The 70,520-nt window shown below is 44.0% G+C and overlaps 3 protein-coding genes across 3 annotated transcripts in view; 2 read left to right on the top strand and 1 right to left on the bottom strand.

Annotated features, from left to right (window-relative positions):
* Window positions 1-16,062: 16,062 nt before the first annotated feature.
* Window positions 16,063-43,241, top strand: NELFA (negative elongation factor complex member A). The gene is made up of 12 exons (XM_041478565.1): window positions 16,063-16,170; window positions 16,367-16,631; window positions 23,720-23,891; window positions 24,996-25,157; window positions 26,076-26,165; window positions 28,023-28,153; window positions 28,325-28,394; window positions 29,223-29,311; window positions 30,471-30,582; window positions 32,753-33,009; window positions 34,035-34,134; window positions 35,653-43,241. The coding sequence occupies exons 2-12, from the start codon at window positions 16,380-16,382 to the stop codon at window positions 35,835-35,837; spliced, it is 1,620 nt and encodes a 539-aa protein (XP_041334499.1). The 5' UTR covers window positions 16,063-16,170; window positions 16,367-16,379; the 3' UTR covers window positions 35,838-43,241.
* Window positions 43,242-49,778: 6,537 nt separating this feature from the next.
* On the top strand, window positions 49,779-63,341 carry LOC121364311 (multiple epidermal growth factor-like domains protein 9). The gene is made up of 9 exons (XM_041487520.1): window positions 49,779-50,092; window positions 53,025-53,507; window positions 54,753-54,888; window positions 56,862-56,950; window positions 58,624-58,687; window positions 59,043-59,131; window positions 60,312-60,424; window positions 60,861-61,017; window positions 63,061-63,341. The coding sequence occupies exons 1-9, from the start codon at window positions 50,038-50,040 to the stop codon at window positions 63,207-63,209; spliced, it is 1,335 nt and encodes a 444-aa protein (XP_041343454.1). The 5' UTR covers window positions 49,779-50,037; the 3' UTR covers window positions 63,210-63,341.
* A 3,418-nt stretch (window positions 63,342-66,759) lies between these two features.
* Window positions 66,760-70,520, bottom strand: part of NSD2 (nuclear receptor binding SET domain protein 2) — a 73,212-nt gene continuing 69,451 nt past the window's right edge. The window contains exons 23-24 of the mRNA XM_041477507.1: window positions 70,172-70,376; window positions 66,760-69,198 (exon numbers count right to left, since the gene is read on the bottom strand). Of these exons, the coding sequence (XP_041333441.1) occupies window positions 68,933-69,198; window positions 70,172-70,376 (471 nt within the window). The 3' untranslated portion in view covers window positions 66,760-68,932. The remainder of the gene's footprint in view (window positions 69,199-70,171; window positions 70,377-70,520) is intronic.

Raw genomic sequence — 70,520 nt, 5'->3', positions numbered from 1 at the left:
TCTTCTGGGTGAGGAGTCTGCAATAGGGAAGACCATCCTGTCCTCAGGAATGTGAGCACCCCACAGTACCCTCCCAAATTATTTTAGGTGCTGTTTGAATTTGTGATAATGCACAAGCTACTTCTCATGTCTACATCCCAAAAATGGAAAGAACAAGGGAGAACTCTTGGTTGCATAAATATTTTTCTATTGCCAAGGAATTTTCTCTGGGCCAGCATCTGCATTTTTATCCCTGAGAGCAGAGTCCTCTCCTCAGAAAACAGGTATCTTTAACTTCATTTCCCACTATGTTCTGGAAATTGCATCAGGAGGAAGAAAAAGGAGATTATGTGAGAGTCAAAAGACTCAATTTTTCAAAGCATAATTTCCTGCAGTGTGTGTGCTAACAGTGCCCTTGTGATAGGCTGATGTTGCTAACATGGGCAGCCACCTCACCAGAATTACTGACCCTGAATCACTGCGGGGCAATGGGTTCACATCAGAGAATGGGGCTGTCATATGAGGAGATTTTTTTAATAAGCAATTTGAAATAAATAGTTTCTCACAATAAAGAAAGAAAAAATTCTCATGGATTTGTGTCATGTTTACAATATAGTTGAGGCAAAGAAAGTTTTTCTAGTAACATTAGATGAAGTATCCTTTTGACAAAGAGGTACCAAGTCTTTCTAGAGTGTTTTAAAAAGCATGCACTACACAGGCAGACAAACGTGGCTGCAGCATGCTGGGCTGTTAAAGCTGAATTACAACTTTTATTGTGATCCTCACTTAATCTCCCCAATTGCTATTTTTTTCATACACTGTCCTGGAACAGAAATTAATTCAGAGAAAGCTCTTGAAACAGAATTTATGTGCTGGTGTGAGAACAAAACAAGCCTACCATTCCCTGTCAGTTCCAGTGGGTTTTTTTGAGCCTGAAATGCTCCCACTTGGCTCAGCTGCTTTTGTATTTAAACTTGAATGGTTTTGAGTCAAAACCAAAGAACATCTGTTTGGCAGTTTTAAAGCTAGAAGTATTTAACATTTTTCCCTTGATGTGCACAATTTGATTCACTGCCCTGTTGCACTGATGCTACTGGAGGGGCTTTATGCATGGTTTAGAAGACAGATTGGTGGTGTGGGACACCCATGGCAGCCTACAGTGCTGCTGGGCTGCAGCAGAGCCCGGAGCCGCAGCCCCTCGCAGAGGCACTTGTGAGGCTGTCAGCTCCTGGCTTAAACTGAGTCCTGAGCTCAGCAAGAGCTGCTGCCTTCCAGAGAGGCAAAGAAGCTCCCATCAGCCAAGCAGCCGTGGCACCTGGCTTCCTTGGGAGGCAGGATTGCCTGGCTCCAGGCAGGTTTCCTTTCTGAGGAGAGAACAATTATTTGGTTCCAGACCAGCAGTATTGCACTCCTTATCCTGAACCTCAGGAATGCTTCTCCTCATTATTCTCCTCATTCCCCTCACTTGGACCTCCCAAGCTGCTTTTCTGCTCCAGGTTTTTTTACCAGGTCTGGTAAAAAACCAAAACCAAACAAACAAAAAATTAAAGCATGTGCATATTCTGGAATCTTAAAATTCTGAGAGAAAAGAAAATATTTGCCATTTTGCTATCAATTATTTTATTAGTTGGACTGTTTCTACTTAGTCAACTATTTTATTTATTAGAGAAAATGTCAGATGTATGTTTTTTAAAGGCTGTAATTAAGCACAGTCAGGAGTCATTAGATTATTCAAAAAGCCTGCTGCTTCTCATTAACTAATAGCAACTACCAAAACAAGTGGATTTTTATAGACCAGGTCTAGATATAAGTGTAAAACTATATTGGAGAGCAGAGGCACATACTGTACTTAGACATCCCATCTTCATGCCATAGAATCCCCTAATTGGCAATTAATTTCTTCCAAGATGGAGTTGAAAATTGCCACTTTCTAAACACTGAAATTACCAGAGGATTAAACTGTCACCTTTTCCATAAGAATGGCCTTTGAAGATTGATTATGCCATGAGTCACCGTTTATCTTGAGATCTGTTTAAATTTGATGGAGGCTGCACTTTTTTTTGCTAGCATTTTCTATCTAGGTGAAAAGGAGGCTGGGTATTGTGGTAGGGGATGTCTCTCAACCCATGAATTATGGCTCTTCTAACCAGTGTTAAATTGCAAATGTCACTGGAGAAAAGGAGAAGAGTATAAAGGTTGCAGAAATGGTAACTTTCCAGAATAAAGAAAATATCATTTTAAGACCACATCTTCTGAGACAGACAAATGTTAAAAGATACCTTTATTGCACCAGCAAAAATAAAAGCCATAAGAAAATGTTTGGACACTGTTCATGTCACACCATACTATGCTGACATTTCCATTTGACATGCAGACTTTTCAGTTTTGATCATAGCTGTGAATTACAGATGTTTTTAAAATAAAGGATAGAGGAAAATAGATTCCCATTCAAAACAGAACCTGTGCTGAATGTCTATTCCAGGTCTAAAAAGGACTGAGATTTACAGTCATACAGACAATTTTCCAGCTGTGCTAACAACAAGGGAAAGAGAGAACACAATGAGGTGCTTTCTGTTCTTTATCTTTCAAGCTGGTTTTGAAACCTCCAAACAGAAATAATTCCTCTGTTTCTAGAGACCAGCTGTTCAACAAGAGGTGGGAAATGAAGGGAGCAATGGACAAGCAGCTTTGAAATCTGCTCATATTGGCATGGATGAATTTTATTAACATATCACCTGGCTGACAGCATGTAAAATATAAGACAATTCACAGAGGATTTTCCCACCTGTGCATTCCTACGTTCACACAAGAATATTAATGATAGTATCCTTTTTCTGTCTCTCTGATGATAGATATAAAACCAAGTGTGACTGGTGGGAGGCATCCCTCCTCTGAGTAACAGACTTGCAGTGGCTGGGGCTCACCACAGGATCACAGAATGGGCTGGGCTGGAGGGACCTCAGAGATGATTTAGTTCCAACCTCCCTGCCGTGGGCAGGGACAATATGTGCCACTTTTTGCTGGTTATCATCTCTTTCCAGAGCCAATGCTGACATTGTGGAAAGGCGGCTGAACTGAGGATAGATTAAATAGGAAGTGCAAGTTCCAGGCACTGTCCAGCCAGGAGCAGCTGTCACACAGCAGCCAACAACAAGAATTACTGCACGTCAAACCACCCAGCCAGTGCTGTGCTGCTGAGGAGCACCTGGATACAACAACCACACCAAAATCCACCAGCCTCCCTTACAGACATTTCTACTCATGACAGAGCCAGACTACTGCCTGGAAATCCTCCTCCATATGTGCTTTTACGTGGCCACATTGCTAAGTTTATTTTACTACTTTGCATTCATGTGCTGGGCTAACATCACATAAAATTTTCATATAAGCATTGTTATTCCTCCTCTACTCTTAGGACGGAGAATGTGACATTTGGAGAGCTTTCTTAGTTAAATGAATGATGTTTCTGTGTCAGAGATATCAGGGCAAAAACCATCTTCCATTTGGAGGAATGACCCTTAACTTCTGCAAGAGTTGTGTCCTCAGCCTGTGAGCTACTCCCCAAAAAGCTTCTACCCTGGCAGTTATGACTGAGTCAAAGGAGCCCTTGTTCTCAGCCACCTAAGCAACCCCCTCTGCATCTGCATCTTGCTTGTCAGCACCAGCTCCCACATCATTCTCCTCAAACCCCCATCCAGCTCTGATCTCTAGTCATGGACAGCAAGGACAGGAGGAACAGTGCCACGTGGGATTGCTGCTTGCCACAAGCCACACTTGCCAGCTGCAGCAACCTGGTGAACTAAGTGAGTCACATAACTTCAAAAAAAAAGCTTCTGGCCTCAGACTGAATGGCTGCTGAGGCTTGTACTCATGGGATTTTCTTTTATAGGCATCTACAGAGTTGGAGACTGAAAGTGACCTTAAAGTTTTCTGTAATTACCAAAAATTTTCTTATCCTTCCTGCACACCTGTTCTTCAGCTGGGGCTAACAGAAGTTCTAAATCCTCTCAAGCTGAAGGGCTTTTTTTACCCTGGTGGTAAGCAGCTCCCCAGTGCCTCAGGCACTGTTAACTCCACCCAACACCCCAGAGAGTCTCGCCCACAGTTCTCAGGCCAGGCAGCAGAGCAGCAGGGAAATAATGACTGAGACCTGGAGTCTGAGCATGGGAAACCAGTGCAGAGAGCAGGAATGAGTTTGACATGCAGGTGGATGTTTGAGATGTTGAGGACACACACAGCAGTGCTCTGTAGCAGCTGTGTTTCCTGAGCACTTGGGGCATTGTGCCAAGTACACAGCACCCCTGTGGATCTGAGAGCAGCTTGTGTTTCAGAATGCTTTCCTCCACCTCCAGATCACTTTACCAGCCAAATGGGAAATGGGTGTCCCTGGGCATCTTTCCAGAAGCCTCTGAACTGATGCCTTCATGCAGCGAAACTCAACGGGTACATTCATGTACTTTTCACCTTGGTAATTGCACTACATGAGGTATTTGCTCACCTTTGCTCCCCTTTGGATGCCCACTGGCCTTCTGTGTATTTACCAAAGCAGGAAGTGCCTAAGTAGGAACAAAACTGAGTTAAAGTCTGACACAGCAAAAGTATCTGGCACATACCAACATTATCTGCCTCATGCTTTTTAACAATCATTAATGTTAACAAAAGTGTTAAGCTCTATAGGTAGATGTCCCTTCTGAAGTTACACCACTGAGCTGAAATTTAACTCTTTTTCTCACTTCCAAAAGTCAATCAGGCTGTCATTGAAACAATGGGATAAAATCACCAGACCTTGATCTATTCCTGCTTCTATTTAAAGGTGATAAAGAGTTGATTTTACATAAGATCTCATCAGTGTTCCTGAGTCAGCATGATTGTTCTGGACTTCCTGGCATTCCGACAAACTGAGCAAGTAAGGTTATTCAGGAGCTTAGAGCTGGTATGGATGGAGAGGGAAAGGAGACAATATGCTGCCACCTTTTGGTTACAGAAATGAGAACAGGTATGATCTGGGCAGATCTCTCAAGTGGAAATTAAGACATCTATGCTTATCTGTAATAAAACAGCCTGAAAGGCCAGATGCTGCAAGATGCATCCCTTCATGTTCTAAACTGTTGCTATAAGCTTAGCTCACCTGTTTCACATTTTTTCAGTCTTGCTCAAACTAATTAATAATTATCAAGCAATAATTAATAATTTATCTAATTTGAAACATAAAGTCTTGAGTTCTCTCACCTAAAACTAACCCTTTGCATCACTAAACTGATTTGAGGAACATAGCTGCAAGAAACAGAAGGTACAAGATTTCATTAATTAGTAGCTTGTAAAAGTAAGTGACTGCACATCATGACTTCTGACACTTTCATTACTAGGTTTGTCATCAGTACTTTACAAATTCAGCCTTAACTGTTTGAATGAGATTTTCTGTGCTGGCTGACTGCTGAGGACCTGAAGGGTATTTTGTTTGCTTGTTTATTAAAAGATTGGTTCAGCTGTTTATGAGAATAAAAGATTGCAGAATGGCCATCTTAATAAAAGGAATGCAAGGCTGCTCTGTTAAAATGTTTTTGCACCTCCTAGTTTGCTGCAGAGCCTCAAACTTTACCAGGGAAACTCTGTATCAGGATTGTGCTTCTCACTGCTCCTATGAGTCACTGTACAAATTTGGGCCAAGTGATGAGCCTGTGACAGCCTCAGTTTAAAAATGTTCTGTAAAAACTTATGGGAACTTGTGAGTTCAGGTCCATGAATGTTCTAGGACTTTCTGCTCCTGTGAGCCAGGGGCTCTTTACATTTACTGCATGTACAGGTGCACTGAGCATGCTGCATCCTCACGCACAAAAAGCCACCAAACACTTCACTCCTTTCTCAGTGCTGGCACTGAGCTCTCAATCTCTTCTCCTGCCATAAGGGTAATGTGAAGGGGGATCCTGTCTGCCTGCACTGGAGAATTCTCTCTCCACTCCCCAAGCTGTGTTGGCAGGCCTGCGATGCCCACCTGGAGCAGCTGCAGCCACTCATGCAGAGCAGAGCTGTGCAGCAGAGCCCAACCCGGCCCTGCTGCCACCTCAGGCCGCTGTTACACTTCACACACGGCTGCTCAAGCAACATGTCCCTGTCCCAGCAGAGTGTAATGCACTAATGGTGCCACCCTAGCCTGTCTGCTGCACACACATCCCACTGTTCTGCTGCACCTTCAGGACTTCCAGGCTCATCTTGAGGAGTTCGGGGCTCTCCTGCCATTTGGAAGAGTACCCAGAGGACTACAGACATGAGAAAACCACTAGGAATTATCTTGTTTTTGCACTCATCACCCACAGACAGTCCCAGCAAAGGCACTCAACAGCTTCCAGACACTCACATACAGAGACCAAAAAGCTGAAGCAGACCCATCAGAAGGCTGTTGATAGGAATTTAAAGGCAAAACAATCCCTCCCCTACGTGTTGTCACTTCTTCAGGGGGTTTAGCTCCATCACACATCAGAAAAAGGATGAGAACTGATTTTATCTTGCTCTTAAGGGAAGTGGTGCAATGAATACCGGTGCTTAATCTCTCTGGGTGAGGGGCATCCTGTTATCTTTCACAGGTCAGGATCACATTAACCATCTGGGCCAGTGGTGGGAAACAGCAAGGCACATCCTTCCAGAGCTAAATGAGGCCTCCTTTTCCTACCAGCAAATTCCCCTAAGCCTCTTGGCAACCAGAATTCCTCCTCTCCATCTCAGCACTTGTCTTCCACACACCTCATGAGCCGTTTTCAACCCATCTTTCAAATAAAGGGGTTTTTATACATTTAACCTACATGTGCACAGACACACACTGAAGCCACATCAGTGTAGAGGCAGAGGAATATCAGGACCATTGGGCCTGCTAGAAATATTTGCAGGAATGGTCTTTTTTTCTCTCTTTTTTTCTCTTTTTTTTTTTTTTTTTTCTCCCTCTACCACTTTTCCATCATGCTTAGGGAAGCACATCTAGCTTGTTGGCATAGAGCTGTATATAGCAACTCAGTGAACAGAATGGACCATGGTATGGAGATGAGTCAGGATTGTGTGATGAATCAGATCTTGTCCAGAGAATGTTGGAGACAGTGAACACCATGATTGCAGGAGGAAAAAAAGTGGTTCCAAGCTAAGGCATTTGTATGCAGCTCAGAAGGACTGGATTCTATTTTTATCCTTCTCACAGACTACTGAATTAGCCACTTAAAAACCCATTTTTCATGGCTGGACATGAACTGGGTACAGGGTTTTGCTGAAAGCCTAAATTCTAATCTTGTGCTTTTATGGCTAAAAATGTAGCTGCAATGTAATGTAATTAGCTGTAATGCTATTTTCTCCTTAATTCATGAGGATGTTATCAAAATACACTGAATTCTGTTTGTGAAGCTCTCAGCTTCTACCCTGTTGTATATCACTGAAAAATGCATAACAAAACTGGTAACTCTGCCTTCACAGCAGAATTTGAACAACAAGTAGTAAGGCACGGAGACCCATATCAAGCATCAAAAAGACAAAAAAATATTGAAGAATGGCTCATTAAGTGACTACTGTCCTCTCTGGCCACTAATGAGCTCCTGTCATTAATGACTGCCTTGCAATCAAATATAACAGAAGGCAAATCAAAGCTCTGAAAACAACACAAATCCTGGTATTTTTTTAACTGCAAAATGTTTGACTTTGCAGCCTTAAAAGCTTTTCTGTTATTTTTGTCACCCTATGACACAGCTCAGTGCCAGTGAGTCTGTTTGTGAGATTGCTCCCTGTTTAGTGCCTCCCTACTATGCCTGACCTCCTAATGATGGTTTCCTAAGTAGGATCTGAAGATACTTTAAGAAATAATATGAAAAATTTATATCGTTACTTTTTCCAAAACATTTACTGATTTTTTAAAAATTATTATTAAGGATTTTATTTTTTCTCATTTTCTTTTTCCTCTTTTGGTCTTTTCACTCCCACCCCCATCAGCTGGAAAAGCTAAGTCCATGATGTTGCCTTTGAAAGGGCATTAAGAGCTGTAGATCAAAAACTCTTCTGTGTAAGTGTCAATTCAATCCATTCCAGTACATTTTCCTACAAGCTACTTCACATCACCCAATGCTAAAAAATGGATTAACGCACTAAGCTGGATTTAAACATCCTCCTCATTAACACAACTTGGGAAGAGTGCAACATTATTTTTATCTCCAGCTTTCTCCTTGTTGGTTTACCCAGTTTATCTCTCTCTTTCAGAAGAGTTAAATTCCAGAGGGTGATGAGGCACAGGGAGTGTTTTCCAGGGAATTTGGGGATGTTTGTCCCTGGCAGTATTCAAGGCCAGGCTGGGTGGGGCTCGAGAACCCTGGTCTAGTGGAAGGCTGCCCATGGCAGTGGGTTGGAACAAGATGATCTGGAATGTCTCTTCCAACCCAAACCATTCCATCATTCTGTGATTCTTCAAGGAGGAAAAATGTCCAGTAAAAACCACCAGTGAGGTGCTGGAGAATTGAATTAAAGACCTGCCTCATCTAGTTTTCTTTCCTGGCCCTAAGCATAGAATTTCATCTACCCTAGTTCTTTGCTGCCTCTGTTAAACAGGGTAACACATGCACAAATCTCATAAAATGGTGAGAATCCTTTTTAGCAGGGATTGAGCCAATACAATCCACTGGCAAGCAGAACCACACCAAAGGATACCAATAGTACTTGTAAACCAAATTTATGCATCAGAAGCTCCCTTTAAATGTGTTCATCAGGATATCACCTCAGTTACTAAAATACAACAAAAGTCTTGCTGAAATCATAATAATAACAACTTTTTTTGAAAGAAAGAAAATTCTCAGCACATCATACTAATCTGAGTTAATTTACTGGTTCTATAATGGATATGCAATATCAGTTTGTTCCGAGAGTAGCAATGTCTCAATAATTCCTGAACAATCACATACAAGTATTCTAAATCTGCCTGCAAAAGCTGCAACTTTGTAATTTATTATTTCAGTTCTGGAGGAAATCCAGCCATGCTGAGAAAATCTGTGCTGGAAAAGAAAGTTTGGAAGGAGAGGTAATATGTTTTATTAGATTAAATCAGACTAAATACAAGGAGTGTAAGCCTGCAAGATTGTTTATTTTTCCAATTATATCTGATAAAATATAATTATGTTTTGCCATAAGCCTGACCTTTCCTACAGATTACAGAAGTATTACTTTAAAAGTAAAGCATTTGCAAGAAACACTTGTACAATAAAGCCAATAAAACTTAAGATAACTTACAAGTGAGAAAATATTAAAAGGTTTATAATAATTTGCATTGTTCTCTATCTAGATCTGAAGTTGTGGAGTAAGCTAGTAATCCTCCCCTGCTTATTTGGATTGTTCTTATAGCAGTGAAAAGAGCAAAAATAAAACACTTTTAAGTGTTAATTCAAAACCAAAAATAGGTGGAGAGAATTTGCTGGCATGAAAACCTTGAAAAGCTTTCAGTTTATTTTATCTTTAAGGGACTATAGTTCAAGTTCATAGTATCCCTTAAATGATGACAGATGTTTTGATTTCAGCCAGATTCCTCAGATATATTTATCTTGTCATGGTATCTGGACATGTCTGCATTTTTTTCCCTACTGTAATCTGTGTTTTTCAAAAAAACACTCCATTTCTCATAGCAGATTCTGAACTAACACCAGAGATCTTAACTGTCAGGCACTAACTGGTATTTATGGTTTAGTCAGACAAGCTGGAGAGCTAGGTGAATTTTTATAATTTTTTTATTAATGATTTGCATCAAATTTTATGTGTGTGTGTGAGAGAGAGAGAATTATTTGACTTTATGCTTAGAACTCAAGTGAATACTGCCTTAAGGAATCTCTCTTTTAATTAGAAGAGTAAGAAATACATCAGCAGTAACTCTGGAAAGCTCACTGGGTCAGGAGCTACCACTAAAAGCAGGAAATTTTGTCTGTGAGAGTTAGCAACTTCTAAATTTGAGTAGTTCTATCTTGTGTTGGCCAGGATTCAGAGCAGGCAGAGACGGGCTGTGAAATCCAAGTTCTCCACTGACTCATAGAGTTTCAGGCCAGATACCTACATCTCCCAAATCCCACCTGAACATCCAGCTGTATCACACATGGAGCATCTCAAACAGTGGAAAAGGGCACATGTAACACAATGCTAGGTACTGTAATTCCTATCCAGATTATTTTAATATGTCCTTTCTGTGGTCCCTGGGCTTTTAAACTCTCAACAAGTGCTCAGTGTGGGATCTATGACAAAAAAAAGAATGAAAACAAAAACAAACAAACAAACAAAAAAGGACAAAACCCCCCAACAAACGAAGAAACAACAACAAAAAAACTCAGTTATATTCTACTTTAATTTATACAATGACTCCAAAAAATGGGTTTTTTTTGAGAAAGCAAGACCTGGGCAGCCAGTCTGTCAGATAGTTTGAAAACTGGCTGGATGGCCAGGCTCAGGAATGGCTGACATGCAGCGAGTGAAGAACAGTGTGTGTCAGATGATGACACAGAGTGCACCCTGAACACATTGATGGATGCCAAATTAAGGAGTGCTGACATGAGGACTGGCATGAGGACTGGCAGAACTTAATCCAGAGAGATCTTGATAAATTTGAGGACTAGGCCAAGAGACACCTCAGGCTTGATGGAAAACCCCAGGCATGAGGACAGGTGGGAAACTGGCTGAGCATCAGCCCAGCAGAAGGACCAAGGAATCAGGCCATTGTTGGGCTGAGCTCAAGCCCATTTAGGCTAACAGTGCATTCTCACTGCAAATAATGCAAACTGCACCCTGGACTCCATCAAGAGGTGTGGCAAGGAAAATATTAAATATAATTAAAACAGAGAAATGAGGAGCAAAAAAATTGTTACAGAGGCTGAAAAATTCTATTTTAATTCAAAGTTCACTTGCTTTGCAAAGAAAGAAGAGAAGAAGCCGTTCATAAAAATGGGTGTAGTCTAGCTGGGAAATTAGAAGGTAGCAATCCTTGCCAGAGCAGTGAGTTTCTGGAATACTCTTCTGCCTTCAGCAGCAGGATAAAACAGTCAACAGTTGCAACATGGAGTTTAATAGCTTATAAAAAGACTGACGTAATAGCATGGCACGTGACAGCAAGTGGTCATGTAGGACATCTCATCCAGTCCTACATTCCTGAATTCCACATGCATGAAGAGTGACAAAAAATTAAATAAGATGAAGAATAGTTTCTGAAACATAATAAAGAGGGAGAGAAAAAAAGGAAAGAAACTTATAGGTGTTGGCAAACAAAGTGCTGGGGGTTATGAAGAGGGAAGCATTCTTCCTTGAAAACTTCATGACTTCCTTGTGGAAGATCACAGCATTGTCTCAACATGCCCTGATGTCACAACCTTTAATCCCCCTCATTTCACAGCACAATTCCATTGTGACAGCTGCTGAAAGCATTATGCCTCCAGCAAAATAACAACAGGATGTTTTATACACTGTATGCCACAAGATGTCAAGTAACAGATGATCCAATGCAAGGCCTTTCTACCACTTGGCCATATCATCATAAGCAGAGACAATTGAAGCAGAGTGCATGGGCAAATATATGACTTTAAAACAACAAATTTATTTGTATGCAATATTTTGTGTTTTAGGCCTAGGGGTTTTTCAAAACCTCTAATGGTTTTTAATTTCTCATATCGTTAGGTCTGATTAATGGTATTTGGACTGCTCATAGTGATGGTGTTCTTATTTATTAGAAGTAATTGAGAAGTTAATTGAGCTCTGAATTCGTAGTTTGATGTTTCAAATAACAATTTTAATTCTTCCTTTTGTTACATTAATCTATTAAAAGTCTTACTAAAATCAAGAGTAAAAGGAAGATAATGGAAGAGGTGGCAAAGGCAACCAAACAGATCTGTTTCCAAACAGATGGGTGTTCCCTCAAGGATGGGACCTCTCAGGTAGGTGTGCTGCCCTACAGAGACCTCAATGAAATTGTTTCATCTCTGCTGGCCTTCAGTGTTCAGGCCCCATCAGCCACACATCAGAGCCCAGAGCGGGAGTGTATCAAGTTAAACTGCTCTAGAGCAAGATAGAAGGGAAATTACTGTCTTGAATTCAACCTCTTCCTTTTCTTGGGCCATTTTCATCATAGGTCTTAAGTCACTACATCACTTTGAAGTTTATTTGAGAGGGAAAATAATCACAAAATCATGTGACTGAAGTTGCAAGAGGGTATGACAGCAATGTAAGCATAATCCTGGGCACAGGCAGCTGGATGGAGCACCACTGAAAAAATTACTGCCCATTATGCCATGCCAATTCACAGGACAAGACATACCAGCACATTTTTCATAGCTTTTATCTTTATTTATCTTTATTTCTGCCAGAGGCTTTGCCTGCCAGGGAAGGGAGATGGCTGTGTCACAGATGACACAGGTGGCTCCCACTAGAAAGCTGTGCCTTAGACTTGAGGAAGTCAGATAATCTGGTTTTATTTGAGTAAATTCTCAGCCCATGTGTCCTTTCAGATCACATTGCTACAGCAGTCTTAAAATGGGTCAAATAAAACTCCCACACAAAATGATGCACCCACACAATTGCATTAACCCATAATAAGCAGCATTTACAAACTGAATTACCATAAAAATGTATAATGTATTTACAGGTCTTCAAACTGACATTAAATACCATTTTATAAAATCAACCAGTACTTAATGACAATTAACTGTTACCTTAGACCCACTGAGAAAGTGGGTCAGTTACCATAAAGGATATTAGAATTGTACTACTACCAGTTGTCCCATTAGTGCCCCTGACACCTCTAAATGCTTAACCCCACAGAAAACTTACATGCTAGCCTGATATCAAAGGATAAAATTTATCTTCTTTTTCTGCTTTGAAAACCTAGGAAACTGCACTTTAAAAGCCTATGGAAAAGATGTGGTATTTAGAACTCAAAATACAAACACGAAAGTTCACAGAAAAGCTGTTATTCAGTCCTGATGGCAATGCTGGGGGAGCAGGATAAATTAAGTGATAATACACAATCTACTGCTCTGTCTGCCTCCCTGTGAGCATGGCATGGACCACAGCCCAAAGCCCTGCTGGCTCAGACACTGCCATGCTTGCCATTGCAGGATGAGGTGCCAGTGGGAACTTAGTGCCACTGCTCGTGCCAACGCTGTGTTTGCTGCACATGCCTCAGCACTTCCTTAAAAACAGTAAAGCAGCTTCTTGTTCACTGAGAGATCAGTGCCAACAACAAACTGAAACCTCTGCCTGGGAGGGTACCAGATGCTGTGCTGCTTTTCCTTGAACCAGGATAACTCCAGGCTCTGCCCCTGAACATCCTGCCGGGTACAAACAATTATCCTGAATCTGGCAGGTGACCCAGCACCCTGCTCTGGGTAGTGTAGCACTAGATAGATAATATTTCAACAGGTAACAAGCTGAAACTGCAGGTTGGGAAAGTCATGGAGCACTGGTTTTGCTGTGGGAAAAAGCTGCACCTTTCTTAAAACAATTATAAAGCAGATTCAAAGAAATGAATCCTTGCCTATGTCTGACTCTTGTTTCAATACTCTCACGACTGGGTGGGTGAATCCAGGGTGTCCCCCTGGTCAATTTTGTAGCACGCTCCAACTCTTCTCAACTGTTTCATATTCAACATCACCTCCTTTGAAATAGGGACCTGCAACTCACAGGAAAAAAAACATCTGCAGACAGTTATCTGTGCAATGCAACATCTTGAGGGATAAAAAGCATTCCAGAGAAATCAAGTATGCCCTTTCCAGCTCCAGAAATCCCTGAGGAACGAGCCTTTTTATATTTGCCATATCACGCTGAAAATCACTACCCAAGCTAAACAAAATTTAGGTTTAAAAAAAAAAATAATAAAGCACTTTATTCCAACAGAAATTTAAGGTACAAGTAGCTGGCAGGACAAAAGCTCTTACAGTGGGCTGGCACTTTGTCTTAATCTCCAGAGCATCTGATGCCTCTTCAGTGAAGAGCCAGAGGGACAAATCTGCAGGTGATAGGGCTGGAGTCAAACTGACTATGCAAATCCTCACATTCCAGATACACATCACAGAATAGGCTCCCTTCTCAAGTCACACTTAGATAAAAGCACAGAAGTGATCACAGCAGCTCAGACTAGACGGCCATGCAGCTCAGTGCCTTAACACTGACAGTGTTCAAAAACAGATGCCTCAAGGAAAGCACAGGAACAGTGTGTGTAATAACCTTCCTTAGCTTCCATCAGCCGGCAGTGTGGCTCTCCTGAGAAAGGCAGCACCAAATCCCACAATAACTTTAGGGAACCAGAGCTATCCTTTCAAAGTTTTTTCAGTGCAGCCACCTGAACTGGTGGAGTTTGTGCCATCTCACAGGACCAGGTGAACTCTGTTACAGCTACTGCATGAAGACAACCAGCTCTACAAAGTTCTGATTTACCTCCCCCCAACACAACTTTAAAAGGAGTTGGTTACTTTTCTGCAAATTAGAAGATGAGAACATCACTAGTCTTCCTTGCCTAATTAGATTTTTTACACTGTCTTATGGATTTTACCCGATAGATAAGCATGTACCAAAGACTTACCAATACTGGTGCCTACCTTGAACAGCTGGATATAATTAATGGAGAGCAAAGGTTACTAGTGATAATTACATGTGGATTATATGACTAAATGACTGCAATTCCTTTACAGCTATTTTTAAACCTTTTGCTTTCATTAATTTCCTATTCTGTTTCCAATTTAATAATTTACCTCAGTGTCTTAGTTACAATGTATTCTTTTTTCTGTACAAACTAACAGATAAATAGCTAGTCGTGGATAAGTAATTTCCCCCCCAGCTACATACTGAACTCACATACTGAGACAGAAATTCTGGATATTTATGTGCTACACAAATTGCCTCAACTCTGATTTTGCTGTTCTAAAATATCAGCTCACTGCATACAAAAGGTCTGTCTTAAATCAGATTTGAGTACAAATTGTTTGATAGTACCAAAAAATTGCATGATTAGGTATGGGGAAAAAAAATCACAATGTACTAATATATAATTTATTCACACAGAAACTCTTTGCCTTAAAATACTTCCACATTGACAAAAGTTATAGCACCCAAGAGCTGCAGACACTCTGCATTTTGGATATCAGTAGCATGAACAAAATAAAAGATTCCATGATGCCATATTTGGATTTAATAGTAAGGAAAACATTTTCACTGAAAGGGTGGTTAAGCATTGGAATAGGCTGCCCAGGGAAGCGGCGGAATCACCATTCAGGAAGTGTTCAAAAGACCTGGAGATGTGGCATTTGGTGGCAGGACTTAGTGGTGGCCTAGACGGTGCAGATTTGATGTTTGGATTTTGTGATCTTTGAGATCTTTGCCAGCCTGAAGGATTCTGTGATTCTATATTGAGGAAATATAGAGCACCTCGGCAACAATTGCTCTGTTCTGAACCGAGAAATCACGTTGCAAACAACGTCTTTGAAAGGCAGAATGTTGTAAAGAAAACGTTTTCATTCAAAAACGCAGGAGAAAGAGACCAGCAGAATCTGCTCTGCACTCCTACAACTCCTGTACTTCAATTTCAAACAGAGACGCGCTAAAACGAACCGTTTATGCTGCGCTTGAAAGCCCCTTGAATCTTCCGGGATTTAGGCAATTGATTCATTTTTTCACGTTTGAATAACAACGAGCCGAATCGCTAGGGAACACGAATGCATGCGCCGCGGGTTCCTGCGCGCCTAGCCCGGCACCACGGCCCCCGAGGCCACCGCCGCCATGGCTGAGGCAGCCAGCACGCCAACCTCCGGGAAAATCATGGAGGAGACACTCGGCTCCCGTCAGAGCAGCAGCGAGCTGCTCTGGGCGGGCAGGGCTGGCAGCTCCCGAGAGAATCGCGGCCCTGGCTTAAAGCATTTTAAAGGGGCATTAGCGCCAGGGAGCGGCGCTGGGGAGAACGCGGGCCGGCCGACCGAGGGGGCTTGGGGGCTGTGAGGGAAGCAGACGTGGTGCTCCGGAAAGCGCCGCGCCGGGGCCAACCCACGTCGGGCAGGAAGCCCTGCCTCCAGCCCTGCCGCGGCTCGGCGGCCCGCTCGCGGCTCTCCTCCCATTTCTGCCCAGGAGGAGTCAGGGCGGACTGTGAGGGACAATGAGTGGGGGCTGATAGAGGAGCTTCTCTACAGTGAAGCGCCGCCATCTTGCAGTACGGACGAAAAGGTGTGGCGGGCGCCATTTTGCATTTGGCCGAGAGATGAGAAGCGCCTTATTGCATTTCACCTCCTGGGCGCCGCCATTTTAGGTTACGGCATAGCCTCCGCCTTCCCAAGCGCAATCTCATTGGGCGCCGCCATTTTGGCTTACGAACAAGACGGCGACCCGCAGGGGTCCTCACCCCCTCCCTTCCTCCCTTTAGGTGCCTTCATAAAATGCCCGTCGAGAATCCCCTCTTTTTTCGCTCCGCTCCCAAGATGGCGTCGATGCGGGAGAGCGACACCGGCCTGTGGCTGCACAACAAACTGGGCTCCACGGACGAGCTGTGGGCGCCGCCGAGCATCGCCTCGCTGCTCACGGCCTCGGTCATCGACAACATCCGTCTCTGTTTCCACGGCCTTTCCTCGGCCGTCAAGCTCAAGCTGCTCCTGGGGATGCTGCACCTGCCCCGCCGGGCGGTGGATGAGGTGAGAGCCGGGTGGGAGTCGCAGCGAAGCGGGGCGCGCGTGTGTGTGAGGGGGAGAGGTCGGAGATGGCGTGAGGGGAGAGAGGGGGGCAGTGCCAGCACCACCTCCCCCGCCCGCCTGCCCTTTTCTTTCCACACGGGGGCTGCGGGGAGGGGGGACCCCGCGCTGCCCGCGGGGCGAAGCCGAGCGGCCGCAGCCCCTCAGGGCAGGGGCGTGTGGTAGGGCTGGTCCCCACAGCCTTCCCCGCCTCTCCCTCGCAGCCTTCCTTGGACGGGCAGGAATAAGTGAAGAAGGTCTCCCGGCTCGTCCTCAGTGTGAGGAAAAGCGCCGAGATTCCCCGCGATAAGGGAGTGAGTGGAGTGGGAGCTTTGCTGCTGCTCCTCCTCTTCCTGCTCTTCGGGGATTCCCTGGTTAGCGTTTTGAAAGCAGTTTGGACATTAAATCCATTGTGTGGCCCACAGGGACTCATTGTAGGGCTGTATTTTGGGTGCCTTTTAGGGAAGAGGGCTTTTCTGAGGCAGTGGTTGTGTGACGGCTAGGGGAGAGGCAGGATTGTTTAGGGGCGCTCGTGTGTGTGTGTTCGGCTTCTCCGCTCCTTCCTTAGTGCTGGCAGCTGTGTAGGTGTCACAAGTCGAGCATCTCGGCTTTAGGGAGGACAGCAGCAAGTGCTGAAACTTTGGGAGTGGAAGATCTGGGGTCTGCACTGAGCAGTGCTTTTCCCCACCCTCCTGCAGTCAGGTCTTGATTGGGGAAAATTGCCGTGCTTTTTGTTTGTCCCTCTTTACCTTTCTGGGAACAGCTGGTGCTTTCCTCTGTTGTCCTACCCCAGCTAATAAACTGGCTGGCTCTGCAGGCTTTTTCACTTGGCCGTGGACCATGCTTCATCTACACCTCCAGCTAATAAACTGGCTGGCTCGAGTCTGAGCTGGCTCTGCAGGCTTTTTCACTTGGCCGTGGACCATGCTTCATCTACACCTGGCTTATTCTTACCGGTAGGCAGCTAGAGGTGTTTGGGGCAATAGGAGTGGCTGGAAATATTAGGTTTCTTCAGGCACACCGGAGGAATTCCTCTCCTACTTCCATTATGTAAAGTAGCATTTCCTGGTAACAATCCTGGAGGTGGTGTGGAGTTAGTTTTCACCTTCCTGTGTAGAGTATCCTCAGCTGTGCTTTCACCAGTCTTTCTTGGCTAAGACAGCTGCTTCTTAAGCTTAATATACATATATACCAGGCAGGGTGTGGTATGTAACTTGGATTGTTGTATGCTCAACTTTTGTGCATTTCTAGGCTGAAAATGGGCAAGCATCACCTTTAAGAAATAATTTAGTGTACGTCTTGCCATATGCCATTTCATGTTTGTCTTGCCATATGCATCTGTATGATTCTTCACTGTGTTACACTGGGGTCACTTAAAAAAAATCTAGTTCAGCATGTGTATGCTAATTTTTAAAACATGATATTCATGTTTAGTGCCTGTCCAGTGAACAAGCTGTCATCCTTGTGTGTGATAAATGTTCTGGACAAACAAAATAATCTAGGCCAGAAAGGGGGATGGGAACTCGTGTGAACTTGTGAGTTTGCAAAATTCTTGTGACCTTAGTGTGAAAATCCAAGTAGCCTGGAAGAAATTAGTATTGCAGTGTTTAGAAAAATCAGTTGTTTTAGATTGAAAAGAGCTTCAAAGAGCTTAAGGACCTTCATAAATAGCACTCATGGCAACTCTTTGAGGGAGAAGCATTCAAACAAACTGAAATAATTTGTTGAAATGCTTCAAGTGTGTACACTGAGTGAATGTTTTAAACCAAACCCGAGGAAGAGCTGCCAGCAGCTTTCCTGGATCTGTGCTTGTGTTAGCTGTGCAGATAAACTGTATGTAGAGAAAAGCCAGTCAGTGTGCCTTTGACTGTGTACTTAAAGTGATCAGCTGTGTTCCAAATGTAAAGCTTTTGTTACTTCTGTAACAAAATGCTGTGGGATTTTTCAGTTTGGCAGAGTTCATGAATTCAATAAGCTTAATCTTTTATGGTAAACTGATGATGCTTGATTGAGATCTACCATTAGCATCTTTAATTATTTCAGGAACATGTGATTTGTTTTTCCTTAAACTGGGAGAAGGGCCTTATAAAAAAGGTTAAAAATAGAAAAACTCCTGAGGCAGAAACCCTTTACATTGCTGGTAGGCCTGCTATTATCATTACAGGCTTCCTTGTATAGATGGTAAAAATAGCTGATGTAACCAAACTGCTGACAGAAAGGGCTGTTGTCTTATCAGATACTCATCATTTGTGGTTAGTTTGCTATGATAGTTTTTTGTGCAGATTTGTCACCTAACTTACTATCAAAAATTCCACGTTTTAATTGGCATAGAGCCCTTTGCACACAATACCCAGAAAATAGGTGAATATGTCTGTGTGCAGAATGGCTGTGCACATCTCTGCAGCAGCCTTTGCTTGTGTGTTGGGGAGCGCTGGAAATGGTGCCTTCCTGCCAGGACAGTGTAGCTGTAGCTGCCTGGAAGTGAATTTCTCACTTGGAAATCACCCCCATGTCTGAAAATTATTAAACTTAACTATGAGAGTGCTTAATTATTCTCCTCAGAAAGTCATTTGTCTTTCCCATGCCATGTGCCAGTCTGTATCGATCATGTGCGAGAAGCACCGAGCTGGCATTTGGAAGCTTAATTGTATTGGAAAATGTATTACATCAGCTTTGTAAAGCTTTGGGAATCTCAGTAGCAGCTGCAGGATATGTTACACGTTGAAAGATATTCCCCTCTCTAGATAACAGAGTCAAGTGAGTTATTTTCTCTACAAAATATTTTTTTTCTGTTTTCTGTATAGTAGCTTTTTCATGAAAGCTTAGAATAACACAGAAACCATTTGGGAGCAGACATTTGAGTAAAAAGCAATGTGGGAATCAAGGAAACTGGTGGTAGTTGGTTTAGAAGGGATTTAATTGCTCCTGGTCCTTTCTAAATCTGTGTGAAAGCATCAGTCTAGACAAGTGAATCTTCAGTGAGCCCTCTTGAAGGCTTCACTTAAGTGGATTTATACTCAGATGTAATGTCTTTCAATTTTCCTAATGTTTTCATTCAACACTCCAAATACTATATAGATATAAGTGACTTAATTCTCATAATACTCTTGTGGGACAGGTAATAAAACTAATTTTTTATCATGCTGTGAACCTCATTACTGCATGTTTGTTCCTGCTGACTAATAAGAATAATTGGCTTTCATTTTCATTTTAAATTGTGTCTTATAGGCAGTTATCAAAAATTCCTTTCCCACTGTAATTCTCTGGGAAGAGCTTGCAAACTCTTAAATCTTATGGCTTTTCATCTGCTAATTTTTTTCTAGATAATTGCACTTATTTGAAATGATGCCCAAAGCTCAGCGTAGTGCTGACCAGAGTTTCAGTTGTGAATTTGGCAGAACTGTTATTTCTGTTTATTTTGCATATTATATTCTTGTTAACCTGATTCACAATGGCAAGTGCAAGCTTTCTTTTTATGCCAGTATTTATTTGTTCAGGGTTGACTGTGATGTTACAACCAAGTCTGGAACAAGGACTGTGCTTCTGTGCTCTCTGAACTGTCTTGAGAGGAGGATCCCTATCCCAGCAGGGACCTGCCTGTTTATTAGAGTAGAAATCAAAACTGTTTCTGTGTACTGGCTTATGTGCACCAGGAGCCATCTCTGCAGGGAAGTGGGGATTGAGGAGTATGGCTGCAAAGGAGTAAGAGGTGACATGACACTTGCATTTCCCTCTGTAGTGAGAGCACACAGACTGATGTGCACCTTTCTGGCCTGCACTTAGAGTTCATAATTATTCTGTGATGTAAAATGGTATATTTTAATCCAATCATTCTCTTGGCCACTTCAGCTCTTTTTCATTATTAAAATGCAAACCACATACAATAGTGGTATTGACCCATCCTGGGTCTGTATGGTGTAAATATTAATACTGTGTTTTCAATCCAATGCTTTTAGTTTAATGAAAATATTCTATAATGATAATGCAGCTACCTATTAAATACCATTTTTTCCTATAGCCTCAGAAAGATTAAAGCTTCATTTGGTTTATTAGCCAACTGTTGATACAGTTGCCTGAAAGTATTGTCACACACATTAATTTAGGCAGAATACAAAGCAAATAAATGTGAAATATTTGCAAATAGTCATCTTGGAGTTGTCACCTTGTGTGTTACTTGTAACGCTTCCCTTTAAATACCTTCCCACAGTCCTGTTTGTCCTTTGTGCACAGCCATTATTAATCTGCCTGTGTTCCCAGACACTTCCCATCCTGCCTGATCCCTGCTTGCTAGATGTTTCTAGTTGTGGCCTATGCTTTTTCTTGTGTGCTAGCAAGCTGATAAAAATACTTAAGATTGTTACGTTTTAGATGAGAAAGACACTGGAACATGTTACATCACATCTTGACATTCATGCTTAGCAAGATGCTGGTTGGATCTGATGGGAGTCTTAATGACCCAGTGTTGCAATCATAGGCAATTAAGAATTAGGGATTATGGCTGTGCCCTGTAAAGTAACAGGAAAACTGCATGTAGCATTCCCTGATGAGCTGCATTTCATGCATTCTCAAACCATAAATGTTTCTTTTCAGCTGCCAGTTGAACAGTGAGGTGGGAACATGTATTTAAATTGCCATTTGAAGACAAACCTGAGTCAAAACTTGAATCCAGGCTTGTTAAATGCAAAGCCATATTCAGGCAAGGTCTCTAGTTAGCTCACAGCACTTGTTAGTGTGCTTTGCTTCCCTGTGTGTGATGGTGACTGTTATTTCACCATGTTCTTTCTGTCACGAGGCCTTGTGATCATGTTATTTGCCCCATGCAAGGCAAACAAATTGTTTCTGGGCTCCTTTCTTGAAGGAACCAAAAGCTTGTTAAGCAGTGGGTTTTGGCATAAATAGGCTGCCTGAACTTTAAGCCTGGGAGCAGAAGGGATGCAACATGCCCAGGCCAGAGTTCTACAGGAACATTCATAGTATAGGCATGTAGCTCTGTGAATTTTTGGTACAAATAGGAGTTTTGTGGAGTAGCTATGAAGGGTAAATTGTGAGGATGCAAGAGACAATTTTCCTCTGACTTTGCTTTGATGAAGGAAATGACATTCTGTACACTTACCTGCGTTAGTGGTGTCCACAGAAAAGCATGTGAAAGCTATGAATTCATCAGCTCTTCTGGTATGTTTCATGTGTTTTGCGTAAATCAGTACCTTGATTCCTTTAGGCTCGATAAAAGGACAAAAGACTTTGCTTTGATAGTGTTCACAGTCATCCTTATCCACTGTAGAAGTGACTTTTGTTAAGGAGTTTAGGGTTAGAATGGAGAGGTGGCCGAGTGTGTGGAGATTCTGGTGAGGTTATGTTTACTGAGGAATAAATGAACAATGGAGAACCAGCAAAGACTAGAACCTCAGAAATGGATTCTTTCCACTGGGTAAGAGTTGGTTAAATTTGACAGCACATTAAACAGTGTGTGCTCCTGGCTATGTGCTCAGTTTAATCCAAAGCAAATCAATGGCACTGCTAAGATGGGAACTGGCCCATGTAGTGTCTTCTTCCTGCTCCCCTCTTTGTGGTTCTGGTGTTTGTGTGACTGCAGTCAGTCACTCCAAGGAGCTGGTTGAGCTTAAAGCTACAGAGGGTGCTGATTTTGGGTCAGATGGACTGATGCAGTTTGTTTCACAAGCACATAATGTGTGAGCCCTAAAACATGCAGGGGGTAAAGGACAAACTGGCTCTGGAGTGGACTTGTAAACCCTTCCAAAGTGAGAGGGCAATAACATTGTGCAGATGAAAGGACTTGAGAAATGTCAATGTTTGTTTGCCTCTGAGCTTTAAAAGTGGATGGGAGAGGAATGGGTAGCAGAAATTTAAGTTTTATTTCTTTTATTTAGAGTGGTATGCGTAGAGTAAGTTTATTTTATTAAACCTTTTCATAGAAGATTGCTTTAAATAAAGGGAAAGAAACAGCATGAAGGTGAAGATGAGTCTCTTGTTTTCCTGTGTTCAGAAACATGATGACTGTAACTGAGCTATATGTGCCACAATGGGTGGTGAAAAAGCAAAATTAATGTATTTCCTTATACTTGCTTGTACATTCTTCAGTGTTAATGCAATGCAGATAGAGTATGGTAAACTACTTTAAGTGATTTTACTGTTGTGTTCTGTGACTTGTTAGACACACAGAGTATCTCAAACATCTTAGTTCACTGAAGCTAGTGCTGTCATGCTTACATGAAAATGTACTTAGAAAAAAAGAAAGTTCAGTCTTTGGGGGTTTATACTTGTGAATGAAGTAAACCCCTGACTGTAGTCACCTTGATTTTCATGTCATAGTGCCAACAGATATGTTTGTCAGTAATTTAAAAAATACTGTTACAATGAAACTTAAAATTTATTTCATTTATTTTTTTGCATTTTTCAAAATAGAAAAATTGCTTTTTTTCTGACTGTAGAAACTTTGGGTAGATAGAAAATCTTGTTGCTTGTGGCATGTTAAGAGAGCTATGTTTACTTCCCATAAAATTATGTATTATGTCAAACAATACAGTATTGATTAGGTTATTTTGGCCTCAGCTTAAGTAATATTTTGAAGACAATTATGATGCAGATACAATCTGTGTAATTATGCTGTAGGCTGGCAAGGGGCACATCTTCATTTAGATGCCTGTTCTAAATAACTTGCATTGGATTTGCATATTCCCATCACTGAATAGAAGGGGTGGGTCCACAGGGAGTATGAATGTAAAACAGGAGAGACAGTAATGTAAAAATTTGGCTGCTGCTTTTGAAAATGCCCAGTGCTAAACAAAGTTTTGAGCTGCCAAAAGCTCAAAACAAACTTGGGTTAGATTGGCTGAAAGCAGTTTAAAAAAATTGCCTTGGTTCATTCTTTGCTTTGTTCTAGAGTTAATGTATAACTGTGTGGAAACAGTCTCCCTCTTCCCTCCCCCAGTAGTAAAACATTGTGCATGTTTGTATCTTTTTAAAATAAATCCAACTATAACCTGTTTTAAACTGTTTCCAATTGGTTGATTTTCTTTTTCTTTTTTTGTTAGATGAAAGGGGCACTGACTGAAATTATCCAGCTCGCTACCTTGGATTCAGACCCCTGGGTCTTAATGGTAGCTGATATTTTAAAATCCTTTCCAGATACTGGCTCCCTTAACCTTGATCTTGAAGAACAGAATCCCAATGTTCAAGATATTTTAGGAGAGCTTAGAGAGAAAGGTAAGCCATTTCTGTTGGTGAAAATTGCAGGAATGTGGTGCCTTTTTTTAGGAATAACCTGTCATTTCACAGGCAGCCTTGCTGTCTTAAAGTAGAGATACAAGAACAAGCACTGTCTTGTCTCTGAACTACCACAGTTCATGACCTGGAATGTTACTGGACTGGGAACTGTGGTATTTGAGGAATGGTAGCTTCTTAAATTATTTTTTCACGTATCATCAGAATTTAATGTCAGTTATTGCCTGGAGTGTGAAGGGCAGCACAAAAGTTGTGTGGATGCATAAATATCACAGGCTGTGCTGCAGCTTAGTCAGTAAAGGCTTTTTTCTGTGTTGCTCTGTCTCTCATTTGTGGTACTCAAGACAACAGCAAGTCTCTGTCTTGTGTGGAAGCACCACCACTGTCCTGGGCAGGGGCTGCCTCTGCTGGGAGTGTCTGGACAGCAGGTGATAGGTGCTGGAGGGAGGCTGATCTCAGGAAGAGTTGTGCTGCTGATGGCCAAGCAGCTACAGATTGCCCAGCAGCTGAAAATATGGGGTCAGGCACTTGCACAGTTGCTGCTTCAGACAGTAAATGGTGATGCAAAACTACTCCTACTCCAGTGGGTTTATTTTAGCACATTGTCTAGAAAAAGCCCTCGGGCATCCATGGACAGACACAGTCTCCGGGCTGGAGATTGCAGCAGAACAACAATTAAATGACTTGGAGGTGGAAATACTTTGTTTTCTTTCTATAAATTAATGATCTTTTGTCTGTCCACATTTGTGATTTGGATTTTCTTTCAATAGTTTGGTTTTCATGTGTAATTTTTAAGGAACCTGAGAATTCAATTTTTTTTTTCTTTTGACAATAGCAGCATATTTAAGATACCTATAATTTGACTAGGTATAATTAAAATGGAAGATTTTATGAAGCTAATGGGAAAAACAAACATACTAAGAAGTGGTTATATATTGTGTAATAATTGGAACTAAATTACTCCTGGTGTTTATACAAGTAATCTAAAATTTAAAACTACCTGTACAGCCTAGTTGAAAAATGTTTTGTCATTAGCTGTCAAAGAGGTGCTAATACCCCTGTGTACTGTGTTAACTCTTTGTGCAGTAAGTGAATGTGAAACCTCAGCTATGTTGCCGTTGGAATGCCAATACTTAAACAAAAATGCCTTGACAACACTAGCTGGGCCACTTACTCCCCCAGTGAAACATTTCCAGCTGAAAAGGAAACCTAAAAGTGCCACTCTCAGAGCTGAACTCTTGCAGAAGTGTAAGTATAGCATTAAGATTGTGTACAAATTAAATGGTAAGGGGACAATTTATGTTCAGTATATTCAGTCTTATTCTCCTGAATTGTGATACACATTAAAATGTTGTATTACAAGAGCTTTCCTGGATGAGGATGGACTGATGTGTGGAAGAGCAGGTGCAAGTCATTCCAGCCAGGATTGCATTAAAATGCTGGTATTGATTTAAATGCTGTTCACATTTCAAGGCATACAAAGAGCTGTAGCTTCATAAAGCACAGATAGGTCCTCTCCTGGGTATGTGTAACAGCCAGTTGGGAAGACCTCTGAGGATATCTTTGGTTAAAACTCCTGAAGGAAAAGTAAAATGAGGACAGTTTTATTTTGCCATGTGCTTTTGGAGCAGAGAGCAAGGGCTGCTAATTAATGCTTTCTTTAACTCAGTGTGGCTGTATAGGGTGTAAAAACCAAGAGGGTTTTCTCTTAACAAAAGGCAACACATGTGTACATGTATGTATTGGTAGCTGGTTGAACTAAGTGATCTTAAAATAGTTTGCAGCAGCTCCTGTTCTGTTGCAGCAGCTTGCTGCTTTCTTGCATGTAACTTGAATTGGTCTGGTTAAATACAAAATTTGTAACTTTTCATAATGTGTCATATAACTTTTAAAAATTATTTAAATTTCTACTGAGTAAATTGCCTTTTCTGGTAATTTCTTTTAGCTTAGGCCACCTTGTCCATTGCATAGTCGTACTGATTTCACATTTTCTCCAAATACTATGTTTACTTCACATAAATGACTTGGGTTTTAATTAAAATACAATCATTTCTTTGTTGGTATTCCTATCTCTATGTATTACTTAATAACATTATATGTAAAAAGCATTGTGTTATATATTTTCAGCACAGGTTCTGTAATAACTAAAGGCATTTTTCCTTTTAGCAACAGAAACTGCGCAGCAGCTCAAGAAGACTGCAGGAGTGCCTTTCCATGCCAAAGGCAGGGGACTGGTCAAGAAGATAGATACAACAAGTATGGCTCACTTTCATCAGTTCTCAGAAAACCTGATAAAGTAGCCTTGATGAAGAATAGAATTGCCATCTGTTTTTCACAAAAGCTTAAATATTTTTTGAAGCAAAGGATTTCTCCCTTTCTGCCTCCCTCTCTCCTGATACTTAAATATTTCTGACATGTCTTGTCAGAAAGAACAACAGTGTGTGGGGTTTTTCAAATAGCAAGTATATCTGCCATGCTTCTAAAGTGTATGCAGCTAGATCATGCCTATAGACTTTGATAGGAATTTAATTTGCATCACTCCAGGAATAACTCCTGACTAAGCCATGTTGCTCCAAAAGAAAGCAGAGTGGATCACAGTAGTCTGCTGTGCTCTTTGAAATGCTCTGAAGTAGACTGAAACTACTTTGTATTTGTATAATTCTGTCTGGAGAAAGAAGAGGGGACGGTGTGCTCTCTCCAGCCAAGGCTGAGCAGTGAATTCTGCATGGCAAACCTGTAGAATGATCCTTCATCTTTGTATTAGTGCATTTCAGCTGTTTGCTGAAGTTCCTGAACTGCTTGAATCTTTCAAATAAGGTGTGACAAGAGGGTTTAAAATTAGTTACATACTCTTAAGTCACTGCACAGGAATAACGTTCCTGGCCACCAGCGATGCTGAGGTGTGAACCTTTGAGTGATTTCTTAGTGTTGTGGCTGGATGTACTATGAAGTACTTTGAAGTACTTTGTGTCAATGTTGTTTAAGACACGGCTTTGAGGGCTGAAGTTTGGCCTTGTGTTCAAGTACAAAATGCAAAAGGTCTAGTTGTAATTTGAGCTAAAAAATTTTCCATTATAGAAAAGGACTGTTAGTTCTTGGCATTCTGTGTTGCTTTTGAATGACTAAAGCCAGTTCTTAGAACCTGGCCTTTAGAGCCAGTTGGCCTCTAGACAAGGAGTTGGGGACCTGCTGAGGTTTGCTCTGCTGAAAGGTGCTCACATGGGTCAGAGCATTGTCCTATGGTGAAAACATTTTCAGTGTAACACTTAGAGGAATACAGAGTCTGTAAGCTCAAACTGAAGTTCTCTGTTCATCTTCTATTTACAGAGCATGATGAGATTGTCAGGAAGCTCAAAAACCTGACAGATCTGTATATGAATCCCATATCTTTTAATAGTTAAAAGATTGCTGTGTTTAGTGGTAGCATTAAGTGTGAAGTAGAGGGGCAGCATCACAGAGGTGGGAGGAAACAGATGCTTACAGGTGTAGCTGATGCTGCTGAGTATTGAGACAGCAGGTGTTCTGTTTGCACTATAGACCCAGGCTGGTCTTCCTCCTTGTGCAAACAGCAGCTCTAGATTTTCACACCCCTGTGTGAGGCAGTGACTTACCTTTGCAGTACATCATGAGCCCTTAGCCCTGCAGAAGCTGGGCTAAGATTTTTGGTTAAATACAGTTTTATCAAGTAATTTGATTGTGAAAATCAAAGAGCAACTTTGTCAATAATTGGATTCAAAAGATTTATGTCCTATACTGTTTTACATGTTCAGAGTTTATCTTTTCAAGCAAGGGAAGCTTCTGTGTGTATAGGAAAGCAGACTTTGGTAGCAGTGCACCTGTTTGATTACTTCATGTAGAATGGGGTTGCAGGCATTGGTCAGAGTTTGGCCCTTATTCCCTTTTTGAAAAGTAAAACCTAATCTGACCTTTGAGAGACATGTAGTGTTATAGCAAATTCCAAATTATAATATTAATGTTTATAATAAACTTTTTAATTTAAAGGGCAAGTGGTATATGCATTAAGAAGGGGAAGAGCTGAAGAACTCATTACAGCATTTTCCATAACCAGTTAAACACATATTTCAGTTGTTGCTTTTTTTGCTCTTCCCTAAGCACCACTCAAAGGAATACCAAAACAAGCTCCGTTCAGGAGTACTTCAGCTCCCAGTGTTTTTAGTCCTTCTGGAAACAGAACTCCTATTCCTCCGTCAAGAACACCTTTGCGCAAAGAAAGAGGAGTAAAGGTAGGTGCACTCCTTGTTTTTCTGCTCAGGCCTCTTCTCTCACCTAAAGTGAATTTCTGCTGCTGCTTTGAATGAATATATTAAAGGAAAAAAAAACTGAGGATGATATTTAGAGATAGACTACATGCATTTAACAATGATTATTAAGTTCTCTGTGGTCTTTCTTTTTAGCTTCTAGATATCTCTGAGCTGGATATGGTAGGTGCTGGCCGTGAAGCAAAGAGAAGAAGAAAGACATTAGGTTGGTACAGCATTCTATTACACAGGCTGTCAGTGCACCTGCAGATAGGATCAAAATTTGTAGTACCATTTTGTGCTTAATTTGCTAAAGCTTAGCCTGAGCTAAACTTTAAAAAATTAAGGGATGTGATACCAAGCAGCCCAAATAGGTTTTAAAGGAGGATTTTCATTTGTTTCAGTGCTCTTACTTGTATTGCCTTGGCCTAGGTAATCTAATTCAGTCATGTGAAAGGATTGAGCTAATCAGTTGTGCTTTGGGCAGCCCATAGGTGTGTGAGTGGCTTCAGTGCTGGAATTTTTCTGAGTTATTTTCATCTGCTCACTTCTACTGGCTGTATGGTCATGTAAATTAGGTGAAAGTAATGTTGAAAAAATTTATAGCACTGTTCAAAATGTTGACTGAGAGATCTTAGCAAGTGAATAATATCTGATACACTGCTTTTAAGGCAAGTGACAGGGTTGTGCCCTACTTAACCATATCAAGAAGATATACTATGCAGCATATTTGTCCTAAAACAATTTTTTGGGTTTATTACAGAAACAGAATACTATCTCAGAAGAAAACCATAATTTCAATTAAAATGTTGCTTGGGCTTTCATGCTTTCTAGTATCAGATTACTCAGTTACTGTATTCTGTACATTATTGTTCGGTTCATTATTTGGTTCACTATAAAACTGTGTTTGGAGATTACTGTATCTATTTCAGCAAATACCTCTTCAGGCATGTTTTAGCATACTTTGAGAAATGAATTTTTATATCTTTGTTTAAAAAGTATATTCAGTATTTCTGAAAAAATGTTTGGACTCACTTGTGTTTTTATGCAATAGATACAGAAGTTGTGGAAAAGCAAGCCAAAGAAGAAACAGTAGTAGAAAATGCTACCCCAGATTATGCTGCTGGCCTTGTATCTACACAGGTAAAACCAAAGCAAAATCAGTTAAACAAAAACCAACCAGTCAAAAAAAAAAAAAAAAAGGAAAAATAGTCTTGACATGTGCTATTCTAAACTACTCAAACACTGTAATGGTATTTTACTCACTTGTTGAAACATGTCTCTTTATGTAAAAATTTTTACATAATTTTTTAAAAATTCCATTATATTTTCACCAAAAAAAAAGCAAACCTATTGCTAGAAGTCATTCAGTCAGGAAGAAGAAGAACCTGTCATGTGTAGGCCTTTTTCCTCCTATTTCAGATAGAGCATGTTAGAAACTATGGTGCAGCTTTGTGTCCTCAGTCAAGATGTAGGTTCTACAAGAATGTTATGTCCTGCCCTTGCTTTTGAGTGAGAAACTGTCTGTTGGGCTTGTGTAACAAGCCAAGTCCAACATACAGGCATATTGTGGTAGGCCAGTCAGGAGTGAAGGTCATTGCCTCTCTTCTGCAGAGTGCTAAGAGAATCTTTGTTTTAGCAAGTTCCACATTTTACAGAATGTCCATGTTTTATATAGTAGGGCTGCCTTAAATGATTCGTGTTAGACTTCCTCCCCCCAAAACTTCTTTCCTCTCTCACCCCCTTATGTTCAAAGGCTGGATCAGGCAGTGAAATCATCAACCATGTTGCTGTTTTTACACTCTGTATGCAGTATCATGTACAATTAAGTACAAAATGAGCCTTTTTCTGTAGCCTCATCATCCTAGACGGCATCAGTCATGTTGGTGTTGGCTGCCTGTTTCAGTGGGAATGGCGTTTTTGCCTGTGCTGTTACTGCTGCCTTCTGCTTGCCTATGCCCCAGAGGCCTTTGTGTTCTCCTGGGTGATAGCCTAGTAGGCCTTATGCCCATGGATGAACGTGGTTCTGCTTGCTAGTGGTGAAGAGCATGTTTCCTCTGGCAGATCACTTAGTCCTAGAGTGCAATTCTTCATAAAGTGCCATCTGCACAAATTTCTAATGTTTGAAGTGGAAAGTCAGTGTTGAACAGGTTGTTAGGTAGGACTCCTAACAGAGGAGTTTGCAGTTAAGTTCCCAAAAGGAATATCTTAGTAAAACTAATGTTGAAGTTGTATTTAAAATGCAGAAACAGCCCATGAATACTTGCAGTAAGGCTTTAATACTTTCTTTTCTGTCCTGTAGAAACTTGGCTCGTTGAACAATGAGCCTGCACTACCTTCTACAAGTTATTTACCTGCTACCCCCAGTGTGGTGCCGTCTTCCTCCTACATCCCAAGCTCTGAAACACAGCCAGGTAACAGACACTTCCTTGCTCTTGGGATCTGATAACTGTAACTCTGTACAGTTTTACTGTCTGGCTGCTCTTTTATTTACAAACCTGCTGTCCCTCAACTTCAGTGAAACTCCACCTTAGCAATATAAAATCCATTGCAAGACTCTAGCCTTTGAGTTTGGGGAATCCAGACATATCATTTAACCTAAGTAAAGAAAATAATTGTTGGCCCTAAATTTTTAGGGTGACTGCTAGGTAAGTCAAGTAAGTGAAACAATTTCCTGATTTTTTTTTTACACAGTAATAGAAAATCCAGCCTTTGTAATCCCCAAAGAGTAATCAATATAAGTCTAAAGTATATATTCCACCACACACATACTAGCACATACAAAACAGTTGCTTTCAGAAATCAGTTTTTATTTCTAGAGGCAAGTACATATTACCTTTCACACAGTTTGGGATTAAACCATCCATTTTTCTTCTACCTTTGTATAACGAAAAAGATAATAGCTGATTTACTGATTTTGAAAAGTGCTGTTATTTTCAATTCTAGAAAATTGCCAATAGTAAAAAACAGTTTGTACAAGTCCTTTTTTCCTACAGTTTTATTTTAACCAGCTTGATTTTATTTTTCCTTCCCTGCTGTGTGTGAAGTCTTTAAAGGAATGCATCAATTTGTGCTAACAGATGTGCATGGCTGGGATTCGTTGTCAGATCGGCCCATTAACAGAGAACCAACATTTCAGTTTCATATATTATTTTTACTTGTGAGCTGTGGCATTTTGGGCACTACAGAAAACTGCATAGATGCAAGACCCAGTCATTTCATTTGGCCTCAAAACAATTCAGAATCTCTCTGAAGGTCTATGCACATCTTTCTGTGGCAGAAAATTGGCATCTCCAGAAAGAATGCAGCCAAGAACACAGCAGTGTGTCAGCAGCTGTAGTACTGTTTTCCAGAGTGTTGGCATTGTGTTCAGCAACAGGAAAAGTCTAGTTTAAAATTCTCTATTCTGTGCTCTTTCCTTTAGGAGTATTAAGCTTTTCTTAGGGAACAGGAACATAAAACTGTTTGTTTGATATAAGATGCACACAGAAGATCCACAGATTTGGCCTCATATAATCTGAAGTTGCATAATTAAGACATTACTTTATGAAGGTCAGTTATTCTGACAAGAGACAAAGCCAATAATGGAACTTGTACAAGAATAAGGAATAACTCGTAGTTGCAAATGTTTATCCTCTCAATTGTTCCACATCTACTGAAAAATAGCAGTATTGCTAAAACCATTGCCATGTCTGTGCCAAGGTGGAGAACCATACAAGTTTCATTTCCTAAAATCTTCTCTCAAGGGCATCAGTGTAGCTGTGATCTGTATCTGCCTGTAGTCTTCTGTGAACACAGGGTAAACAGGTCAGCTTAAAGCTCATGAGGTTTGTGAAGGCTGCTTGAGCAGCTGTGCCTGTGTCCAAGAGCTGCAAAAGAACGTAGTTAGAGTGTCCACTGGGTAATTACCACTGGCTGGACAGATGGTAGCTTGTATGGTCAAGCTGCTGTGATTTCGTGAGTTTCCTCCAACTGTAGCCAGGTTTGGAATAGTAGAACTTCCTTATTGCAGGTGAATGGATCAGCTTTGAGAAAGAACAGTTAAGCCTCGCGGGGTTTTAACTTCTAGCAGTTAGCGTTTAAATAACGAGTGACTTGTGAAGGCTGTGTTTAATTATGACATCTGTTAAAATATATTTGTATTTTCAGTATCTTAATGGCACTTCCTTTGAAAGCTGCCGCTACATTAGGTAAAAACTGATGAAATAATTTTTTACCTGCTCTTTGTAATAGTATAGCAACAATCCTGGTAGTATCAGAGTACAGCTGTTAGAGCTATATAAACTGAAAAGTAAGTATTGAAGTTCCAGTTTAATAAATTGGATATTGATTAAACATCAAATTTTATGCTAAATATAGTGTATCCATATGGAACAGCTAGTTACTCTGTCTAATGATTTCTAAAGATAATTGAGTGGAAAGAGCATTAGCTCTTAGCTTTTTCATATGGATATTAGATGGCATATTGAATCGTGGTGCTAAAATGGAATCATCAGAGATTTTGACTTTCTTTGAAGGTCACTGGTGATGCTAATCCCTATTTGTGGATAATAATGTTTTAACTATCCTGACTGGCTTTTGCAGCTGGCTCTGCACGAGAGGCCTTGCAGACCAACAGACAGACAGAAGAGCCTGCAGCTCCAAATGCTACTACAACTCTTCCTGCACAGTTCAAACAAAGAACACCCATGTACAACAGCAACTCTAATCCCCCTGCAGCTACACCTACCTCACCCCTAACACCCACCACACCTCCTGCCATCTCCCCTGCGGCACAGGCACCACAAGTGGCCCCCCAAACTCAGCAACAGCCACCACCGAAGAAAAGCCTCTCTCTCACAGTAAGTAAAAACAGATTCCTTTTGACTGATGGTTTTGATGTGGATTGCATCTCATTTATATGTTGGCATTTCTTGGCCTTTGGATTATGGAGTGGTTGAGGCTGTTTTTTTTATAACCAAAGATTACATAAACACTTTGTGGCTTAGCACTGCTGTCTTAATGTTATTCACAACATTTTTAGTTGTGCAGTGTTAATGTTGCGGTGAGATGTCATTACTTAATGCTGTTTGTTATGTAAAATAATGTATTGCTCATTATAAAGAATTTTGGGAGAAAGGTGTATTTCCAGCAGAAATTGCCCAACCAATTGCACATAATATAAATTGTTTAAAATTGTCCTGATGTAGCTGTAGTAGGAGAAAATACATAAATAGATTATTTTAAGGTAAAAGATTTTATTTCTGATCCACGTCATCCCCCCATTACACATTTTTCAAAGCCTGAGAGTGGGGATATATCTTGAAGCTTCCTGTTCCTGGTGCATATATACCTGGTTTGGTATGTATTATGTGCATGCTTGGAGTTCAGTTCAAGGTGCAAATGATCAGAAGACTTTGCTAAGCACGTCTGTAAGCCTGGCTTGCAAGATGTGAACTTTAGCAAGCTTGGGTGACTTCTTCTTTTCAGTAGCTCTACTGCATTTATTAAAGGAAAATAAATCCTCTGAAATTATTGTAAGCCTGGGTTTGTTAGATTGTAGAGAAAGCATTGGATTATTTTCCTTTTTCCCTAAAAAGGACACACAATGGATAATAAGCATTAAGCCCATTAAGCCTCTCACATGTTTCTGTAACTATTTGAAGGTGGGATGCATTTCTCAATGTCCAGAGTTCAATTGTCACTGCTGTGCATGTTAGGTAACTGTTGCAGAGGGAAGCCTTAGGTTAGGATGCCTTTTTTGTTAACTTTTTGTAGGTCCTACAAACTTTCACCTTTTGCTTTTATGCACATCTGTGGATATTAATGTGCTCTCTCTTGGCAGAGTTTTTCTCAACTGAATTGAAATTTATTGTGTTTGTTACAGAGGGAGCAAATGTATGCTGCACAGGAAATGTTCAAGACTGCAAACAAAGTTACAAGGCCAGAAAAGGCTCTTATACTTGGATTCATGGCAGGATCCAGAGGCATGTATTGATACTAATTTAACTTGCTTCTGAACACACAAATGTGAAATACAGCCCAGCATTTTTAAATGTGCATATGAGTGTGCTTCAGCTTTGTCTGTATGTGTTGGACTCTGCTTTACACTGGACTCTACATACTTTGATGAATTATAGTTCTAACTACCTGGAAATGGGTCTTTAGGGTCCATTTCCACTAAGTCAACTGGTCTGTCAGAAAAGCTGCTGACCACAATATAACTGAACTCACTGTAGAATCAGGGCTTAGGGTTGAAGAGAAACGAGGCAGCTGCTAAGCTGTGAACAAAGTGGTTGGGTGCTACTGCTCTGCCTAGAGGACCAGTGAATGTAAATTCTTTTGTGGCCAGTTGATGTACCAGTTGGCTAGTACAGAACCTCTTTGCTAATTCCTTGCTTTAGAATCTGGCAACTGTTATCTCAGAGACTTTAGATAACAACTGGTGCTGTGAATCACAGGGAGATAAGCTGTCTCATAGCTGGATCCTGTTATATATTGGCCTTGATAGACCAAAGCTGTTTTACCTAGAAGATTATTGGATGTAAGATGAGAAGGGGCTTAAAGAGTCCTTAAGTGAACTCCAGCATCTGCACTAGCTCTGGTTTCTAATTTGGTATTTGGGGGCTCTTACCCAGAGTCCTGCAGCCTAAGTGTGGCTCATGCATTTGAAGTAATGCAATACACTGGTGAGAATGACTAGAGCAGAGTTACTGTGGTGATCCCTGAGCTTTAAGTTTGATGCATTTTGCACTAACAATGGTGTTTTCAGTGCTCAATGCTACTTCAAATTGTACAGCTACTAGGAGGCTCTACTTTAATACCTACACAGACAGCTTTTTCTAACATAAGGTAAAATATTATTTTGGAAGTGTGTGTGATACAGGTTCACATATACATATATAGTGAAGTAAATATTAATATGAATTCCTTTAGTAATAATGTCAGCACCTTCTGAAGGTTGGATAAATAACTGCCAGCTGATATTCTTGAACATCATTCCAGTATCTTGAAGTGTAACATTTAAACTTCTACTGGCATGGACCTGAGTCTGGGACAAGCAGTTTCAGTGAAGTTTTTTGGGCTTCCTTAATGGCTAAAAATTCTTGAGGCATTTAACTACAAAATGTCTCCCAAATAAAGTAACTCTGGTAGTTCAAGTTTACCAACTCCATTTAAATATAATAATCTCTTCTGATTCTTGAGGTAGAGAACAATGACACTGGCAGGCTTTACTCCCTCTTTTATTGTTCTTCCAATTATGTTAGCCTTGAGCTTCGTCTTTTGGGGTCTGATTTTGTTATTTTTAAAACTTGGTCTCAGGAGTGTGGAGGGAGGAAAATCTTTGTCTGTGGTTTGCTCAGCTTTGGGTTTGAGAGTTGTTGTTTGTGTTTCATGTTTTTGGGGTTTTTTAAGCATAAGAACCCCCTATCTTGTCTAATATACTGCTGTATATACTAATGTACTGTTGAAATGTCTAACTGTTTCTCTCCTTGTTTCTGCAGAGAATCCCTGCCAAGAGCAAGGTGACATCATCCAAATTAAACTTAGTGAACATACAGAAGATTTACCAAAGGCAGATGGCACGGGCAGCACCACTATGTTGGTTGACACAGTCTTTGAAATGAACTATGCTACTGGTGAATGGACCAGATTCAAGAAGTACAAACCTATAACTAATGTTTCCTAAGAGATGCAGCAGCAGCAGATTGGACCAAATCAAGTTTAGAGTCAACCAGCTCATAGAGTATGTCAACTGTACAAAATGGCATTCATGTGTACATTTCTTATTACCCTCCAGAGTAGAAGCTGTGCTCTTCAACCAAACTGAGCTCAGTGAACACAGAAGTGTTTGATGGTGTCAAACTCACTTAATTTTTTTTATTAATCTTGGGAGAGGGAAAGATGATCTTGGGGGAGGGGGGGAGACATTGTTGGTGTGTTTTTTGTTCAGGATGCTGAAAAAGGAGATCACAGCTGAAAGGTTACAGATGGGAGCAGTTTACTGCTAAGTACCAGAAGAGAAGACTACTGCACAGTCACTCACGGTTTACTGTTAACTGAGGGCACAGATCTTTATTATAAAATCATTTTCTTTGGCAACATAAGTTCTGTCGTAAGAATGGATGTTTGAAGAACCACAGGTCGGTACTTGATGATTTTGTATTTCAGCTGCAGTATAACTATTGCAGATGGTAGATGTCCGTGTCTAAGGGTACCCAGTGGATGTTTAGCTTATTTATGCTTGGGTCATAGGATGAAATTGAGTAGCTTTGTTTTAGCAGTGGGAACGAAGTGGCACGGACCCCCTTATGCATCCAAAGGAGATCACTTTATTGTAGAAATCAGCCCCTTTTTATACCTTTTAATCTCAACCTGACATAACTGAAACCAAAAAGAACAGAAAGAAGGCACCCATTGGCTGGCTCAGCTGCAGTGCTGCTGTCCACGTGTCCTATCATCCAGTCAGCTTCCTGCTCATACACTGTCCTCGTTTCTCCAGCCGATCACACTCTCACTTCCAACTGTCCCTCAGTGACTCTCTCCTCACTCCTGACTGCCTCTCACCCCTCAGCTGATTTCCACCCCTCCAGCCTGCAGCTGTGCCTTTCCCATGGGGCCTTCTGGGGAGCATAAGCCTTAACCACTTTAATAATCATTATCCCATGTCCTACATCTCCCCCCTCTTTTTTATTAAGCAATGAAGACCTACTAGGAAAAACCTAAGCCATTCCTAAGACATTAGTAACAGTGACAATAATAATAACTATTACAACTTTTCAAAAACTGTAACTGAGGCTTCTCTGTTGTGAGTAGTAACACTTAACAGGAACATAATTCAATTTTGAATGAAATTAACAAGGTGAAGCTTACAACTGCCTATATGCTTTGCTATCACCCAGGGTCTACCAAGGAGCCTTCTTTTCACACTGAGGACTTGGAAGGCCTTTCCTGGACAAGGCTTCCATGTTTACCTCAAAGGAATGTGGTCAAGCTTTTGCAAAGCTAAATCAGTGAGTCATTTTTTTGTACAGAAACACCTGGCTTTGATAGCATACTTTTCCTTGCCAGTCAAGGCCATAGCTTGGCCAGAGCTAAGACCTAGACTGGGAAGGCTTTCCTATCGTATCCTTAAAAGAAATCTTCAGTAATAACACACAGAACAATCGGCTTTGTCATAAATAACTTGTAAATAACTATAACTATGTACATGTATAAACAACTCCTTTGAAAGAACCATTTATCTTTTTGTCACAAACAAACCAATCCAAAACTATCAGAGGAAACATCTCTTTGTTTCAGTGAAACCTGCAGCCTCCAGGCAGGTTTGCTCCTCTGAGGAGGCAAGGCAGAGGTGCAAGGTCCTGGAGGCTAGCAGCAGCAATGCTGGGGCTCGCTGTAAAGGTGGCATGGCAGTGCCCCTGCCAGGGCAGCCACCTGCTCACTGCTGGTGGCCCTGTGCCCCAGAAGAGTGCAGCATGGCAGCATTGGCTGCTTCTGCTGCTGGTGGCCCCGTGCCCTGACTGCTGCTTCTGGGTGGATGTATGAGACAAGTGTTCTGGTGACAGCCACTGGGCTGGCCGTGCTGTTGTTGCTGGACCACGCTTCGTGAATGGCGTTGCTGTACTTGACAGGCTGGCAGTCCCTGATGTGCCTGTGGCTGGCCCTAGGCCACCTGCAGCAAGGTGAGCAGTGTCCATGTGGCCACCAGGCCTGCCCTGACCCCCACCCAGCCAGGACCCCCTGCATATGTGTCCAAAACTGAAAGTGCGCAGCTCAAGCCCCTGCCAGAGAGTTAGTATTACGAGCAGTAGTTCCTACGTTTTGGCATGCTCTAACCGTATCTGCTACATCACAAGTACATGGGTTATGAACAGCAAGCAGTGCTTTTCTACAGTCTTGGTTCACATTTGTAAATGCGAGCTGCTGCAGCAGTGTAACTCCGGCCTCATTATTGCTGACTTGCCAGGAGAGCGTGGCATGCAGTCTATCCAGGAACTGCACAAATCTGCTGGACCCTATAAAATCTTAGCAAAAGACATATTAGAATTGATACCTATCCCTGGGAGTCGCTGCAGGGCTAGGTGAGTGATGGTATCACATCCATCATGTGGGTAGCCTGCGCTGCAGGGAGTGCAAAGGGGCCCTCTCCAGTCAGCTGCGCAATGGCAACTGGTGCATTTCTGTCCTGCAGCGCTTCTGCTGGGCTGTACACAGCTGTCAGTAATCAGTTAGCCAGACTGCAAACTGCATCACTGTTAGAATAATTTTCCTTGTGCTTTTTCAGTCATGGGGTGTGAGGATGTACGCAGTACTGAGAGACTCAAGGTAGCTTAGGGCGCGATGGGAGGGTACGCTCTGTTCTTTCACTAGCACCCTCAGGTCTTTATAGTCTAGCTTTTGGTCTGCTGTGTGTTGTTTTGGTGCATCTATTACTGGGCAGGTCGAAATGACCGCCAAGTTGCCCTCCTTCATGGTGGCTTCCCAGCATTGTTGCCAACGCTGGACTACTGCATCGCCCTCTTGGGCCGGAAGTGAGTCTGCCACCCGCTCGTGATGTGGGAATTCTGCGCCAAAAGGGCCAGCCACGCAGGGATTTTATCAGGGTAAGGCAGTTCCATGGGGCTTGGGTTGGTCTCGGGATAAGGGAATTCAGCAGGGTTTGGGCCCATCTTGGAGTCGTGTATGGTTTGGTGGCGCTGAGGGTTTGGGGGAATTAACTTCTGAAGTCGTGTAATGGCTGACATTTGCATGGCTTCCTTTAAAGGCTGCCACGATTGGCCCCCATGTAGCGAGGTGCCCGCAAGCTTCGGCATTGCCGTCCCTGGTGGTATCAAAAAGTCTCTGCCCTATTGCTTGCCAGGTTTCTGATCAAAGGGGCCCACTAAAGGGAAAATCTTTAACTTGATTAGACATCCAGTCCAGCAGGGTGCTTAGTTTCACATCAGCCATATTAATAGATTGCTGATGTAGGAGCCGCCTGACCTGGCCCAAACTCCTGCTTTGTTCCCCTGATATTCCACCTCCCATACTCTCTCCCACTGGTCTCCCCATCCTTTCGGTGAGGTGCACACACTTTAAATGCCCAAGTTCCTTCCTGAACTCTCTGGATCCTGCCTGGCCGGTTCCTTGACCTAGTGGGAGCTGGTACCAGAGCGGACTGCGCACCCTGAGCCACCTTTATAGGTCCCTGTTTAGGCCAGCCAGCAGTGGGGAGCAAAGCAACACGGACCTCCTTATGCATCTGAAGGAGATGGCTTTATTGTAAAAACTGGTCCCCGTTATACCTTTAATCTCAACCTGACATAACTGAAACCAAACTGAGACCTAACAGAACAGAAAGAAGGCGCCCATTGGCTGGCTCAGCTGCCATGCTGCTGTCCGTGTGTCCTACCATCCAATCAGCTTCCTGCTCTTACACTGCATGTTTCTCCAGCCAATCACACTCTCACTCCCAGCTGTCACTCAATGACTCTCCTCACTCCTGACTGCCTCCCACCCCTCCAGCCTGCGGCTGTGCCTTTCCCGTGGGGCCTTCTGGGGAGCATAAGCCTTAACCACTTTAATTACGCCATATCCTACATCTTGTTAACTCTCCATATTGTCAATGTACACGCCCAGCATGAGTTAATCTTTATTTGGCGTGATTTGAGATAGACAGAAACTGAGTATCATAACTTTCTGAAGGAAAAAAGCCATCAAAATGATAAAAGTAACTGTGGCTTGTCGCTGCCAGGACGTGATAGTTTCTTGCCATAGGAGTCTTGGGGCAGAAGTTGATCTATGGCTCTTGCATAACTAACCCTTTGCACAGCATAACTTACCTGGAGGAAGGGAAACAACTGCATCTCAAAACCAATTGGAGCTTAATTTAAAAATGGCCCTAGAAATGGTTGAGACACATCTGAGTAGAAGTAGTTTTGTTGTCTTGAGGCACTATTAATGTATGTTTGGTTGAGCAGTCAAAAGCTGCTTGATTGCCAAACCCTGACCCAAAAAATTTTAAATGACTGTAGCTGTGGTTCTTACCAGTGTAGTTTTATCAGTTTAATTGCTAATGTGATCACAATCATACTGGCATATAAATGTGCCTTGTACTTGTCCCTTGCTAGTAGAAGCACATTTTTATCTTTACAACTGTGTTCATACCACTGGTGTAATCTGGCTTTAATGCTACAAGCAAAGCTGGCAGTTACTGAGAGGATTTATGTACATTAGTCAGGATTCCTTCTTGGGACACTTAGCTTCATCATTTGAAGGAGTCTTGAATTCAGTGTCTGGTTTCTGCCAGTACTTGTGTGTGGAGCTGTGCTTGGCTGGGAATGCTGCTTAGAAGGAAGAAATACAAAGATGAGTAGCAGAGTGGTGATGTGTTGAGGAGGTACCTTGGGCTGACTTAAAGATTCATGTTGAAGTGGAACTTTTAGGACTAAATGAGGCTTTTTTTTTTTGTTCCTCTTTTCTGAAAAAAAGCAGACCAAATCCCATAGTACACTTGTATACTAATAAAGACATTTAGATGTTTAATTAGAATCTTTTTTTTTATTGGGGAATTTTTTTATTGTATTTTAATCTTTGTTTTTCAATCAAACTACCCAACAGGACAGGGTAACTATAAATAATATTTTAAAAAATGCCCTGTATTCTGCAGTGTTTTAAGATGTGACCAAAAGTGTAGATTTCTTAACTTTATTTAAGCAAATACACAGAATGTTCTAGCTCCTGTAACAGGCAGGGTATTTGATGGTAACTGCTGCTGTTACAGAGTGTTGTGCATGTTTTAGTGTGAAAGTTGCTCACATGTAACTGTCACATCGGGGCTGTCCTCCCCAGAATTACCCATTTCAGAAACAACGGATTGCAATTTTGATTCCAACTTTTCTTTTTAAACAGCTTGACAAGTGAGGGTGAGTAGTGAGCTTTAGTTTTTAGGAGTTTACTAGAATGTGTTATGGTTATAACTTATTTGGTTTTAGAGTGTTACACAGTGAGGGCTAATGACAGGATATGAAAGTATTCATCTTTTAGAAGAAAGGTTTAAAGAAAAGTGACATTCCTTTTGTTGTCTGCATTCAGATTTTGAAGTTTCCTTGTGATGACCAGTTTTCTGCACGTGTGTAATTCTGTCTTAACTGTTCCCGCTTGCTAGATGAGCTGCAAATATCAGATACAGCTGTTAAGAATGAGCATTTAGAAAACTGGCTGGCTTGATGGGCACGTACTGTCATTGTAAACTGTTCATGCAAGACCTGTGCTGTTCAGTCGTGGTCAGGAGCTGCTTGTGATGGCTCTTTTGGCTTACTTGAGGTTAATGGTGGTCCCTCACTAAACTCTCTGGGGCCACAGAAGCCTGCATTTCAGACCTGTGCTTTGGGTGGAGATAGCTGTCCCTCTGCTCTCCAAGAAGCCCTTCTAGAATGCAGTGGAGTCCTTTGAGTGCGGTAGTGTGCAGGAAGCTTAACCATGCTGCTGTTTGTAATTGCTGCATAATGCAGTTGGTCTCCAGGCCTGTTTGTCTAAAGTCAGTCATAGGCAATAAATGGAAATTTTAAGTAGAACTATAGTATATTTTTAGTTCTGTGAACTCATTAGGATGAGACAATGTAACAATGCAAAATTATTTTTTTTTTAAGTCACTCTATGACCTTCAATACCAGAGGATTACTTCAACTTGATCTGTGAATCTATAAAGTGTTTAAATGCCTAAAGAAGGGAAAGTTTCTGGAACATTGTTAAAGTGATACAGTGAGAAGTAAAACTACATGGAGTTATTTGGTTCAGTGAATTAAATAATCAAATCTGTGTTCTGGAAGTAGGAATAATGCCAGACAAATCAGAAAGGGAAACTTCAATATTGAAATTCCAATATATTGGAATTGTTACATACAGAACAAAATCTGGCCTTGGAACTTGACATTTTTTGTCTTGAATACTCAGTCACTTGGATGTGAAGTTACTCAGTGAGGCTCAGTGTGTGCTGTCAGGTAAAGGTGTAAGGTTAAACAAAAGCATTTCATTACTCTAGAATGACTTGCAGATTTACTGTGTTGACCAGAGAAGTAATACAGAGTTTTCTTAAAGCTTGTTTTTTTCCTTTCCTTATGCCTTTATCCAAGCATGAAGTTTTAGGAAGTAGCAAGCCCAGACTTAAGAACTTAAGAGTTGTGGGCTTGAGCTGCAAGGGGGATGTCCCAGTCTCTCTTGCCCTTGCTTGTAGAGAAGCTGCTGTCTGTGCAAGCCTAGGCATGATATGAATTAGGTTCTTGGATTTGAGTGTGAAATACTGCAGAAAGAAGCAGTGAAAGTGGCTTGTGATTTCCCTGTTCCTGTCCAGACTTTGTTTTTAGGGGAGAAAGAGCGCATTCATCTTACCCAGGGTTCTTCAACAATTTGTCCTATAGTGAAGTGCTAGGTTTCTGAAGGCTCCATTTTCTTTCATGTGTGCTGTGAGGACCAGAAAGAGTGAAATGAGTGTAACAAAGAAAGGGAGCCCAAGAAGGATGCTGAGATCACAGATTCCATCTTTCTGTTCATTCTTTTGCTACTCTAATGCTTTGTGGTTATCTCCATACAAACCATCTAGGCTTAGTACAGTTAACACTCTAGTATTGGGCTGGTATTTTGTGGGTTAACCTGATTTTCAGTGCTGGCTTTGCCATTTAATCTTTCAGTTCAATACCATAGGATCCTGGATGCAGTGGGGAGGAGCCTTTGGTAGTTGCTTGATATCTCCATGTGAAATTGGTCACTTCTCTCACTAAGTTGTATCAAAGTGCAGACTGCTTGTCTAGATAAAAGAATCTTGAGACTTTGACATCATGCAGTTTAAGAGTGAATCACATTTTCATAGTAAGTTCTGACTGGAAAAAAAAAAGACTAAAAAATGTTAAGCCAGAGCCCTCTGGGCATCTGGTGCCTTTAACAAAAACTGTCATTTTGTAAAATGTCACATCTATAGCATAGCCCGTATGTTTTCTATTGGTTTTTGTTTGGTTTTTTTTGTACAGATGTAAATTCAAAATATTCTGTCTTTGGGTACGTATTTTCAGTGTAATACAGTATGTATAATAAAAAATTTAGATTTTCTAAGGAAGTGGACTGATGCTCTTCTTTATAACCAAGTTATTCATTGTACTAACAGTGGTACCACCAGCCTGAGACCAAACAGCCAGATTGCCTGATTCTGTGTATCTTTCAGATTTGTGGCATTGTTTCTGTAGGTGCATTTCAGAGTTAGCAGTTCAAAGCTGACAAGTGCTGGTTTTGCTGGTTTAAGATATTTGTGAGTAGATTTACTGGAATACCTGCTCTTGGCTCTGTGTGTGGGTTCACTGAAAGCTGCTGAGCCCTGCTGTGTCTGCAGTGTGTGGGTGTGCCTGTGCTGAGGTCTGATGGTGTGAGGAACATCTGCCATGCCCAGGTTCTGGGGATGGGGCATGGAAGTGTGAAATAAACCCTGTCCTTCAACGCTGCCTTTATCTGAACTGGGGCAATGGTGGCTTCTCTCAGTTTGAGTGCTGCAGAAGGGGAGTGTGTTTTGGGATTGGTGGTTTTTAGTGTGGGGTGGGTGTTGTCTACTCTTTTGTTTTCATGCTCATGTACTGTTCCTAGGGTCTGTTTCTGTGATAAGCACAAAGGTTTGTCTTACAATGTTATGTGGAGATGTATGGCTGGCCTTATCCCAATTTCCCTATGTGCAGCTGTATGAAATGGCTCTGTTCCACTTGCCTGTGCTGGGGCCGTGCCAGACATAGTCAGAAGTTTTTCTTTTCTGTGTCAAGTCGACCTTATCAAATAGCCAGGAAGGGAATTCTGTTCCAGGTCAGCTGCTCTGGTAGAATGCTTGGGACAAAAGCTTTAGGAGAGGCTGACATGCACACTTCATTTGTTATTTCATAGAGGACTTGCTCTCTGAGAGTTCCTGGTGCCCTGACCCTGATACCCTCCACATGAACAGGGATGTGCCAGTTCACCTGCCTGCTGAGGCTGGCCTGGGCAGAACCAGACCCGGCTGTTTTTAGCAATCTCTGTGCCACTGGACACTGGAGAGGCATAGCTGGTACAAGGCTGCAGGGGATTTAATGTTTAGGGTGTTGCTCTAGTGCTGACTCAACACTGATGATGGACCAAACACTGACCTCTTCCAGACCTGGACAAACCCAATGCTGTCCTGTGTTCCAAGTGCCTTTAGACAGCTGGGACATCTCAGACCACACTCCTCTCCCTGCCACGTGGGTGTGCGTGTAGGCTCTCCTGAGAGCAGGAAAGGGAGAATGAGGCAAAAACCTGACTGTTCTAAAGTAAATGAGGTGACTGTTTCCAGAACCTGCTGTGTTTCAAGACATGCACTGTACCATCCCTGGAATTGCTCAAGGCCAGGTTGGATGGGGCTTGGAGCAACCTGGTCTAGTGGAAGGTGTCCCCGCCATGGCAGGGGGGTTGGAACACAATGGTCTTTAAAGTCCCTTTCAACTGAAAACATTCTGGGATTCTGTGACCTTTTCCTGAGGAACTTAGAGAGATTCATTTATTTGGCTTTAGAATGTGGTTCCTATGTATTTGGTTTTATAATATACTTATTCCTTCCTGGTAAAAATTTAATGAAGACAAAAAGAAATTGGTTTCTCTGAATGGTTGATTGAACCCCTCACTAGCATGTAAGCTTGGCTCTAATGCCTGCCCCATCATTTGGTGTCACTGAAGTCCATAGTCTCTCTTTTTCATTTTCATCTTTCAATTAAAATTATTTTTTTAATTGGCTGTTTCCTGACATAGGAGAGCTGGCAAGACAAGCTGGTCTTGTGCTAAAATTTTGTGGTCATCTGCATTGATCCAGAGCTGTTGGCCAGTGGGACCCAAGCTGTGCTTGGATGGAAGGTGTTTCCTCCTTCGCTCCCCCAAATGCTGCAGGCATGAACAGCATGGGCAACACCCCCTGCACTTGTTCTGCCTAAAGCACCAGCTGGGTTTGACCTGCATCCTAAAACTGTCTGACCACCAGACACACTGGTCCATTTAAGACCACCTTTTTGACTGATGGGGGGACTAAATAAGAATTAAATGTTCTGTGCTGCTTGTGAGAAAAGAAACTTCTAGCCTCTGTATACGATTATGGCTGGCTAACCATCAGATCCCTGCTGCAGTACACCACCTTTGCTTTGGCTAGCTCTACTCTTTTATTATTATTCCTTCTAAACTCAGACACACAGAAGAAACACATTTTTTTAAGAAAAGGTGAGGTGTGAGGTTTTTATTTCAGAGTGACTGTAATAACTTTTATTTTTTACTTCAATTCCTAATTCCTCCAGCTCCCTTTTGTGGGTTTCGTTATTCCACCTCCACAACAGCCACCGCTGCCGGAGGTATCTGCGGGGGCACTTTGGGAAGAGCCGCTCCCAAGGGCTGCTTTTGGGCGAGGTGGTTTTGGTGGCGGCGAGGGTGTGGCGGTGTCCCCTGCCCAGCGCTGTGGTGCCATCGCGTGGCCGTTCGTCCAGAGCACAAAACCCTGCGTGTTCCTCTGGGAACAGTGGAGCTGCTTGGGAGTGTCTTGGCCCCCTCTTGGGCACAAAGCTGTTGACTGCTTGTTGGACCTGCATCCCTAAAACCTGGACACCTGTCCTGTTTTATGGGAGTCAGTGGACATACCTTGGAATAACCTTGCACCTAAAAGAGGGGTCTGGATTCACTGTTGCTCCCCAGTACATCCCGTGGGGTGGTGCATCCCAGGGGGGTCAGGAGTGCTTCTGCTTTTTTGTCTGCGGAGGAGCAAGTGATACCTGGTACCTACACACAGCCAGGTTTGGGTATGAATCACAATATATAATGCTTGAAGAAAAGTCTTTTCCAAGAAAAAGCCCCTGTCAGAATCCAGCTTGCAGTTTGCCTGAATATGTTGCTCTTTGCCAGCAACAGCAGCAGCTCAGCCCCCCAACTCAGCAGCACTGCCAAAGGGCCACAGTCCTGTGAAATGGCTGCATGCAGCACACCAAGCATCCCCCTTTTTCCTAGAGTCATGGGAACAGGACAGCTTTGCTGCACCTTGCCTGCCCTGGAGCACGACCGTCATTTCCCACTCCAACAGGTGTCTGCTAAGCCTAGGACACCAACAGTGCAGTGGAGTGGTGGATAACCATGGAAGAGCCTAAGAATACAAGGATAAAATTATCTGAGCCCAGAGGAGGGGCTGTAAGGTCCTCAGAGGCCTGAGGCACCTCTGCTATGAGGACAGGCTGAGACAATTGGGGTTGTTTAGCCTGGAGAAAGGAAGGCTCCAGGGAGACTTTACAGCACCTTCTGCTACCTCAAGGAGCTATAAAAGAGCTGGAGAGGGACACAAGAACTCGTGGTGATAGGACAAGGGGGGGATGGCTTTGAACTGAAAAGGTACAGTATTAGATTAGTTATTAGGGAAAAAAAAATCTTAACTGTGAGGATGGTGGGGCACTGGAAGTGGTTGCCCGAAGAACCTGTGGCTGCACCATCCCTGGAAGTGTTCAAGATCAGGCTGGATCAGTCATGAAGCAGCCTGGTCTAGTTAGAGGTGTCCCTCTCCATAGCAGGGGGGTCGAAAAGAGATGATATTTAGCAGTACTTTTCAAGCCAAACCACTCTGCTCTCCTCTGCTTGTAGTTAATACCTTCCTGACCTTAAGAAGTCACCTGGTGCCCCACCATTTTCAGGCTGATGGATGTGACAATCTGCTGTCAGCTCACGTATTCCTCTCCTTTGCACTGTCCCCACTGCAGGTGGGTCCTCACCTGGGAATTTTCACCCCTACAGCACTTAGTCACATCCCAGCTGACAAAAGCTGAGGTGGAGGCAGGTCACAGGTAACACTGTGAAGCAGGCTGGTGTTTGAGAGTCTTCCTGCTCAGTGTTTCTTATTCAGCAGACAGCTCTGCTTGTAAACAGATCACTTGGATATCTAACACCCAGGTGACTGGCAGGCAGTTAATGCAGAGCCCCGTGGTGGTCCTTGGGTTTGTAAAGCCTGGGAAGCTCAGAAATCCAAGTCTGCCCTCAGCAGATGAAACCTCTGATGGCACATCCTTTGCTTGCTCAGCTGGGATGGATCAGGACAGCATTCGACAAGAGCTGTCCTTTCCAGGCTGGGCAAGGCCAGGGAGCTGGAACAAACTGCTGGAGTGTTTACACAGGATGCTGTGTTCTTGGGAGAAGCATCATTGCTCCTGTCTCTGCCCTGTAAGCTCTGAGTGTGGGGGGCACTGTCTGGTTTGTCTGGGGACACAAGGTCTGCCAACTATGGAAGAGCAACAGAACTGACAAGATCAGGGCCCTGTGCCAGCCTAGGACATTGCTTTTGATAAAGCATGACACTGCTTTTTATTTTTGATGAACCAACTAGCAAAAGCATTTAATCTCAATGGAGACAGGCCCAGGCAGGTCAGGAGTTTATGAATTTGTCTGTTTGTACTTTTCTGCCCTGAAGTGACATTAGATTTTCCCCATCAGAAATGTATTTCCAGCTTGCCCAGCTGCTAAAATGGTTGAGAGGAAAGCAGCCTGTCTCATCTCTCTCCTGGGCTCTGGTAGCTCACCCAGAAAGGGGGCTCTGAGGGCACAGGAATGGCTTTGATGCACAATTTCCTTTTCTCTTCCATGTGTTAGGCTGAAACTGACAGTGAAAGTGCTGCCACATCCAGTTCTGAACTGCTTTTCCAGTGTGTACATGGGTTCTGTAGCTGCTCAGCAATGTGTGATTTGGTTCTGGGACTGGGGAGTGTGGGAAACCTCCCCACTAACCAGGGGGTGCAGCTTGTGGGATGGAGGGGACCGGTCTGCTGCCAGCCTCCCTGGCAGAATAAATCTCACTGGGGAATTGCTGGCAGTGTTTTACAGTGCAGAGAGCTGCTTCATCCTCAAATGCTGCTCCTGCAGAAGTTGTCTCTCACTGCAGAGCCTCAGCTCACTGAGAGTGGATGGCCCTGCACAGCTCTGGGTGGAACTGGTTCTTTACACAGACTGAGATCAAACATCCTGTGCAAAGGCTTGTACAGCCTGCAAAGCCAAGCAGAGCCATGTCACTTTGAGAGCTCTCCTGCCTGCAGGGAAGGGGCAGCACCCGGCCCAGCCCTGCCTTGTCCAGAACCGCTGGGCAGCGTCTCTGAGGGGCTGCCAGGGCTCAGTCCTTGAGCCTGATGTCTTGCTTGTGATCGCTTTGGCAGTCATCAGTTCGGGTTAAGGTTCTGTCTGACAGTGTTGGAGCCAGCTGGTCACAGTCTGACCTGCACCCACCTATAGCATAAAGAGGCACTCCTGGCACAGGGAACGATTGGCATCTGACTCCATTGATTCAGAATGCTGAACAACTGCTTTATTAAAACTATAATATATTACATTAATACTGTATTATAACTTTACTAAAGAGATACTATAGTATACTATACAAAAGATACTAAAGAAAAACTTGTGACTGTCTAAGACAGTCAGGACACAGCTTTGAGCCAATTGGCCAAGAAACAAAACAATCGTCAGCAGAATCCAACTGACAGATCAGTTCAGGTAAGTGACCTTCCTAACACATTCCACATGTGCAAAAACAACAGGAGCAGCAAGTAGAAATAAGAATTGTTTTCTCTTCTTCTCTCTGTGCTTCTCCAGGAAAAGCCCTGAGAGAGAATTATGTCTCTCTCTGTTCAGAGAATGCAAATGCCACACCCACCCAAACTGGTGATACCGCAGTGGAGGAGGCTGCCCTGTCTCTGTGCTCCTACCATGAAGCAGGATGGTTAGGCAGACTGTCACTGCCAGAGACAGGAGGACAAGAAAGTGTCCCTGGCCCCAAACTGACCCCACCTGGGCCACTGTGAGGAAAGCCTGAGGGTTTGTGTCAGAGCAGGCTACTTCTGGCTCATCATGTTGGGCCCTGTTGAGGATCCTGGAGCACAAGGGGCACGAGCAGTGCATGGCAGTGCTTGGTCTCACTGAATGTGCAGCTGTGGGGCTGTGTGTGGAGCATCCACAATCCTGTATGAGTAGCCCTCTGCTCCCTCAGTTTGGGCAAAGAGGTGACATGTGAGATGTGGCATTCAGCTGAATGCTAAAGGAAATCCTCTCACAGCAGGGGCTTAGCAATGCCGATTGCTGAACAGCAGGGACAGAGGGAAAGGGGGATCTTTCAAAGCAGGGCTGCAAGGTGAGGAACTCATGGGGACATCTGTGTCCTCAGGTGGCCCAGCAGGCAGTACAGACACTGGAACAGATGGAAAATGGGGTGAGGCCCCATTAAACTTAATGCTCTCACCTCAAAATCATCATCATCAGGATCTATGAGCTTGATCCTGATAACAACTTGATGCATCAAGCTGGACACCATGGGGGCAATGGGGGAGGGAGGGGGAGTGAAATCCTGGTTGGGAAAGCTCTGTGCTCCCCAGAGGCCGAGTTCTGGTTGCAGCATGGTTGGCCCCAGTTAAAATAGGAAGTCTTCTGGCATTGTTTTTCTTGTTTCTCTTCTCTCAGGAAATCCCGTGGGTCTAAAAAAATGAAATCCTCTCACTTGACGAGGTCACGGGGGGCTGGCCCGCAGCCAGGCTGGGTTCCCATGCTGCTCTGCCCCTTCCTTCCCATCAGTTCCTCCAGAACACTCCTCACACGGATTTCTGCAGCTCTGGGAGGGCAGATCTGCTCCTCTGCATGCCTGCTGGGTGCTCTGCTCTGAGGAGGCCGCATCGTCTCAGACCTGTTGCAGTCTCCAAATATAAAGCGAATATAAACCCCCCTTTGTTGGGGTGAGGTTGACTTGACTGAGCCACATGATCAGTCAGGTGACAAAATTGGGCACCAAAGCGGAGGAGAATGAGCAGCTGGGTGAGGGCATTAGCTGCTGATCTTGCCTCTTGACAGGCTGTGTTACTCCTCAGGGAAAAATGAGTGCCTGGCTGTGTCCTCTGCTGTGGACTTTAACCATGGTGTGCTTAACAGGTAAGGCCTCCTGGCAGAGGGTTTCTCTTCACTGGCTGAGCACAGAGCGGGGTGAAGCCACAGTGGGACTGTGGGAACCCTGGGCCTCACCCTGGGGGGAGGCAGGGAAGGAGGGAAGTGTTGAAACACAGGCAGTGGTGGAAGTGGGATGCATGCGGTAAATACAAAAATTTGCTTTTACAGGAAGAAAAGAAAAGAAAAAAAGAAATAGAGCTGTATTACTCTGCATAGTAAGGATTTGCAGAGGCTTTATCTTAAACCACAAGGAGCAGGATGCCTGTTGGTAGGCTGGGAAAGATCAGCTCTCTATCCTTCCCTGACTTCCTCAAGGCTCCTGTTTGTACCAGGGCGTCACATGCAAAATAACACATCCTTCAAGTTCCCCTGGAGATACTTCAGGTGATTCACAGTGCTCCTTAAAAAAAACAACAACAAACCAACCAAAAAAGGCTCTAGAAAGCAAAATCGCTGTTCCATGACATAGACAGTGTAAGTGCAGAGGAGAAAATGCTTTGTCTGATGAAGCTGAGGTTGTTTGAGTACTGGTTTTTCACAGCTCTGACTGACTATAACTGGTAAAATACACAATCACTTAACTAGTGCTCAAAACAATTTTTTTTCAGCCTTCTGACTTTTTTTCTCCAGAAGTTGTTTAAATTATTAAGAAGTATTGGCTACCAAAGGTTCTTGATGGCTACTGAAGTGTTATGAACAACTTTACTACTTTCTGTAACGTTTTGTGGAAAGCTACTTTCCATTTTTAAAAATTCCTCTTAACAGCACCACCATTTGACATTAAAACCAACCAACCAATGAAACATATTCAACTAAAAAACCTCAACAACAGCAAAATTCATCCAGCTATGGGCAGTCCAAGTTGCTGAAACTCTGCAGTGTCTCTGCCTGGCAGGGTTGAGCTGTTGGGGTCAGGAGGGAGCTGTGGGACGTCAGATTTTGATCCCAGAGATCCTTCTGAAAGGTTTTTCCTGGGATTTTGACACTGCCCTTACCTCACTGCAAGTGTTCATGTTAGGATTAGTTTAATGGATCTCAGGACTGACCCAGTTTGTTGCCAGAGGTGAGGAAAAAGCAAGCAGACTGGCTTCAACCCCTCAGGAGTCAGATGAGGGGAATTGAGCATCTTGGTTCTGGGTGGAGGCTTGGCCACAGCAGCAGGGTCTTGTGTGGGCACTGTGGAGCTGCTCCCCCTGCCTTGGACCAATGCTGGCACCTCTGTCCTCTGGATTTGAGCCCGGGGCAAACCAGTGTGTTACAGAATGATCACTGTTAGATTTGGTGTCTCTGTTTTAGGGCTGCAGCAAGAAAATGAGATATAGTTCAGTTGGTGCTGAACATTATTGGCACAGTGCTAATAATGCCAAGGTTGTGGGTTTGATCCACATTGGGCCATTGTCTTTAGGAGCTGGAGTCCATGGTGCTCTGGGTCCCTTCCAACTCAGACTGTTCTGTAAATTCTTTAAAACCTGAGCAGTGGCCCAGATGGCTGGGTGCTCATCTGCTTTACTCAGCAGTTACACCAACACGGATTTTGGCACAAAGCAGGCAGTCAACAACAGGAGGGAGCACTCCCAGCAAACTGTCTCCATGTGATCACAACCTTATAAAGACTCTTTTATCCACTGTCCTGATCCTGGTGCAGAACTTTAACTGGAGCTGCCATCAGCTTGGTCTGCATTTTGATGTTTGTACCATGGTAGTGCTGAGCACTGGTGCCCACAGTGCCTGGCCTTGCATGGTGGGTACAAAATTAAGAGAGAAATTAAAGGCTGGGGCTGAATCAGGGCTGGGGGAAAGCCTGCAGGGATGTGGGTCTGACACCTGACAGCTTGTGCTGTCACCCATCTTGTCACCCTGCCCGTGTCCTTCCTCACCTACATCCCACTGTCGAGTGTCAGCTGCACTCTTTGACCTCCTGGAAAACCATAAACCAATTTCTTAGGAGTCCTTGTGTTTTCTGTGCCACTGGGCATGGTTTGGCAAGGAGGCTTAGCAGGTGTGTGCTGCTTGAGAGAGCATTTACACCCCATAGCATCAGCTCCAGTTGCCTGCTGGTGCTATTTAAGGTTGGGTGTTTTCAGAAGTTGCAGTAAATATTGAGGAAATCCCTGCCCTGAGTTCCTGAACCCAACTGGTGGCACAGCTGCTGGGGCAGGAGCTGCCTGTTTTGGTTTTGCTTTTCTTCCTTTGCTTAGTACCACACTGCTAAATTAACAATAACCTGCTGCTTTCCGTGCTCAGTTTCATGGGTCTCTCCTCTGTTGGAAACTGGAGGACATTACCCATGCTGTGCCAAGGGATGTCTTCCATCAGCAGATAATATTCCAGTCCACCATGTATCATAGCAAAACAACCTGAGCTGCAGCACTACCTCCTTTCTCTACAGATTTCAGCAATCCTCACTCTGATGAGGGATTTCAGAATTAAAGCAAGTCTTGGTCCACAGGTTCCCTTCATGGTTACTGGAAGTACCACCAGAGCAGTTTAAAAGAGCCCTGAGCCAATGTCTTTTCTTGGCTGATCTGTTTAAGGGAGATGGGATAAAGCAGTCAGCTACTTGACAAGCATCTTAAATCAGATTGTCATGAGATCTCAGAGTAAACAGTCTCAAGGAGCTAACAAAACTGGCTGTTTCAGGCAATTCTCACACCCATGAGTCAGACCTCCCAGACACTGGCATTTACTTATTTGTGGCCTCATGGACCCACTAATTTATTTCCTTGGTAAGTCTCTCGTGCCAGACATGCTCAGGTGCTGCCTCAGATCTTTGCTCTGTAGTGCAACACAGCAGAGGGGAGTTTCTGGACATCAGACAAGGACACATGGTTTAAGCAGTTGATAAAGACCTAAATGAGAAGCCATATAAAAGAGAGAACAATAATTCAACTGCTAATTATGTTTTTTCTTCTCTTAGGTATTGCTTTAGGCCAGACAGCCAGCACTGAGTTCTCCATCACATCAACCCCAGCACCTCCCAGTGCAACCAGCACTGAGGTTCCCATTGCATCCACCACAGCACTTCCCAGTGCAGCCCCTGCTACGGCCTCTGCTCCCCCAGCTGCTCCTGCAACGCTCTCAGCTGCACTGACACCAACCACTGCAAGCCCTGCTGCACCCACAGCAGCTCCATCTGCTGATCCAAGCACAACAACCCCTGCCCAGACTCTGCCCTCCAGCACGGGGACTGTCCCCACCTCTGGCAGCCGGGCCACATCTCCAGCATCTTCAGCACTGACAGCCACACCCAGCAGTGCCCCAGCGTCCCCTCCAGGGGTGACCACATCCCCTGGGCTCCCGTCGTCAGCTCTGCCCCCCAGCACCCCCCAGCCCTCCAACTGCAGCAGAGTGAATGTGACAGCCTGTGTCCCCTGCCCCCCAGGGACTGTCCCTACCCAAGGTAAGGTCCCTGCTCCCGGCTGCTGTGTTAGAGGAAATGAGATTTGTCAGGGCAGGTGAAGCCAGCACTTGTTCTTGTGTTGGAAGCTTGGACAGGCAGCAGGAAAGGGACTTAATTCATTTCACCCTCCTGAAATCAGAGGCTTGGTCTTCCCTGGCCTTGTGCTGTGTTTTGGTCTTTCTGAGGCTTCCTCAGTGGGGTGACAAAGTGGTCGGATTGTGGCACAAAGTGTAACATGAGTCCAGTTTGATTTATTGGCAGAACGTAATTTTGGGCTCCAGGGCCAAATACAAGGTCAATTTCCAGCTGTCTGGAATGTTTGAAAGAGAATCTCTGCTACAGACACAGCCTTTTTCCATGGCCTTGAGAAGATCCTTGATCAACCTCTGTTGTGGTCAGCAGTGCATAATATCACCTTTCCCAGAAGTTATTTGTTGTAACATGGTCGGTTCTGGTTTCAAATACCACCACCCCATCCTACAAAAAAAAATTCTCAAAAAGAGAAAATAATTCTCCAAAATACAAGCCATGTACTTTTTGCTTATTCCCTGCCCTGCAGGGCACTTTTTAAAAGCAGCTCTGATGCTTTAGGGTGGATCTGCAGAGGACTGGGGTTATCTCCCACCTCCCTTTTATGCAGGATCTTCTTTGACAGGGCCTTTTCCTTTTGCCTGTGTTGGTGGTGCAGCTGAGGTAAATCCACCCAGTTCCTCTGCGTGGCTGGGATTGGTTTTGTGGAGAAGAGAGGGGTAGAACTTGCCTGCTGGGAATGCCATGGTACCCATCCTCAAAGAAAAGCTGTTGCTGCTTAAGGCAGATCCTCGACTCTGGAGCTTTACTCATCAATTCTGCTTCCTACAAGCTCAAATTATCAGTAATCTAAAGAAGTATATTGGTTTCTTTTTTTGTGTGTGTCCTTTTTTTTGTGTGTTGGAGGGAAAACAAGAAAAATTTTCCTGGCCCCTCAAATTAAAGAAGGAAAAAGCAGTCGGCTTCATTACTGGAGATCCACACTGATAGCCTTGACTTCTTAGATCACCTTGTGGCTGTTCTGCAGCTTGCTAACGGTGGACAGCAGCATAATTAGCATGAATGTTGCAGTTTCTACCCTCTATGAGTGCCTTGCCAGGGGAACTGCAAGGCACTCCCAAAGTTTCTGCCTTCGTGGCAGTGACCTGTCCTGGCAGACACAGCGGTTTCAGTCAAGTCTTGCAATCCTGATCCTGACTTTCTGTCCCGATTTAGGCACCTTGAGCTGCTCGTGCTGCGCGGGGGGCGCGTGCATCGGCCCCGGTGCCTGCAGCCCCTGCCCTCCAGGCCACTACCAGCCCCAAGGTGGGCAACCATCCTGCCTGCCCTGCCCACAGGGCTCCTACACCAGGTGAGTGACTGAGCCCCTCGCATGGGGACTGGGTGATAAACCACAAAACACTTCCCAGACAGAAAAATCTCTTCCTTTGGGCTGTAGGAAAAGTGCTGCCAGGGCTGTTTCTCAGAGGCTAAATTCTCCTCATCAGGAAAGCTGGTGTCAATATGGTTGTGCTGAGGGCTGCCCCTCTGTGGGCTTCCCTTTTTTACCCTCATGCCTTTTGTCTGCACTGAGGGAACATGTTGCTTTATGGTGGGGAGGCACTTGGCAGTGAGGTGTGGGTTCATCTCCTCAGCTTTTCTCTAGGATATGTCTGACAAACAGGCTCCATCTCCCTACTTTGCCCAATTACTTTCTCAATCCCTGTTTTCTTGCTCCCAAGGCATCTCATTACATTTGAGTTGCTGGCATTTAAAGCAATACTCTCAGCTGACAGAGTGTGGAAAAGCAGACAAGACAACCCAACCAGGAGCCCAGTCTTGCAATTCCAGCAGGCTGCCCAATCCAGGGATGCTGTACAAGTGTCCTCTGGCTGTGGGGACTTGTGCATGTGCTGCTCTGTCCACTCCTGTTGGATTTTCTCTTGCTGTATCCATGTCTGCAAGCAGTGAGCTGTGTCCTTTGTGGGTGGCAAGGACAGGAGGAGTGGCAAGAGCCTCCCAGGACTGTGTCCATTGCAGAGCAGCTCCATTTGGACCAGTCCTGGGCTGTAGGAAGGGTGACCTGACTGTGAAGTTTGTTTGCAGCAGCCCCTGAGTTTGAGGTGCCAGCAGGATCTTCCTCTGTGCTCCCCTCCGTGCTCTGCTCTTGCAGTTTGTGCTGTGAGGACCTGCCTTAAAAATGTACCCCCAAATTGCTTTAAAAACCAGCCAAGAGCAGTCTCCAGGACACACAGAGCTGCTGCTCTGGGCATGTGGGAGAGGGCCAGGGGCCAGAGAGGGTCAGGCAGCAGGGCTGGGCTGGTGGGTGCCAGAGCAGGGACCAAAAGTGGGGGATCTGGAGGGGACCTTGGGGTGCAGTGTGTGCATGGCCATCTCCTGGTGGCTGCCTGGGCCTCAGGGCTTCCATGGGACCATTTAACATTTCTGTGGTGTTTGGAGAATTTGGCCTCCTTGCAGCTTTGAGAGGCTCAGGCTGGCCCACACCCTGTGTTGGTTTGTTTTCAGCAAAGCATTTGCTATGTTTCCAGTTGGTTTGGGGGGTTTTGGGTTGTTTTTTTGGGTGTTTTTGTTTGTTTGTTTGGTTGGTTGGTTAGTTGGTTTTGGTTGGTTTGTTTTTTTTTTTTTGGTTGGTTGGTTTTGGGTTTTTTTCTGCAAATCTCATGCAGCCCTGCAGTTTCAGAAGGAATTAAAGAGCATGTCCTTGTTTTCCTCCAAAGCATCTCTGAGTACGTTATCAAATTCCTTTGATAAGGAATTGAGGGGGATTTGGCTCTGTTAGTGATGAATGTAAAAGCTTCCTCTTTCCCTGCCTTTGCCTCACTCATTTTCTCCCCCTCCTCCTGGAGGTCTGACATATTGGCTCCCTTTTCCCACAGTCCCTGCTATTTAAGGTCAGGGCTCTCACAGGTCACTGCCTGTGGTTTAGGTCCTTTTTCTGGCTCCTTTTGAAATCCCTGAGGGATGCTGAACAGCAAACACCTTCCCTATTCCATTTGCAAGAGTGGATTTAAGAGTCTTGACTTAAGCAAAGGGTTTTAAGTCTGACCACAGCATATTCTTAAAGACCTTCAATTCAGATGGTCCCTTTCCATATTGCCCACAGGCACAGGGCATCTCTAATGTTAGTAATACAGAAAACTTCAGTTTTTTAGTGGACCTTTAAAATTCAGATGAGTTCAAACCGATGTTTTTCTGCCTGAGCTCCTTTTTCATAATTTCTCTATTTCTAGAGTAGTCAGTGTCATGTTCTGCTCTCTCTTCTCCAAGTGGATGGAGGATTGGGTGACCTAAAATTGTGTCCCACTCTGCTCTCTTCCCTCCCAGCTTCCCAAGGAGCACTGTGTGTCTTTCCTGCCCACCAGGACATTTTGCTAATGAGTCTGGGGCTGCAGCCTGCAGAGCCTGTGAGCGAGGTAGGCTTTGGTCTGTGTTCAACCCAAATGCATTTTCATCACATGATGCTTTTTCCCAGGGGCAGATGCAATTACCAGGTAACTTAAAAGCACTGAAGGGTAAACAGGCTAAAAATAGCCCAGCAGATCTCTATCCTATTCTGTTGTTATTAAAATGAAAAGAGCAGATCTCAGCCATGCTTGTTTTTGCAACAAGTTAATGCTAACTCTGCAATGAAAGTCAGGAAAAAACTTTTATGAAATTCCATTTTAGCACAATGGGGGAGGGTTGTCAAGAAACAAAATATTCTCTATTTCTGATAGCAAAACTGAGTCGAAACCATCTTTGTTTTCATTTAGGCAATCTTCTGCAGTCTGAATATTAAGTGTAATACTCTCCTTATTTTCCACACATTAAAACTGAGGTTTTAAAAAGGAGCTGCTTTGCACCTGCTAATGCCACTCCAGCCTAGTACAATGTGCTTGCAGATGGGGTAACAGCCCATGTGCAGAACAGAACAGAACAGCACTTGCTTATACCAAGCCCTCATTAACACATGCAGTGCAGCAGCTCCTCTGCACCCAAAATGGAGTCCTGCTTGAACATGCACAACTGTTCCTTTGGAAATCCACCCACCGAGCTGCTGGGCTGTACCTGAACCTTGAGTTTAGGAGGAACAAAACCTGACTGGTGACAGCAATGGGGTCTGCCCCTCCCTTTACTCAGCAGATTTAAACACTGTGTTAGACAACAGGGGCGTCTGTGGGGTTGGCCCCTAAATCCTGCAGGTGTAAATGTAAAAAGTTCCTTTTTCCTTGCAGGGAGAGGGGAGGTGTGTTTGGTTTCATCCTGCTGTGCCACAGCTTCTGCTGCCTGGTGCAAATCCAGGTTTGAGGCAGATCTTAACCCACACCACGTCCAGCTCCTCTCTGAACCTTAACTCTGTCCCATGTGGGCAGTGACCACGTTGTGCATCATCAGGCACCTCCAAACCCTCCTGAATTCCCAAGTGCTGCTCTCTCAGCTTTCCTGTTGTGTGGTGGGACTCACAAGCTGGGTCCTGCTGGCCCCTGGGCACTTTGGGGCACTTCACTCCTTTTTGTGCTTTGGGAAGGGTCTGTACATGTCCTCCTGCCCATCCTGGTCCTCGTGGTGCAGGGAGGGAGGCTCTGCACCAGCAGAGCCATCTTGGCAGGTGGGTCTTGTGTCCTTCCTTCTGCAGGGAAGGAGATGCATCCCAGACTTCCTGGGGTGGAGGCAGGCCTGGAAGGGCTGGGGTGACCAGAGAGGTTCCCCCGGCCAGAGACCTGTTCCATCCAGCTGGATAACTTGGGAGTTGGCACTGGAAACACCTCTTCCAGCTTCATTCCAGTTCAGCCTGTGGTGCTGGGGAGGGTGACGGGTTTCTCTGTCTCCTTGCCGTGGTTGTGAGTGATGTGAGATGTGAGATTCACCAGGGGAATCTGCCAGAGCCCTCCAGGCATCCCTCAACATGGCAGAGAGCAGCAGGGAATTTCCATTGCTCTTTCAGAGCTTTTGACAAATATATAACCCCAAATGCCCTGAAATGCCACCTGAAGCCTGTTGTGGGGAGTTGTTTGGCTGCTTGTAAAATGGACATGAGCACATTCACAACGATGTGGGGCAGAGGTGTGGAGACAGGATCCTGAAGCCTTATTCTTCTCTTTTTCAGGATATTTTAGCTCCAAGCAAAATGCAGCTTTTTGTCTGCCTTGCCAGCCAGGATCATTTTGCAAGTAAGGAGCCGCCTGGGGTGCAGGAGCTCAGATGGAAAGGGAGGGGAGGTTTCCTTTTAGCCACTGAGCTGGAACCACCAGTGTAGTGCCCAAAGAGAAGTCACCTGCCACTTCAGCTGTAGAATGGGGCTTCGAGCAACCCGGTCAAGTGTCCCTGACCATGGCACAGGGGTTGGGGTGGGATGATCTTTAAGGTCCCTTCCAACCAGACCATTCTGTGGTTCTGTGTGAGAAACTGCACTGGAGACAGACAGACAGACAAACAGCAGAGGTTCCTGGAGACTGGCTTTGGTGGGCTGGGCTGGTCTTGGAAGTGCTCATCCTACAGCGTGTCCTGCCTCCTCTCCCCTGCCAGCACCACCAGCTGCTCGGCCTGTCTGTCCTGCCCCGGGGGACAGGAGGCTCCTCGGGAGGCGTCGGAGGGGTGCGAGTCCTGCCTGCCAGGTGAGAGGGGAGGCTGTGCCCGAGGAGAGGCTGTGCCCCAGGGGAAGCTGTGCCCGAGGGGAGGCTGTGCCCGGCTGGGAGGCTGTGCCCGAGGAGAGGCTGTGCCTGAGGAGAGGCTGTGCCCGGCTGGGAGGCTGTGCCCGAGGGGAGGCTGTGCCCGAGGAGAGGCTGTGCCCGGCTGGGAGCACAGCTCCAGCTCCAGCTCCAGCCGCTTATTCCAGAGCCATCTCAGCTGACCCTGCAGGTGCCCTGCAGGCAGAGCTGAGCCCTGGCTGTGAGGGATAGTGCCGGTGGTTTGACTGGGTGCTGGTGGAGGCTGTGCCTGTGCCAGGCTGGTTAATGCCTTGGAGGTGTGCTGGTCCCTGGCACATCCGGGAGCCCAAATCCACAGCTGGGTAACAAAACAGTTCCAGCAAAAAGCATCTTTGCCGGTGGTGGTGGCTTTGCTGAGGAAAGCCCAGCCTTGCGGTCAGAGATGGGTGTTCTGCAGGGGCAGCCTGGGACGAAGGGAGGGGACGTGAGGGACACGGGGAGGGGACGTGAGGGACACGGCCGTGCTCCCTCCTGCGCTGGCTGAAACACCGCCAGGCTGCCGCAGGTGCCAGCAGGGCAGGGCAGGGCTCGGGCACGGCACTCCTCCCATGGCAGGGGCCAGCCTCCGGTCTGGACACAGCCCCAGGGGGTCTCACAGCCAAGCTGCATCTTAAACATGCAGGAAAGCGTTTTACCACTGTGAGATTTGGAACTGCTGTGACCTGTCTCTCCTACAAAGCTTGGGAAACTGAGCTGTGCTTTGAAGTCTGCTCAGCAAGTTTCAAACAGCTGGAAAAGGTGTTTGAATCCAGAATTGGAGAGGATGAAACACTGCTGACCTCCAGCTCCCATCTTCCCTACATTAAAGCCAGAACTCACAGCTAATCCCCTCTCCTGTACTCCTACGCACACTACTCTGTTTGCCGAGGTCTGACCCCAAATACTCTTTAGTCCCTCTGTCCCTGTTTGTTCTGTTCTGACCCTTTGCCACCGAACCAGGACCAAAGTTCAGCTCAGCTTTTGTTATGCACATGAGCACTTAATGCTCTTTCTCCCCGAGGCTTTGAAAGCTGATTCATCCATATGCAATTGCAAAGGTCCTGGGGTTTAGTCTCAAATCTTAATATTGTGCTTATTTGCTGTTTAGGTACATTCAAAGGTCCCAGTGACAACAGATGCAAGGCCTGCAGCACAGGAGAGTACCAACTACAGCGGGGCAAGGAGAGCTGTGACCTGTGCCCAGAAAACCACTACTGCCCCGTGAGTGCCCAGCAGCTGGGGACAGCCTGTGCCAGGCAGAGCTGTCCCACGACAAGCTAAATACACTTCAATTAACACTTTCTTTTTTCTTGTAATCTGAGCTTCCTTTCTCTTAAACATAGGGCTCTGATGGAGGGAGATGATTAAAATTAAGACTCCAGGAGTGTGGCTTTGTGCCTGGAGCTGCCTGCTCTGACTGGGCCACAAGGGGATGGTGTGTGCATTAATGAGGGGGTTTGGGGTACAGACTTGCTGTGTAACAACACCTTCTGCTCTTCCCCACACTCCAACACTGCAGGGCAGATGAGGCTGAATTTAATGATGGCACGCTCATTCCTTTATTTATTTTTTCCCCCTAATGCTAAAACGTCACCTCCCTTTGCCCTGGTTACCTTCTGCAGTTTGCTGGTGCTGAGTTACTTCTTCTCTTGGGCAGAGCCCAGATGTGAACCCAGTGAAGTGCCCTCCTGATGCCTTCTGCCCCCGGGGCAGCGTGGAGCCCACCTACTGCATGGAGCTCTTCCTGTACAAGGCAGGGGACTCCTGCCAGCTGACCCCTGCCACGGTCATTGTCCTGGCCACCTTCTCAGCAGGTCAGTCTGTCCTCTGGTGAAACCCCTCTGCAGCTGTGTTAAACCGAGCATTCCCTGGGTGGTGTGTTCTGTGTTTCTGGAAAGCTGGATTTCTAATGAAAGTCCTTCTGGCTGCTTTCAGTGCCAGTGACAGTCCTGTCCCTTGCTCTGAAGGAAGGTGGCACAGTGCTGAATGTTTGTTGTTTGTCCCTGGGAAGCAGGGATGTGTATGGACCCTCAAACAGGGATTTCTTGGCTGCACCAAAGTATGAAAAAGTACAATTTCCTTTTGGTATGAGACTTGGTTTCCTGAAAGCATTCATGCCTTAAGTCATGCCACAGCATCCAGCAGAATGGGGAGCTGATGGCCCATACAGTGTTGGTTGCATTGATGCCAAATGTTCCTTGTATCCATGAGTCAGGACCTGCTGAGTGTCTGGAGCATCCCTCCAGAAGCCACCTGCTGTGAATTAGCTCACTAGGGCAAGCTAATGAGTGGATGAGCTTTTCAACTGGGAAGCTGCACCATGAATAATCATTCCAAAACAATGAATATGCATTTTTAGTCTTAGGGAAAAATAGAGTTCTCTTGGTTTTAATCAAAGTTGTGGGGAGGTTTAATCAGAGTTATGATGAAAATGAGCAACTGTTAGTGCTGTGGATTGCAAGAAGGGCAGATGAGGAAGCTGGGAGGAGGAATCTGTCTCCTGTGCCCAGAGAGATGAAGAGAAATCTCTAAGTGCCACTTACAGTACCAGAGATGAAAATCTTGTGTCAAGAGAGCCAAGTCATAGAGATGAGTAAGCCACCAGAGGATAAAGAATATCCAACAAGCCTCATATTCACAGCTTCTTTGTTTCAGGTGTATTTTATGTGCTTCCTGAAGACCCATTCTCCACTTGGCTGGCTGTTGTTAAAAGGAGAGAGAGGAGAGATTCAATGTGTGTGTTACAAGACACACAGCAAAGCTGCTTCTCCAACAAGAAAGCAGTGTTCTCATCACACTTGGCAGCTGAGGAGGGGACAAGGACAGCAGGGTCTGCAGGAGCTCCAGCAGCACCCTCTGAGTGCTGGAGTGCCTGGGGGGAGCAGATGAGTGTTGTTCTCACAAGCTGTGGCTTGGAGCCATGAGAAAGGTCCTCCACTGACCTCTATCCCCTCATGCCAGGCTGTTGTCCAAAAATCTGCCAAAGCAGATGCCATCTGAAGCGAGTATTAATTTGAAAAAGTAGATTAAACTGAAGTACATGAAAAGACTGCCCAGAGAGGGACAATGGCCCATTAACCAGCATTTGTGATAAACAAGTCCCAGGGTCAGGGAACAGCATTCCTGCCTCTCCCAGAGCTTGCTGCAGAGAGGGGGAAAGGAAACAGCCTGCGCAGGAACCCGCGAGTTTTTCACGGCTGGTCTCACAAATCAAGTGTTTACCATGAGGCTGTCTGCTCACACAACTGAAATTTGGGTGTATTTGTCTGGCCATATTGCATCACAGAGACAGATTTGTGCTCTGCTGTTCAGATCCATTTTCTCTGATGATGCTTCTGCCAGAAAAAAACGAACAGAATGTCACACTACTTGAGATTTGCCAATTACTTCCATGTCTATGCCCAATCCAAAAGTAATTTTTCCTGACAGCCCTGATCTCAGTCTAGACTCAGAGTTAATCTAGCTTAGTTACTTCTTGTACTTCAGTGTGAGTGCTGCACAGAGCAAACTAATTTCTCAACAAGATCCTTTTGGTGTGGTCTGCAGTGAGTAAGATGCCAAGTAGAAAACAGTTCCAGAGAGTAAATGGGAGTAGGAAAGCAAGTTACTGAATTATTTTGTCAAAACTTGTTGTTATTCCTTGCAGAGTCAAGCTGAACTGCTGAAGCTGAGTGTTATTATTGTTAGTGGAACCTTTCCCCCCACCCCTCTTTTTTGGAGAGGGACAGAATATGTGGGAGGAAAAAAACCCCCTTATTTTACCAGAAGAGAACTCCTGAGTTGAGAAGCTTTGGAGCAAACTTCACCTGACACTTTACCTTCCCATCTGTGAATAACTACCATTCCTTTCTTTCCAGGTGGGATCCTTGTTGTCTTTCTAATAATCCTGAGAAGGCGGCAGGAGCACGGCAAGAACTCCCTGAAGTGGCTGTTGCTGCCCCGGGGCTCAGGGCCCGCCTCCTACGGGGGCACGGAGCACACGGAGCCCGTCTATGCTGGCTGGTAGCCCTGGCCATGGCCAGCAGCCTCTCCTTCCCCTGGGGCAACGCAGATGTGGCTCTGGGCAAGGTGTTTAACCATCAGCAACCTACTTCTGTATAGCTGAAATCAGTGCTGGGGAATAAAAGTCAGTTTTTGAGTTGTGGCTACTTGTGCAAACCAACCCAGCTCCCTGCTCTGCTGCACTGGGCTCATGGGAAAACTTCTCCTTCCAATTGCTGGCTTCCTTCACAAGTAAATACTTTTCTCCTTTCATCAGGGGGAAAAAAGCCCCAAACAGCAATCAATCCTGTTTCTCCATTTTAATAGTCAGCTCAACAGTGAGGAGTGACTGCTCCAGTTATTGAGGTCCCTTTGATACAACACTAATTTTCACCCAAGCACAAACTAACATGAATATACCTCCTTTTAATAATATGCAATTTTTTATTTTGTTCCCCATTCTCAAAATTTTAGCATAAGCACAAGTCAAAGATCCTAAAACTCTCTCCTTCCTTTCAGCTGTGGGCAAATGTGCAACTGAAGTAATGGTTGATTCCTGGAAAAATGTCCCTTTTATTTCCTGCTGCCAGGTGGTGCTTCAGAGTGGAGCTCCAAAGGAGCAGCACCGTGCAGGCACAGAAGATGCCTTGCCCCTTTCTGCATGCTGAGGAGAGGGGCTGTAGGAGACCCACTGCCCAAATGCCTGGGCAAAGTTCTGTCCCTGATCCTGGATGCTGTTTGTACCTGTTTGCTGTGGCACTCCGAGCCCTCTTCTGTGCACCCAGCCCAGTTTAACCATCTGGTTAAACTAATGTGATTTGTATTTTCCAGAGATGATTCCTGTGTGTGGCTGGTTGACTCTTTAAGTTGTTGCTTGCTCTGTGTCCCCTATTATGTTTTTCTCTGGGAAATGCTTAGCCAGCATCCCAGGCAGTCAGAAATGCCCAGAAAAAAATTCAACATCACCTGTACTGGAGCCAGTGTCAACTGCTCCATGAAACCAGTACCTTTGGCCTCTTAACCTTCCCGCCTTGTTTTCCTTTTTCCTCCTACAGTGACATTCCCACACAGGTGCTGGGTAAACCCAGCCCAGCCAGCTGTGACCCCTGTGTGTCAGTGCTGTGCTTCACCGGCTCTCAATGGCCAGTAAAAACAGTATCTCTGTCACAAGATCCACAATTTTAAATGGCTCTGCACAGAGGTGGTAGCAGGTGTTACTTCTCACTTAATCTTGCAGCAGCAGAGATGGCTGAAGGAACCCAGCTGTGGGGGGTTAAGTGGTTCCTGCCCTCAACTGCTCCTTCTCCTCTCCCCAGGGAAGGTGTTAAAAGTGTTTAAAAGAGTTTATAAAATATATATCAGTTCTCTGATCTGTCTCAACTCTGTCAGGTGAGTAACTGGGTGCAAGAGTGGTACATCAGCCATTGTGGGCAGACAGGCTGCCCAGAGAAGCTGTGGCTGCCTCATCCCTGGCAGTGGTCACAGGCTGGATGGGGCTTGGAGCATCCTGGTCTGGGGAAGGTGTCCCTGTCCATGGCAGGGGGTGGAAGAGGAAAGTCTTTAAGGTCCCTTCCATCCCAAACGATTCTGTGATTCTGTTCTGGATCAGCAGCAAGGGATGCTCCCCACTGCCCAGCACGGGCAGAGCTCCATGCAGCCACTCCCACTGCTGGTTTAGGAGACATGGAGCTTCTCTCTGGCCCAAGGCTGTGCTTTTCCTCAGAGCAGCAGAAGGACACAATCCTGATGCACAGCACCAGGTGACCTCAGCAGAACTATCAGCCACCAGCATCAAAGCAGATCTCTGAAATGCTTTTTTAAAAATTGTAGCTGCAGTCACACACGGGAGACTCCACAGGTGAAGCCAAACCAGACCCAAAAAAACCTGTCTGAAAAAGCCGAAGAGTCAAACTCAGACCTGACCGAGCAGGACCAGCATTTGTGACAGCAGAAGGACCCCGAGGGAGCAGTGCTGGCTGGGCTGGGGAGCCCCAGCTCAGTGTCACAAAAACCTGTAAAATCATGACCAACAGAGAGCAGTACTGGAAAAAGTGGACTGCAAGAAATGTCAGCAGCTCTGTGATAAGCAGCATGGGAAGACAAGCCACAGCACAATCACTATCACCTCTGTGGAAGCATAAAAACAGTATTTCCAGGGCATCTCTTAGGAAGGCCAAGGCCTGGAGCTTTCCCTATGAGAGAACAAAGCCCTGTTCCCTCACTGCCAAACCATGCTTGCTCAGTATGTATCAATTCCACTTTTTTCTTTCAAGAAAAAGAAAAAAAACCAGGTGTCAAAGTAAGTATATAGAGCTGTTTTACAAAAGAGACTTAGCAACTTCTTAAATAACTAGGAGTAAAATTCAACATTTAATAAGATATTGAAATTTCTCAAGCAGTCAGACATGGAATAACGAGACTCAACAATGTGGAAAAAACCCATTAATACGTCTTTCAAGATATTTTGCTTTTCCAAGTAATTCAAATAAAAAACCTCCTAAAACCTGACCATGAACACAAAGCTATTGAACAAAACAGACATTTACTCTGATTATTTTTCCTAGGTTGTATGAAATTACATCTAACATACTCAACTGAAAATTGTTTCCATGCTTGCTCATGTGATAAAAGAACAACAAATTCTGAAATTGGCTGTCATGTATCAGCTTTTTGCTAGAAAAGGAAAGACATTTTGCTACTTTGATGGGCAAGACACAAAGAACATCATTTAAGGCCACATAATATGCCACAGTTAATGTTGTTTAGATTAATTTATAACAGAAAATCCTTCAAGTTGCTGAATGCTAAAAAGTATTGAGTTGCATCATGAGAAAGCTCAAGTCTTAAGGATTGTTTTACCTTGTATTTGAACAGTGGGAGAAAGAAAACAATCTCATAACTTTTCTTCTGTCTTCTTTTTTAAACAATACGTCAGCCTGTTTCCCCAGGCTGCAGAGCAAGGTACAGAAGCCTTCATTACAATGCACCTAAACCCCACCTGTCCTGCTACAGAAACCAAAATTCTCCCAGATCACCACGTGAGTGCCTGAGCTCAGCTCACAGGGTCCCATGGCCAGCGAGTACCAAAGGAGAATTTGATCCACACTCCTCCTCAGGATCAGCCTCCAGCCGTGCCCAGCAGGAGGAAGGAATTCCCAGGAACTCCCAAGTGACCGCCTGGGCTGCAGCCTCAGCGATGCAGAGCTCCAAGGGCCCGGAGCAGCACAGAGCAGGGAGAGGTAGAAGGAAGCAGAAGGTCAAACAGCCCCTGGCTCAGATCTGTTTGTGTGAACAGAGTCTCTCTGTCCCCACGGACAGACACAAGGGCGGCTGTCCTGCGTGCTGCTGTGCTGGATGTGCCCGTGATCCCCCAGGCGCCGTGGGCTCCGTGCCCAGCCCAGAGCCCAGGGGTGCTCTGTGCCTGGCAGCACAGACTGTGGCTTCTGGAAGGGGGGATCTGCCTCGTAGGACCTGGGGCATCACTGTTCCAGAGTGACAGAGCTATTACACATGAAGAGGAAAAAGCAACAAAACAACTTAAAAAAAAAAATTAACAAATTATGAAAGCAATGGAATGTAAAGGAAAAATTTTATAATAACTTATTTAAAGGTATTCTTACAAAGCCTTCCTTACATGGTATAGTATTCAAAGAATGGTCCCAATGACATCAAATTCCTTCATTTTGTTTAAAAGCAATGAGGAAAATATTTCTGCTTTACTACCTGACCTCATTTTCCTTCCCTTGAAACCCAATGTTAAAGAAACATCCATAATATCATTTTTTTTGGTTTTGATTTTATGCACAGGACTGTTCTTCAGCCCCATGGCAGAGAAAAAATTTCCCCAAAAATCAATTAAAAAATCTTGAATTTTAACTCGAGTGCAAGGCTTGGCATAGCATTTTAAAAAATGCAAACATGTAACACTTCCCCTGATTTTGAACTCTGCTTTCTTCAAAATTATTTGAAAACAAAAAAATTAACCTTCCAACAGTGTTTATAAAAACCGATTCAAAAAACAAAGCATTTTGGTCACAAAACAGAAACCAAAGTGTTCAGCATAGGGCAATGCAACATTTATAACCTCTTTCAATTAATATCTTCTAATAAAACCAAACTTTTTACATGTTGGGAATAAATGGGGGTTTTGGCAATTCCATGGACTAAATCAAATCCTGAAGAAATACCTTGGGGGAAAAAAAAAACCATACACTTCCATGGTACAGCAAGGCTTCATTTTCAAAAGGGCTACACAGAGTTCCTGCACTATGAGGGGCAAACTAAGCTAGAACATACACGAATGGCTCAGTGGACATGGAGGTGCTTATGGAGGGAGGGTCACAATGGCAAAAACCAAAATGTGCTTGGAACGCTGCCTGATCACACATCAAAGATGTGCACTGGGAAGAAAACTGGCAGAGATGTTTTTCTTTACTGTTTTTTCCTAGTTCTAGTATTATTTCTGTCAATACTAAGTGTTGTATGTTCACCTCACTGTGAGTTAGTGAGGACCTTGTGCTAATGGGGGCCAGGAATTCAAAACAGCTTTGCTGACACAGCACAGTGGTGACAGGATAGTCAAGAGCAGAGCTCCTAAAAATCTAACAAAAAAAAATCAGTCTGTCAAGTAGCCAGTTTTACACAAACTTTATGCAAAGGAACAGAGTAAGGCTAAATTTCACATCAAAATTCTTACATGCTGCTTCAAAAATCCATTTCACTTTTACTTGCTTTGAATTTACTTTTTGCACTTCAATCAAGTTTCACATTCTCTTTCATTCATGGGGTGGGTTTGCTCCTTGCATTATCACAAAGTTGAAATGCTTGGACTCCAAGCATTCCAAAGAAAAGTTTGCTTCTGCATTTTACCGGTCATTGAGAAAAAAAAAAAACCAAACAAGTAATTTTTTCCAAGTAATAGCTTTTGAAAGATTTCCTTTAATTAAGACACAAAAATCCTAAAGTGTTGGGCCTAGATTGCAAGACAATATCCCTTTAAGTTCAGACCTGACAACTCTGCAAGATCAAATAACTGAAATTTTGCTGGGATGAAATACAGGAAAAAACAGTATAGAAAAAAATCTCTTAAAAAGTCAGATTCCTCCTCTCTGGTACAGGGTGTGCCTTTCCCACCACACACCACATTTCTTGGTGGAAGGATATTTATGATCATGATTGCTTAAGAATAATTTTTGAAGAGCACAAACCAATTGCTGTGTGTGTGGCTGTAGTGAGGGACACACCTGGGTCACGGCTGGCATTCAAGCACTTGCTCAAAAACACACAAGGCAAGCAAATCTCATTGGGACCACAGACCAAGCCATTTCTTACTCAAAAGGACTTGAGAACTAACAACTTCTTTCAAGGATATACTATTTTAAACATCTGTTGGTTGACAAATACTATCTCAAAAAACTATTTTTACGCCTACCTGGTTTGATTTTAACCTACCTCCAACCTGCAAGTATTTTGGAGGGAACATTTTACATTCGTAACAATTCAAGTGTAACTGTAATGCTGAGTAATAAGTTTGGTTTGTCCTGAAGTTTGCTGAACTATGCAGTTCGTTATCAGTGCAGAAGCAGCAGAAGACTGCTGTGGTTGGCTCAGTGGATTTATAAAAAACAAAACAAAAAAATCCCCCCCCATTGTAACCTTTACAGAATATACGTAAAATTGTGTCCTTCCCTGGTCATATTCACAACTTATCTACAAGATAGTGTTAGCAGTAGAAACTGCAGTCCATGACTATTTGCATTCAGCTCTCATCCATCTGTTCCTCTTTCTCCTGGGCTTGAACTTGTTCAGTTTTTTGCGGGGTTTCTCAGTCTTCTGAGTTTCTACAGAATCCACCCCGAGAACATGTTCAGAGCAGCATAACTGTCCATTCAACGTGGAATTTAGCACTGTCCTGTCTTGGTGCTCCTTGCAGAAAGAGTTTGGGCAGAAGTGGCAGAAAGAAACAGAAGGTTTGCCACAAACATCACAGTGGTGCCAAGGACACTCCCACTTCCCTGCAATCAAAACCAAAGAGCCCATTAGTGGGGAGTGAGACACGGCATCATCTCCTCAAGGAGTTTTGTGTTGTAGCAGCTGAACAAGGCTCAGCTTTCCTGACAAAGCAAATGACAGCAACTACCGGGGCTGATCTCAACACCCAGAATGCCACATCATACTTCTAGAGCTCAGCTGGCAGCTGCAAGGAGCAGACTTGACACACTCTTATTCAAATACAGCAGTCAGCTCCAGCTAGAAGAAATGACTCAGGCTTCACTCAATAGCATTCTACAGAATTTGCAGGCTGGCAGAGCATCCAAACATCCGGTCAGCTGCTGTCCCCTGTCTGTAGCCACTCTTGCTCAGGAATGACTGGTCCCAAACATCCGGTCAGCTGCTGCCCCCTCTTACTGCGGTCCCCTGTCTGTAGCCACTCTTGCTCAGGAATGACTGGTGTGCTTCACTGACAGCTGCTCTTTTGCCCCAGCATACCTTACCAGTCCTTGTTTTACTTGTTTCTGGGATAACAGGCATTGCCTGCTTCCCTTCCTCATATCTCACCTGACATGGCTGACTGGAGCCAGGTAACTCCTGTGATATCTGGAACTGCAACCTGATGTCTGCTGCTCTTAAATTCCCTACTTGCCTTCTTTCAGAAGCTGCTACTGTTCTTCTGGCTTGAACTCAAAGGGCTTCATGCATTTCTTAGATATAATCAACCTTCCTGTGGCAGGGCCATGGTGCTCCTACCAGGTGATGTGTTCAATTACCTACATCTGTAAAAGAAATGCCTCATTTTGCCAGAGAGGCAGGAGGAGGCCACCATTTTGTCTTCAAATCCAAGAGGAGCTGCTCCCACATGATGCACAAATGAAATTCCTGCCATACAAACCCAGTGTTTTCAGGATGATACTCCTGACAAGGTTTCAGTGCAATAACTGAGCTACCTGCACAAGTTATTTATAAAGTGTAAGACATGGGCTGACTCACCAAAAGGACGTTTCACCAAACCAAGGCAGGAGAGATGATAAGCTTTAGTACAAGATTTCCTGTCACACAACACCAGCTGGCCTCCATCACCACAACGGAAACAATCATCTTCAGATTCTTTCTTCCCTTCATTTTTCGTTCTGCGTCTCCGTGTTCTCTTTTTGGTCTTTTTGCCTTTTTCTTCTGAGGCATTAGTGGAAGAATTCTTAAAGAGTAAGATATAAATCTGTAAATGTCAGTTTTGCAAAGGAAAACCACTACACAACCCTGCCAAGCTGTTGGCACACCTGGCAGACCGTGCACACAGCCCAGAACCTGACTTGGGGCAGACCTGCCCAGTGCTTCACTG

Source organism: Pyrgilauda ruficollis, unplaced genomic scaffold, assembly GCF_017590135.1.
Source record: "Pyrgilauda ruficollis isolate IOZ18807 unplaced genomic scaffold, ASM1759013v1 scaffold1, whole genome shotgun sequence".
NCBI lineage: Eukaryota > Metazoa > Chordata > Aves > Passeriformes > Passeridae > Pyrgilauda > Pyrgilauda ruficollis.
This window is presented reverse-complemented; position numbering and strand designations above follow the sequence as displayed.

What these genes read in the sequence shown, in the direction of transcription:
- LOC121364311 (XM_041487520.1), top strand. Translation starts at nt 50,038, where the DNA reads ATGAGTGCCTGGCTGTGTCCTCTGCTGTGGACTTTAACCATGGTGTGC. An exon ending in CTGCAGAGCCTGTGAGCGAG is followed by an intron (nt 56,951 to 58,623) that starts GTAGGCTTTGGT and finishes TCTCTTTTTCAG; the next exon opens with GATATTTTAGCTCCAAGCAA. An exon ending in CAGCCAGGATCATTTTGCAA is followed by an intron (nt 58,688 to 59,042) that starts GTAAGGAGCCGC and finishes CTCCCCTGCCAG; the next exon opens with CACCACCAGCTGCTCGGCCT.
- NELFA (XM_041478565.1), top strand. Translation starts at nt 16,380, where the DNA reads ATGCCCGTCGAGAATCCCCTCTTTTTTCGCTCCGCTCCCAAGATGGCG. An exon ending in GAGAAGAAGAAAGACATTAG is followed by an intron (nt 28,395 to 29,222) that starts GTTGGTACAGCA and finishes TTTATGCAATAG; the next exon opens with ATACAGAAGTTGTGGAAAAG. An exon ending in ATTCATGGCAGGATCCAGAG is followed by an intron (nt 34,135 to 35,652) that starts GCATGTATTGAT and finishes TTGTTTCTGCAG; the next exon opens with AGAATCCCTGCCAAGAGCAA.